This window comes from Macaca nemestrina, chromosome 13 (genome assembly GCF_043159975.1).
Source record: "Macaca nemestrina isolate mMacNem1 chromosome 13, mMacNem.hap1, whole genome shotgun sequence".
Classification (NCBI taxonomy): Eukaryota; Metazoa; Chordata; class Mammalia; order Primates; family Cercopithecidae; genus Macaca; species Macaca nemestrina.
This window is the reverse complement of record NC_092137.1, coordinates 115,281,380-115,353,468: the sequence shown is the minus strand read 5'-3', so window position 1 is coordinate 115,353,468 and position 72,089 is coordinate 115,281,380. Positions and strand designations below refer to the sequence as shown.

At 36.3% G+C, this 72,089-nt stretch overlaps 1 long non-coding RNA gene and 1 pseudogene across 1 annotated transcript; both read left to right on the top strand.

Annotated features, from left to right (window-relative positions):
- The first annotated feature begins 22,522 nt into the window (after positions 1-22,522).
- LOC139357745 (cytokine receptor-like factor 3 pseudogene) lies at positions 22,523-26,594 on the top strand (annotated as a pseudogene).
- A 1,182-nt stretch (positions 26,595-27,776) lies between these two features.
- Positions 27,777-56,356, top strand: LOC105490140 (uncharacterized). Its single transcript, XR_011611336.1, has 3 exons — positions 27,777-27,913; positions 29,292-29,348; positions 56,118-56,356. It is a non-coding gene; the product is annotated as an uncharacterized lncRNA (long non-coding RNA).
- The last annotated feature ends 15,733 nt before the right edge of the window (positions 56,357-72,089 follow it).

Sequence of the window (72,089 nt, the reverse complement as noted above, 5' to 3'; positions counted from 1 at the left end):
TGTAGATTGCCTGTTCACGCTGATGGTAGTTTCTTTTGCTGTGCAGAAGTTCTTTAGCTTAATTAGATCCCATTTTGTTTATTTTGGCTTTTGTTGCCATTGTTTTTGGTGTTTTAGTCATGAAGTCCTTGACCATGCCTATGTCCTGAATGGTATTGGCTAGGTTTTCTTCTAGGATTTTTATGGTTTTAGGTCTAACATTTACGTATTTAATCCATCTGGAAATAATTTTTGTATAAGGCATAAGGAATGGATACAGTTTCAGCTTTCTACATATGGCTAGCCAGTTTTCCCAGCACCATTTATTAAATAGGGAATCCTTTCCCCATTTCTTGTTTTTGTCAGGTTTGTCAAAGATCAGGTGGTTGTAGATGTGTGGTGTTATTTCTGAGGGCTCTGTTCTGTTCCATTGGTCTATATATCTGTTTTGGTACCAGTACCATGCTGTTTTGGTTACTGTAGCCTTGTAGTATAGTTTGAAGTCATGTAGTGTGATGCCTCTGGCTTTGTTCTTTTTGCTTAGGATTGTCTTGGCAATGCAGGATCTTTTTTGGCTCTAGATGAACTTTAAAGTAGTTTTTTCCAATTCTGTGAAGAAAGTCATTGGTAGCTTGATGGGGATGGCATTGAATCTATAAATTACCTTGGGCAGTATGGCCATTTTCACTATATTGATTTTTCCTATCCATGTGCATGGAATGTTCATCCATTTGTTTGTGTCCCCTTTTATTTCGTTGAGCAGTGGTTTGTAGTTCTCCTTGAAGAGGTCCTTCATGTCCCTTGTAAGTTGGATTCCTAGGTATTTTATTCTCTTTGTAGCAATTGTGAATGGGAGTTCACTCATGATTTGGCTCTCTGTTTTTCTGTTATTGGCGTATAAGAATGCTTGTGATTTTTGCACATTGATTTTGTATCCTGAGACTTTGCTGAAGTTGCTTATCAGCTTAAGGAGATTTTGGGCTGAGACGATGGGGTTTTCTAAATATACAATCATGTCATCTGCAAACAGGGACAATTTGACTTCCTCTTTTCCTAATCGAATACCCTTTATTTCTTTCTCTTGCCTGATTGCCCTGACCAGAATTTTCAACACTATGTTGAATAGAAATGGTGAGAGAGGGCATCCTTGTCTTGTGCCTGTTTTCAAAGGGAATGCTTCCGTTTTTGCCCATTCAGTATGATATTGGCTGTGGGTTTGTCACAAATAGCTCTTATTATTTTGAGATATGTTCCATCAGTACCTAGGTTATTGAGAGCTTTTAGCATGAAGGACTGCTGAATTTTGTTGAAGGCCTTTTCTGCATCTATTCAGATAATCATGTGGTTTTTGTCATTTGTTCTGTTTATGTGATGGATTATGTTTACTGATTTGCATATGTTGAACCAGCCTTGCATCCCAGGGATGAAGCCCACTTGATCATGGTGGATAAGCTTTTTGATGTGCTGCTATATTCAGTTTGCCAGTATTTTATTGAGGATTTTTGCATCGATGTTCATCAGGGTTATTGGTCTAAAATTCTCTTTTTTTGTTATGTCTCTGTCAGGCTTTGGTATCATGATGATGCTGGCCTCATAAAATGAGTTAGGGAGGATTCCCCCTTTTTCTATTGATTGGAATAGTTTTAGAAGGAATGGCACCAGTTCCTCTTTGTACCTCTGATAGAATTTGGTTATGAATCCATCAGGTCCTGGACTTACTTTAGTTGATAGGCTATTAATTATTGCCTCAATTTCAGAGCCTGTTATTGGTCTATTCAGAGATTCAACTTCTTCCTGGTTTAGTCTTGGGAGGGTATGCCCAGGAATTTATCCATTTCTTCTAGATTTTCTAGTTTATTTGCATAGAGGTGTTTATAGTATTCTCTGATGGTAGCTTGTATAGTATTCTCTGATGGATTGGTGGTGATATCCCCTTTATCATTTTTTATTGCATCTATTTGATTCTTTTTTTTTTCTTCTTTATTAATCTTGCTAGTGGTCTGTCAATTTTGTTGATCTTTTTGAAAAACCAGCTCCTGGATTCACTGATTTTTTGAAGGGTCTTTTTGTGTCTCTATCTCTTTCAGTTCTGCTCTGATCTTAGTTATTTCTTGCCTTCAGCTAGCTTTTGAATTTGTTTACTCTTGCTTCTCTAGTTCTTTTAATTGTGGTGTTTGGATGTCAATTTTAGATCTTTCTCTCTGTTTCTTGTGGACATTTAGTGCCATAAATTTCCCTCTACACACTGTTTTAAGTGTGTCCCAGAGATTGTGGTACATTGTGTCTTTGTTCTCATTGGTTTTAAAGAACATCTGTATTTCTGCCTTCATTTCGTTATTTAACCAGTAGTCATTCAGGAGCAGGTTGTTCAGTTTCTAGGTAGTTGTGCTGTTTTGAGTGAGTTTCTTAATCTTGAGTTCTAATTTGATTGCACTATGGTCTGAGAGACAGTTTGTTGTGATTTCTGTTCTTTTACATTTGCTGAGGAGTGTTTTACTTCCAATTATGTGGTAAATTTTACAATAAGTGCGATGTGGTGCTGAGAAGAATGTATATTCTGTTGATTTGGGGTGGAGAGTTCTTTAGATGTCTATTAGGTCTGCTTAGTGCAGAGCTGAGTTCAAATCCTGGATATCCTTGTTAACCTTCTGTCTCGTTGATCTGTCTGATTTTTACAGTGGGGTGTTAAAGTCTCCCATTATTATTGTGTGGGAGTCTAAGTCTCTTTGTAGGTCTCTAAGGACTTGCTTTATGAATCTGGGTGTTCCTGTATTGGGTGCATATATATTTATGATAGCTAGCTCTTCTTGATGAATTGATCCATTTATCATTATGTAATGGCCTTCTTTGTCTCTTTTGATCTTTGTTGGTTTAAAGTCTGTTTTATCAGAGACTCAACTTGCAATCCCTGCTTTTTTTCACTTTTCTTTTGCTTGGTAGATCTTCCTCCATCCCTTTATATTGAGCCTATGTGTATCTCTGCATGTGAGATGGGTCTCCTGAATACATCACACTGATGGGTCTTGACTCTTTATCCAATTTGCCAGTCTGTGTCTTTTAATTGGGGCATTTAGCCCATTTACATTTAAGGTTAATATTGTTATGTGTGAATTTGATCCTGTCATTATGATGCTAGTTGGTTATTTTGCCCATTAAAAATTGATGCAGTTTCTTCATAGCGTCGATGGTCTTTACAATTAGGCATGTTTTTGCTGTGGCTGATACAGGTTGTTCCTTTCCATGTTCAGTGTTTCCTTCAGGAGCTCTTGCAAGGCACGCCTGGTGATGACAGAATCTCTCACCATTTGCTTATCTGTAAAGGATTTTATTTCTCCTTCACTTATGAAGCTTAGTTTGGGGGGATATGAAATTTTGGGTGGAAAAATTCTTTCCTTTAAGATTGTTGAATATTGGCCCCCACTCTCTTCTGGCTTATAGAGTTTGTGCCAAGAGATCTGCTGTTAGTCTGATGGGCTTCCCTTTGTGGGTAACCTGACCTTTCTCTCTGGGTGCCCTTAACATTTTTTTCTTCATTTCAACCTTGATGAATCTGACAATTGTGTGTCTTGGGGTTGCTCATCTCAAGCAGTATCTTTGTGGTGTTCTTTGCATTTCCTGAATTTGAATTTTGGCCTGCCTTGCTAGGTTGGGGAATTTCTCCTGGATAATATCCTGAAGAGTGTTTTCCAGCTTGGTTCCATTCTACCCATCAATTTCAGGTACACCAATCAAACATAGATTTGGTCTTTTCACATAGTCCCATATTTCTTGGAGACTTTGTTTGTTTCTTTTTACTCTTTTTTCTCTAACCTTCTCTTCTCACTCATTTCATTAGTTTGATCTTCAATCAGTGACGCCCTTTCCTCCACTTGATCAGATTGGGTATTGAAGCTTGTGCATGCATCATGAAGTTCTCATGCCATGGTTTTCAGCTCCATCAGGTCATTTAAGGTCTTCTCTACATTGTTTATTCTAGTTAGCCATTTGTCTTTCCTTTTTTCAAGATTTTTAGCTTCCTTGCAATGGATTTGAACATGCTTCTTTAGCTCAGAGAAGTTTGTTATTACTGACCTTCTGAATCCTACTTCTGTCAAGTCGTCAAAGTCATTTACTGTGCAGCTTTGTTCCACTGCTGGTGAGGAGCTGTGATCCTTTGGAGGAGAAGAGGTGCTCTGGTTTTTAGAATTTTCAGCTTTTCTGCTCTGGTTTCTCCCTATCTTTGTGGTTTTATCTACCTTTGGTCTTTGATGTTGGTGACTTACAGATGAGGTTTTGGTGTAGATTTCCTTTTCGTTGATGTTGATGCTATTCCTTTATGTTTGTTAGTTTTCCTTCTAATAGTCAGGTCCCTCAGCTGCATGTCTGTTGGAGTTTGCTGGGGGTCCACTCCAGACCCTGTTTGCCTGGGTATCACCAGCAGAGGTTGCAGAACAGCAAATATTGCAGAACAGCAAATATTGCTCCCTGATCGTTCCTCTGGAATCTTTGTCCCAGCAGGGCACTCACCTATATGTGGTGTACTGGGAAGTGTCTCCCCGTTAGGCTACACGGAAGGCAGGGTCCCACTTGAGGAGGCAGTCTGTTTGTTCTCAGAGCCCAACAGCCATGCTGGGAAAGCCACTGCTCTCTTCAGAGCTGTCAGACAGGGACAATCCAATTTTCCATTTTTGCCAAAGACAAATCATGGTAAGACCTATTTGCTTTATTATACTTGGCTATTTGTACAAAGTACAGCAAGGTCATCTTAGCAGCCTGTAACTGTTAAAGAACTTAACAGTTGTCTTATTTGTATAAAGCACAGCAAGAATAATCGTTTTTCACGTAAGGTTTTTTTTGTTTGTTTGTTTTCTTTTCTTTTAAGTTACTTTTATGGAACCTTGTTCTATAAAAGGAATCTCACATAAGACGTCTTTTAAAGCCAAGCCCAGCCATGGGTTTGTACCCTCAAATACCTATAAATTGAGTAAATTCTTCTCCTCTTGAGGTCCCAAGATAACTTGGGGCTCCTGGGCTTATCAGAAAGTGACATTCTCTACTCACCACAGGTCCCTGTACAGGGACTGTGTAGGCAAGGTATGAAGCCAGAAAAAGATATACTTTATAGTTTGATTTTGCAGTTTGTCAACTAACAAAGGTTTAAGACACTTGATATAAAAATAGAATTTCAAGTCACCACAAGTCACTCATTTAGCCAAAATGATAACTCAGATATTTTTCAAAAGCACAACTCTATAGTCACTGAGAGAGGAGAGAATCACATATCCAAACAAGATGCAATAAAGACAGCATGATGCCAGCCGAATCTGTCTCTTCTCTCTCCTCCTCCTTTTTTCCCTGTCATTTACCTAAAGGCACAGCCAAAAACCTTTCATTATCTTTTAATATTAAATAAAAGTCTTTTTCGGCCGGGCGCGGTGGCTCACGCCTGTAATCCCAGCACTTTGGGAGGCCGAGGCGGGCGGATCACAAGGTCAGGAGATCGAGACCATGGTGAAACCCCGTCTCTACTAAAAATACAAAAAATTAGCCAGGCGCGGTTGTGGGCGCCTGTAGTCCCAGCTATTCGGGAGGCTGAGGCAGGAGAATGGCGTGAACCCGGGAGGTGGAGCTTGCAGTGAGCCGAGATCGCGCCACTGCACTCCAGCCTGGGCTGGGCGACAGAGTGAGACTCCGTCTCAAAAAAAAGTCTTTTTCAAAAGAGAAAACCAAATTTTATATCTGCATTAGTGCATCTTTAATGCTAACGCTGGTTTGTAACAGTATTTTGTAAATGTAACCAGTTTTAAATAGTGTGACCATAAGGTATGATTTTCATAAACCTCTTATAACTCTTTATAATTTTTGTTAAACAGATCAATTGTCCAAGAAAACCCTATTGTTTGGCCACATGGACTCAAATTCTGCTTCCAAATCAGTATGCTTTTATTTTAAGGTTTTAACCTATGGGGAAAACAAACGTAAATAATCCCCTTCAAATCTTAGCCAACTTGCTTATAGGCACAGAACCTTTTTTACAAGATCAACCCTTTACAAACCCTTTTCAACTTATTTTAAACATTCAGTTTTGTCCCCATCTTTTAGGTTAAGGCAATCTTTAAAACCCTCTGAACTAGACAAAATTACATTCCCTTTAACAAAGTCTATATTCCCATGCCTTTTTATAACCTCTCACTAAAACATCATTCTATTTTTCTTCTATACTTTGCTCCCTTGTATGTAAAACTTTTTACCCAGTAGTCCCAATTATATGTTACAATGTTAACTCTTAGAAACTATTATTTTTGGTGAAAAAACTGATAAGTATGCAATTTTTATTATGTATTAGGTGTGGAGCCTAGGACATCAGACAGAACTGCAGATAAGGTCTGACTTTTTCCAGCATAGTTAGGGAGCATGGCTAACTCCACGTGTCTCCAGGACCTCTCTAGAATCTCATGCTCCAAAGTAGGTAAACTGAACAATTTTCAAAAGTCAAAAAGCAGTTTATGTCTTTAAAGCCTTTTGCAAACCTAATATCTGAGCTGCATAATTTAAACCAAATGTCTAAGTTTTCAAAGATATTTTAACCTATGTGGAAAAAAAGCTAAATAAATCCCTTCAAATCTTATATAACTTACTTATACCCACAGAAATTTTTTTAACAAGATGTTTGGAAATAGAGTAATCTTTGGGGAAATAAAGTCAGTTTCTTTGTTTTTGAAAACACTTTAAAACTGTCTTTATTTTTCCAAAGATTACTTAAGTCACATGAACTAAAAGGCATTACAGTTTTAATTTTTCTGACAAAATATTTGATTTAAACTCATTATTTTTAAACCAATTACAAAGCACTTTCATATATAGACATCATATACAAAACATTTACAAACACAGAAGAAGATCGTGTAGTTGTAAGAGTTTTCATTTGCCAATTTCTTAATTGTATTACTGGCTTCAGGGTGGAGCTCTTGAAGGAACAGTGTCAGGAAAGCATGCAGTTTCTAGGGCATAGTAAGCAGACACAGATGGAAAGCAAAACAGATCCCCCCAAAATTAAGGGTCTAATTTTTATAACATCTTGGATTCTCCCAAAAAAAGAAACTCTATAGAACAAGACAGTACAATGATTTTATTGTGCATTTTATTGCCAGGCAACCCAAAGCCAATTAGCCCATTCTGTTATTAGCCCATCCCCTATGGGAGTCTTATCTCTCAGTGGGGGAAGAGGGAGAGTGGTGGATGGGGTCATCTTAATACCTTCTAGGTGGCCAAGACCATGCTTCTCTGATCCAAACATTTAAAAAGTCAAGAAACCCCCCATAACCGCCATTAGTTATCCCCAATAATCTTATTTCCTATCTAGTTATTACACACCAAAGCTCTCTCATAATGTGAAGTGATTTCTGATACCCCCAAAAGTAAAAACCATTAGATAATGCAATGCAAAATGGAACAGAACCTTAGATTTTTGAGAGGAATGTATCCGTTTTTAATTCCTGGGTTTTCATGAGGAAAACAGAGGTTATTCCCCAAATGGGGTCTGTAGTAACTAATTTGTTTTTTCCTAAGAGTCCCATGCTATTACATCCGCTTTTTTTTTTTTTTTTTTAGATGGAGTCTCACTTTGTCACCCAGGCTGGAGTGCAGTGGCATGATCTCAACTCACTGCAAGCTCCGCCTCCCGGGTTCACGCCATTCTTCTGCCTCAGCCTCCAGAGTAGTTGGGACTACAGGCACCCACCACCACACCCAGCTGATTTTTTTTTGTTTTTTTTTTTTGTATTTTTAGTAAAGTTGGGGTTTCACCGTGTTAGCCAGGATGGTCTCAATCTCCCAACCTCGTCATTTGCCCACCTCAGTCTACCAAAGCATGAGCCACTGCACCTGGCCTATATCCACTTTTAATTGAACTGACTATTAATCATAGTGCCCTGTCAAGAAAAAAATCTTTTAAAGTTTCTCATTACTCCACTTTAGCCATGCAAAACTGCCAATATTTCTGGCTTTTGGATTTTACCAAAGGTAACCTTCCAGGAACTCAGAGAAAGGAATATTCAAGATGGTTCATGGAGGGGAAGAGAATCTATAAATGGTAAAGGTCACACAGGTATGCAACAAGAAAGGTCTCATTCCCTAAGCCAGGAATGAACCCAAGCTGCCACTGTAAAATGGCAGAGCCTTAGCTACTAAGCTACAGCACTGGGCAGTCTCTATCGCCCTTCCCAGAAGGAGCCTAGAGCAGTCTATTTTGAGCTTGCAAAAGCTTTTAACTGCTCAAGATAATTTTTAGGGCTAACTATGACATGATCCCCCAAACTCCTGTCCTCTGGATGGCAGAGACCAAGAGAAAGTACCATCATGTGGTTATAAGGTCAAGCTCCCAAGGACATTTTTCAACATGTGGGCCCTTGGCAAGATGATCACCTTGAGTAACAGAAAAGACAGGAAAGGGAAAGGAGAGAAAGAGAGAGAGAAAAGCATTCCCTGCAGCAGAGTGGGGAAGGTGAACAGTTCAGGTAGGCCAGAGAAAGACCCATCCATTGCAGCGACACTGACAAGTTTAGGCACCACTTATCGGTTGTGAAGGGATCTTTTCCAGCTGTCCTATCAGCTCTCAAATTTCCCCTTTTGGGGAGAAAAAATCTCCCCAAGTCCTATAATTCTGTACTTGCCTAATCCTGTCACCCACAGACATCAGCAAAGAGTGCAAGGCAAATTAATCCAAAGAGAATAGCCACTAACATCCCATAGTACTGAACCTGTTCTTAGCCAAGAAGGACTTTATTGAGAGGGACTTCTAACCCACTAAATCTTAGGAAGGACTCTAACCTTCCTAAGTTGGGACTCGAACTCAAGTTTGGTCAAGTGTCCCTGCCTTTTATTAAGAGGGGCCTTTAACCCTCTCTGACTTAAAAGAGACTTTAACTCCCCTATGTTGGGCCTCTAACCCAATCCCATCCACTACCTGGGTAAATGCACGCCACTTACTCAAAGTCTTCCAATTGGTGCTGCGGTCTATTTCCTTTGAGTTGAGGGTCTCCTCAGTATCGTCCCTTCACGGCCTCCAAAAGATGTTACCAGAAAGAGGTCCTGATCGAGACCCCAAGAGAGGGTTTTTGGATCTCACGCAAGAAAGAATTCAAAGCTAGTCCATGGAAGAAAGTGAAAGCAAGTTTATTAGAAAAGTAAAGGAATAAAGAATGGCTACTTCTAGCCGAAGCAGCCCTGAGGGCTGCTGGTTGCTTATTTTTAGGGTTATTTCTTGATTATATGCTAAACAAGGGGTGGATTATTCATGAGTTTTCCAGTAAAGGGGTGGGCAATTCCCAGAACTGAGAGTTCCTCCCCTTTTTAGACCATATAGGGTAACTTCCTGAAGTTGCAATATTTGTCAACTGTGATGATGCTGGGGAGAGTGTCTTTTAGCATGCTAATACATTATAATTAGCATATAATGAGCGGGGAGGACCATCAGAGGTTACTTTTGTTGCCGTCTTGGTTTTGGTGGGTTTTGACTGGCTTCTTTATCGAACCTGTTTTATCAGCAAGGTCTTTATCACCTGTGTCTTGTGCTGATTACCTATCTCATCCTGCGACTTAGAATGCCCAACTTCCTGGGAAAGCAGTCCGGTAGGTCTCAGCCTTATTTTGTCTAGTCCCTATTCAAGATGGAGTTGCTGTGGTTCAAAAGGCTCTGACAAGTTGAGCAGAAAAAAGTATTTGGCAAAATACACCACCCATTACTAATAAAAACTCTCAGCAAACAGAAAATGGATGAAAACCTACTTAACTTGATAAAGTTTATACAAAAATATTCTATAATTGACATGATTCCTAATGTTGAAAATCTGGATGCTTTTCCCCTAAGATCAGGAAGAAAGCAAGGATGCCTTTTTGAATCACTCCCATACAATATCATACTGAAAGTTCTAGCTACTGCAATAAGACAATAAAAACATATAAAACATATACAGATTAGGAAGAAAGAATTAAAACAGCCTTTCTTTGAAGATTATTGACCTGATTTTCTATGTAGTCTAACTAAAGAATGGACAAAATAACTCCTGGAACGGATAAGCGCATATACCAAACAGGCAGGTTAATATAAAAAAGTCAGTTTTTTTTTTTAAAAAATATATTCAAGCAATGAACAACTGGAGTTTGACATTTTTAAAAGAGTACTATTCTAAGTAGTACCAAAATAATAAAATCCTTAAAGGTCTAAATCTAACAAAATATGTCAAGGAACTACATACAGAAAACTACAAAACTCTGATGAAAGAAATCAAAGAAGATCTAAATAAATGGAGAAATATTTCATGTTCATGTATTAGAAGACTCGATGTTGTTGAATAATGCTGCTCAACTTCATCTATGTATTGAACACAATCTCAATCACAATTTCAGCAAGCTATTTTGTAGGTATCAATAAAATGACTCAATCCTTTACATGAAAAGGCCAAAGACTGAAAAATCCAATGACATACTGAAGAAGAATAAAGTTGAAAGAATCACAACATCAATTTTGAGACTTACTGTAAAGCTAGAATAGTCAAGAAGGTATTGGTATTTGTGAAATAATAGACATTCAGATCGTCGAACAGAAGAGAGAGCCCCAAAACAGGCCCATACAAATGTAGCCCACTGATTTTTGATTAAGAAGTAAAGTTAATTCAATAAATGATTCCAGAAAACTTGGATGAACCTAGATACAGACCTCATACCTTTTACAAAAATTGTCATAGTAGATCACAGACCTAAGTGAAAAATAAAAAACTATAAAACCTCTAGAATAAAATAGAAGAAAATCTGAATGCTCTTGGGACTGGTGATGTGGTTTTAGGTAGAATAGACTTCTGTTAATAATATAACATCACTACCGGTATATTAATTATAACAAATAAATGTAAAGTGAGATGTTTATAAGAGGGAAGATGGCTTGTGAGGTATACGGGAACTCTGTACTATCTTCACTATTTTTCTATAATAATAAATTTATTCTAATAAGTCTATTTTTAAAAATACAGGGAGCTGGATCCAATTTGAATTTTGAATAATATTGAATGATTTTTTTTTTTTTTAGTATAAGTATGTCCCATGACATATTTGAGACATATTTGAAAAACTGTTCCTTGTTAGCCTGAAGTTTGTGTTTCTCTGGGCATGGACATCCTGTATTTTATGTAGCAATTATTTTTTTAAAAGGGAGTGAGTGAGTGGGTGGAGAAATAAGGGCTTATCAGTTAAGGGAAGTTCTAAAAAAGAAGCCAAGAATTTTACTGAGAAATTCATTCCTTTGTTTTTCTGAAGCAGGTCCTTAGCTTGGGTGCAGGAGGTGCTGAGTCCTTCCTATATAGTTCAGCAGCTTCTTGTTGATTTTGAATGGAATTGTCAAGTAGAAGTTTCTTTTCAGATCAACAAGACTTTAGGATGCAAAGTGGGAAGCAAATACATGGGGAGTATCCTCTCGAACTTAATCAGGAAACTGCGACAAATTATACAGCCTTCTAGGATCGAAGGGGCAGTCATTCTAGTGAAGGTTTTATTTAAGAATGTCTACGTGTGTGAACATCGACACATACTGAAATCTGCTTCCTTCTGATACTTTCCAGCATTTCATACTGTCTAAGTAATAGGGAAAAATCTAGGTGTGTAACAGGGAAATGTCTCTGTTCTGGTACAGACGAAAGATTTTTCTCTTCATCTGGGTTCTCCTGATCCGCATTTTGTGTGTATTACTGTTTCAGCATACACTTAATGCTGTTCCAGTCTGCACTGTTTTATACTCAAATGGTCCTGTCATGAATTACAGAGAAATCCCTAGTTTTCAGTTCCTAGCTTCTCCGATTGCAAATGCTTCCAGTTCCAACTACTCTCCTCTAGTTCTGTCTATTACAGTACCACTGGTACTTGGTTGTCTCTGAAATACACCAGGCACACTGCGGCTTCGGGGTATTGCTATTCGTTTGTGATATGCTCTGCCCCCATATATACACATAGTCCTCCTGTCAGCTGTTTTCTCAGAAGTCGCCTTCTCAGCCAGGCTTGCCCAAGCCACACTATTTCATTGCACCACTACCCTGGACATTCCTTTTCTATTCCTCTATACCTTATTTTTCATCTTTAAAAATAATGACTAGTAAACTTTAACTTTCTCTGATTATCTTGGTTATTTTATGTCTCACTCACTGGGATAAACATTGCATGAGGGTTTCTTTTCTGTATCCTTAGTGTATAAAAGTGCCTTGCACATAGGAGGTTCTCCCTAAACGTCTGTTGAATTGATGAATGAATTTTAAATAGCCCAGTTCTCATTAACTCATGGACTAGAATAGCTATCAGTTACTGACTGTTCTAAAATAGCATATATCTATTTTTCCAGCATCTGAACTTTCTAATGTTGCTTCTTTACCAAATGTCCAGTTTGTCTGTGTTCCACTGTGGCAAATGGGTGTGGGCTGGGTTGTCATAACCTGGAGTAGCTCCAGAATTCCCATATGGGAGAAGCTTAGAGGCAACAGTAGTAGAGGAGCTAACAAAGGAAAAATTCATTCAGAGAAACTGGTAGGAGGTAGGAAGAATTAAGTATGAAAAGATAATTTGGAGTTATATTTTGGAAAGTAAAATGTCCTTCACGTTACACTCACAGAACCACCATATGAGGGATCTACAAAAAGTTCACAGAAAATGTATATTATGAGAAAACTATGCATGGATTTTGATGGATTTTGACATATTTTGCACCAAAATAAACTCGTACTAACTTGTTATAGCATAGCTGAACAGGAACTTGTTTGAGGCACTAAGAAGGCTAAGCCAGCAGTTTGAAAAGAGCACCTATCAGAACATGAACCCCACTAAATTTGAAGCAAGAACAAAATTAAATTTATATTGAAGCTTAGGTACAAGAAAGGTGAAATCATGGATGCATTACAAAGAGTTTATGGAGACAATGCCCCAAAGAAATCAGCAGTTTGCAAATGAATAACCCATTTTGAGAAAGACCAAGACAATGTTGAAGATGAAGCCCTCAACGGCATCCATCCACATCAATTTGTGAGAAAAAGAAAAATCACATCTTGTTCATCCTGTTCATGCCCTCATTGAAGAGGACCACAGTTAACAGCAGAAACAATAGCCAACACCATGGACTTCTCACTTGGTTTAGTTTACACAATTCTAACTGAAAAATTAGAGTAGAGCAAACTTTCCACTCTAAGGCTGCCAAAACCATTGTGCCCAGATGAGCTGCAGACAAGAGCAGAACTTTCAACAAAAACTGTAAACAAGCTGGATCAAGATCTTGAAGCATTTTCTTCAAAGAACTGTAACAGAAAATGGAGCCTGGCTTCCTCAGTACAATCCTGAAGTTAAAGCACAAGGCAATGGCTACCAAGAGGTAGAAGCAGTCCAGGCAAAGCAAAAGAAGACCAGTCAAGAGCAAAGGTCACGGCCACAGTTTTTTGCGGATGCTCAAGTTATTTTACTTGTGAATGTTTTTGAGGGCCAAAGAACATTAACATCTGCTTATGATGAGGGTGTTTTGAGATACTTAGCCAAAGCCTTAGCAGAGAAATGCCCAGGAAATCTTCATCAGAGAGCTCTGCTTTGCCATGACAATGCTCCTGCTCATTCCTATCATCAAGCAAGGGCAATGTTGTAAGAGTTCTAATGGGAAATCATTAAGCATTCACCCTATGGTCCTGATTTGGTTAACTCTGACTTATATTTTTGCTTCCAAACCTTAAAAAAAATCTTTAAAGTTACCCATTTTTCTTCAGTTAATAATATAAAAAAGACTACATTGGCATGCTTAAATTCCCAGGACCTTCAGGTCTTTAAGGATGGGTTTATTGGCTGGCATCATTGCTTACAAAAATGTGTTGACCCTGATGCAGCTTAGTTGAAATACAGGGTTTATATTTTGAAAATGTTTATCTTTTAATTCCATTTTTTCAACAAACTTTAAAAAGTTTCCTTGTAGAAGATTTTTAAGCAGGATGTGATTTTATCAAATCAGGATTTTTCTGGTGACAGGGAGGAGGGTGGATGGAGCACAGAGAAACAGGAGGCATGTGGGTAATGTTTCTATAACAGGATTAATTTATTTTAAAGGAAGAACATAAAGAAGTCAATGAGTTTCCATCTGGATTTTTCTTAGTTTGGAAATCTTCTCAAGTTTCTAACAGATTTTATCATGACCTTAGTGTATTTTTGAGTTAACAAGCCTTGATAGAAAATAAAAATCTACTCTAAATATTTAAAAAATATATTTCAAGTGGTGATGGAACATTTCCTTTGTCATAAGGACATTTTACCAATCTGCATAGAAATGCTTTAAGTCTTGGAGAATTTCCTCCGTTATGTTGAGGCTTCTGCCATCTGCCTTTTGAATTTTGGTTATTAAGGTTGAGCAGCTTTGTGGCCTACTCAGATTGCCAACATCTGCCTCATTTATTTAGGCTTTTTATTTTGCTAATATCCAGGATGAATTGAGTTTTAATGCATGGTACCGGTTTTACCTTCGCTTTCTATTCAAAAATAAACTTTTTTTTATATGAATCTAAATCTTCTCTTGCTCCATCCACTTGCAGGCAAGTAGGTATTTTGTAGAATGTAATTATTACGGAGGAGTGATGCTATTTTTTATTTAGCACAATTTACCTATTGCAGAGCACAGCATACAGTTCTATAACGCATAATGATCATAATGGGCTACATAGACCTTCTCGGCCAGCTCTATTTTTGCATATGATTCATTTTAATTTCAGAGGCACAAAAGGGATTATGTCTCTATTGGAATGTCTTGAGTAAGCCCTACAGCAGGGGAGCTGTGATGTCATTTGTTCTATGAAAAGCATGCTTTCATCTATTATGCACTGAGTCTGAAATATAAATATAAGATACTGAGGGATTTTTTTTTGTTAGAAAACTGGTCATATGCATTTTTCTGTTAATAATCAGTAAACATTTTCTCATGCAAATCATTTATTTCATAACTAAAATCCAGAAGTTGTATCTCAAGTTGCAAACTGACTTAAAGTCATCATCTCCAACTTGCTTCTGCAGGTATCTGCTAGCTATTTGTGACAAACTGGGCAAGGCAGTCTGTAGTTTTACTTTTTTAATTTGGATCGCAAAACTTTTGTCAAATTAAGACTCTAAATATAAGTTACTATGTTCAATTTCTAGAGGATTTTCTCAGTTTTATTGAAGTTATCATCTGCCTTCTGATTTTCATTTAAGATTAACAATACAAATTATCAAATTGCAACAATAACATTGATGATGAGATTGTGGCATATAAAGTAACATGGTGTGTTAAAACCACTGGACAAATCAGAAGTTGTGGATTTGGGTTCTAAATCAATCATGGACTAGCCTTGTCATTAGTGCTTACCACCTAATAGTTAAGTTTCAGACTATCACATGCCTCTCAAAGGGTTAGCTCTATGTCAATTATAGATGGATGGAATTAGAGATACTTATTATGGAAAAGAAAAGGTGTGCTCATAAGAGACAAAAAGGATTAAAAAAAATTCAGATATTTACCAAGGAAAACTGGCATAGCAATAGCAAGTAACATTTCAAAATAAATTGAGAAACTTATAGTTCAAGCAAATAACCTGTGATCGCATACAAAATTTGGAAAGCAAAACTGAAAAGTGTAATATTATAGATATTTTAAAGAGATAAATCTGAAATAAACAAATAATATGTAGTCCACACAAGTTCCATGAAACATTTAAAGAAAATTTAGAAAATATTCACATACTAAGTCACAAAGAAAGTCTAAAAATTTCAGAGCACTGATGCAGTGCAAACCAGATTTTCTGATCAAAACTCCATTAAATTAGAACTTAACAACAATAATCATCACTTTAAACCCATTGTGGTAACCAGGTTTTAGGATGGCTGTAAACATCCTTGACTTTTGTGATTCAGACTTTGTGTAATCCTCTCCCACATTGTATCACAGTTGGTCTCTCTTACCAGGAGAATGTGACAGAAGTTGTGGTGTATTCCATTTGAAGCTAGGTGATAAAGGGCATCACAGCCTCTGCCTTGCTATCCCGGGATTGCTGGCTGTGGAGGATCAGTAAGCAGCTCTATGAGAATATCTACAGTGGAAGGAAATGAGGAAAGTGAAGGATGGGGTCATCAGGCAGCAGTAATGTAAGCAAACCATCTTGGGATTGGATCCTGCCACTTCAGTTGTGTCTGCAGCAAACTGTAGCCCTGACAAACATTTTGACTCTAACCTCATGAGACCCTGCACCAGCACTACCCAACTGAGGCACTCCAATATTCCTGATCTCAGAAATAGATTTCTGTTATAGATTACAAACATTTGATGTTTTAAGCCACTAAATTTTGGAGGAATTTGCTTCACAGCAATGGGAAAGTAATATATTGATATACTTTTATAATTGATATTCTGTTCCTAAATAATTCCTGAGTATGATTGTTTTTTTACTTATTTTGTGGATTTGTGACCCTGTCCAAATCTCATGTCAAATTGTGATCGCCACTGTTGGGGGAAGGGACTGTTGGGAGGTGATGGGATCATGGAGGTGGATTTCCCTCTTCCTGTTCTTGTGGTAGTGAGTGAATTCTCACGAGATCTGGTTGTTTAAGAGTGTAGCACTTCCCACTTTCCTCTCTTCCTCTTTCTCAGGCCATGTAAGACATACCTCATTCTTCTTCACCTTCCATCATGATTGTAAGTTTCTTGAGCCTTCCCCAGCCATGCTTCCTGTATAGCATGTGGAACTGTAAGTCAATTAAATCTCTTTTCCTTTTAAATGACCCAGTTTCAGGCAGTTTGTTATAGCAATGTGAGAAGAAACTCATACAGTAGATATTTCAAAAATTACATAAAAGTAATGATAAAAACACAGTCGACCCTTGAACAACATGAGTGTGAACTGTGCAGGTCCACTTATACAGATTTTTTTCAACAAATATATTAGAAAAAAAATTGAAGATTTACAACAATTTGAAAAAATTTGCAGAGGAAATAAGTGACCTAGAACTATTTTAAAAATTAAGAAAGCCTTCAGTATATTATGAATGCATAAAATATATGGAGATACTAATCTATTTTATCATTTACTAACATAAAATATGCACAAATGTGTCATAAAAGTTAAAATTTATCACACGTACACACTTACAGACCCTACAAAGTGCCATTTGCTGTCTAGATAAATGTAAGCAAGGGTAAAAAATGCAGTATTAAATCATAACTGCATAAAATTAACTATAGTACATACTGTACTACTGTAATAATTTCATAGCCACCTCCTGTTGCTATTGCAGTGTTGCAAGTAACATGTGATGCTAATTATCTCCGTGTGAGCAGTTCAGCTCTCCAGTAAATTGCATATCACAGTAAAAAAGTGATGTTTTTGTTCTCACATATATTTCATCATATTTAATGCAATACTGTAAACCTTAAATAAAACCATGGGACCCACACAAGGCACCGCTAGTGATGCCGGAAGTGCTCCCAAGAAACAGAGATGTCATGCCACTACACGAAAAGGTTGAATTGCTTTATGTGTACCATAGACTGAGGTTTGCAACTGTGGTTGCCCTCCATTTCAAGATCAAGGAGTCCAGTCTGAGGACCATTGTTAGAAAAGGAAATGTGTGAAGCAGTTGGTGTAGCTATGGCAGCAGGCACAAAACCCCTGCACTTTTTGAGGAATATCTTTTTATCTCATGTAGAAAATGCAACTTTTATGTGGGTGCATAATTGCTATAACAAAGGCACACCTGTATGATTCAAGAAAAAGTGAAGTCATCACATAACAACATAAAGAAAAGAAAGGTCAAGGATCTAAAACTGGAGAAATTAAAGGCAGTACAAGATGGTTTGATAATTTTAGAAAGAGATTTGGCTTAAAAATGTCAAGATAACAGCAGAAGTATTATCTGCTAAACAAGAGACAGCAGAGGAGTTCCCAGATGCTGTTGAGAAAATCATTGAAATGAAAGAATATCTGCCTGAACAGGTTTTTAATGCAGAAGACAGTGTCCTATTCTGGAAAAACAAAATGCCACAATGCTTATTAGTAAAAAAGAGATTTGAGCACCAGGATTTAAGGCAGAAAAAGATAGACTAACTGTACCATTGTGTACAAATACAGTCAGGTTTATAATCAGGACTGCCCCTTGTCTGTAAAGCTGCTAACCCCTGAGCCTGGAATACAAAAGGTAAACACCAGTTGCCAGTCTTTTGGTTGTACAACAAGAAGGCCTGGACAAGAGAATCCTTTTTTTTTCTGGACTGGTTTCATGGATATTTGTCCCTAAGATCAGGAAGTAGTTTGCCAGTAAAACACTGCCTTTAAAGTTCCCTTCATACAGAATAATGCCCATGACCACCAGATCCCCATGAGTTCAACACTGAAGTGGTTTCTGTGTCCCCAAATGCAATGTCTCTAATTTATCTTATAGATCCGGGGGCCACAGTACCTTTAAGACTCATTACACACTGTACTCTATGGAAAGGATCATCAGCACTATACAGAGAACCTAGATAGAACATCATGAAAGTCCGGAAGGATTACACCATCGAAGATGTCATCATTGTTATAGAAAATGCTGTAAAAGCCATTAAACTCAGAACAGTAAATTTCTGCTAGAGGAAACTGTGTCCAGATGTTGTACATGACTTCATAGCATTTACGACAGAGCCAATTGAGGAAATCCTGAAGTAGATTATGGATATGCTGGGGGATGAAGGGTTTCAAGATATGGATCTTGGAGAAATTGAAAAGTTAATGGACACCAAACCAGAGGAATTAACAGAAGATGACTTGATGAAGGTGAGTGCTCTGGAACCAGTGCCAGATGATGAGGAAGAAGATGACAAGAGGAAGCAGTGCCAGGAAACAAATCGATGTCAGCCAATGTGGCAGCAAGGTTCTGATTATTCAAGACGGCTTTTGACTTGTTTCATGATATGAAGCCTGCTATGATACGCGCACTGAACCTAAAACAAATGGTGGAAGGATGAGCACCACATAGAAACACTTTAAGAGAAATGGAAAAGTAAAAAAGACAGAAATTTCAATGCATTTCCTTAAAATTACACCACGTGTGCCTGCCTCCCCTTGCACCTTCTCCGCCTCTTCCACCTCTCCCACCCTGAGACAGAAGATGAATTCCCCTCTTCTTCCTCTTCCTCAGTCTACTCCACATGAAGGTGAAGAGGGTGAAGACTTTTATGATGATCCATTTCTACTTAATGAATAATAAATATATTTTCTCTTCTTTAGCATTTTCTTAATAATATTTTCTTTTCTCTAGCTTACTGTATTGCAAGAATATAGTATATAATACATATAATATACAAAACGTGTTAATTATATGTTTGCATTATTAGTAAGGTTTCCAGTGAATAGTAGCTATTTGTAGGTACGTTGTTGGAAGTCAAATGTTATATACGAGTTTTTGACTGTGGGAAAGGTCAGCATCCCTAACACTTGTGTTGTTCAAGAGTCAACTGTATAGTGAATATCTATGCAACAATTAGCTGTGTGTATTTAAATAAACATTTTGTTGAATATAAGTTTATATTTGTTGTCCCATTTTAAAAAAATTATTGCTGGAATGTTTCATAAGACATAACCCAGAAAACATATTATTGAACCACAAATACTTATGTATCTTTTTTTTACTGATTAGGAATTAAAAATAATACAATCACAAAATCGTTATCACATATAACAAAATGATCAGTAATCCCTGATATATCTAGTTGATATTCAAATTTCTTGCATTCTCTAGAAAAAATACCTGCAGCATGTTTGTATGATATTGAAACAAATCTACACATCATGATCTCTGTTGTTGTTGTTGTTGTTGTTGTAGAGAGAGGGTCTGGCTATGTTACTCAGGCTGGTCTTGAACTGTTGGGCTCAAGGAATCCTCCTGCCCCAGCCATCTGAATAGCTGGGATTGCAGGCACACGCCACTACCATGCCCAGCGTTCACAGACTCTTAAGTGTCCTTCAACTGATGATAGTTTTCCTCTGTCCCTGCCCATTTTCTGTTTACTTGTTGAAGAAAGTGTACTCGTTTTTAGTCAGAATTTCCAATATCTATTTGGCTGATTACTTTCCTGTGATGTCATTCTTCTTATTTCTGTATCCCTTATATTGCCTATCAGCTATTATTTGTGTCTTGGAACTTAGTTAGATTCCTGTTCATTTACAGTATGTATGTGTGTGTGTTTGTGTATGACCATTGGTATTGCTATACACTGTCTATGTCATTATGCAAGAAGGAATGTAAAAATGAATGGCCCATACTTAGTGATGATAAGATTAGTTCACGGAATCAGGATCCATCAAGTATCCACCTAGCAGATCCATCCCTTACAAATTTTCAAACAGGAATTTCTCTAATGATTTTAGCATCTGTGGATTATCACTACCTAGACTTATGCATTAGGAATAGCAAAATGGTGAATTTCTAATTCTATCATTCATTTTGCATTTATTGGCTTACACTTAATTAAAAAAATTTCCCTTACCAACTACTTGTTTACCTTGCAGCAAATATTCTGCAGAAAAGGCAGAATAAATACTTAAGCATTACAGTTACTATTTTAAAAAAATAATGGTAGGTGACCAATCAGTGTCTTCTATCTTTGGCCATTACAAGCCCTTTCAAGTAGGTTGATATATTTTTTGTTTACGCGATCTCAATATTTATTACTTTCCCTGTTTGAGGGCATAACTAGACACTTTATATCACTTATGTCTGTTCTGCCCCAGACCTAGAATCACCGTTTCTCTAGGAAGTTATGGACACTAGAGAGTTTTAGTACTTTAAATTCTCTTTACTGGGAAGAATGTATATCAGCTCAATTTTTAACATATAGATATTAAAATGAGCAAATTCATATAGGCAACAGAAGTATAAACCATCTCTGTCTTACCTTTTTTTTTGACCTCAGAAGTACCTGATAGTGAACCTATGGTGTTGTTTCAGGTAACTTTTACAAACATATCACGTCTTGTATGTAATTAATACTTATAATCTTCTTGATTAAAAAACCAGCAAAATATATAAAATATTTAAGTGATCTCTGTATCATTTTTCAACTTTTTCCTTAGAAAACTTTATTTTATTACTTCCCATACATACAGAAACCTTACCTATTTTCACCAGTTCATTGTAGTTTGAAGACCAACTTTTCCTGGAGATTAAAAAAGAAGTATGAAAGTACTTTGTGTATTTTTTAAAAGCTGACTTTCTACACAATCTCTAAGATAGTTTTTTTTTAAACTAAAATGAAAATGTAGTCAATGATAATTCAAATGCATATTATCCTACTTTGTTCATGGGACCTTATACAAATGATTGGCTATTTTTCCGTTCAGAATTAAGGATTATTGAAGCTTGTGTAACAAGGACTTTGTTCTTCATAATTCATTTCCTGTTACTTGCTTATGCAGTGAAGCATTATAATTTGCAGGCTATTACCTCACAGGACTTATAACTTCATTGCTTGTACAAAGAAAAGAACAAAGATGAGTCAGGAGTATAAAAAAAATCTCCTAGGTAATGAGAAAGTAAATCAACTTACATTTCTTGCAAATTGATAAGTAGGAGGTTTTTACTAATGAATCCTATAATTCTCACAATGCAGTGTTTATTTCCAGGGTTCCCTTCTAAGAAATATGACTGTATAAGGTAATTATTATACACTGAGATTAGGTCCCAGATAAGCAAAACCCATAATGAATTACTTCCATAAGAATTAAAGCAAAATATCTAGATATGTTCTCAAATTGCCACATCTCAATAATTTTAAATCCACTAATACTTTCAATAGACAGGTAGATTCATTTAAAAACAAATGAATCATTCTTATCTTAAAAATATTCATCCTGGCTTTGATTAAAACAACTGAGAGGATAACTTGTTGAACAAAGCCATAGCCACTCAAAAATGCTCCCAAGCAAGGTAAGTTAGTCAGGGTGAGTGAAGATCATCCACATTGACCTTCATTGCCCTCTTAGTTTTTGGGAAGATGAAGATCAAGAATCTACAGGATGTCAAAGGCATAAACATAAGCTTTTCTTCTTAATCCTTACTTGAGTCAAGAATGTAGGAATAGAGCATTGCCTACTTGGCACTATGATTTTGAACATTTGGCAAACTGCAAAAATGAAAATTGTCTATGGCCTACTTATGAGATGACTGTGGAATAGAGGAAATCTATACATGAGGCACATATGTAGAAACCAGTATGCAAAGAATCAATATAATGAGGAGCGAAAAAGAAACAGCAACTCGAGATTTGGAAAATATTAAATAAATACAATCAATAACTTTATGCCAATGCATTTGAAAAGTTAGATAAAATGGAAATATTCCTAGAAAAATATAAAGCAAAAACACAAAAATAAAAATACAAGTTCGGCAAAAAACAGGAAACATGCTTAATCCTACAATCACTAATATACTTACATCAGTAGGTAAATATCTTCCCATCAGAAAACTCCAGACTCAACAGTCGGGAACTCACTCCAGCAGCTGCATGAGGCAGATGATGGAGCTAGAGCCTGAGCTGCTGCTTCAGGAGGCCCTCAAGAACGTGGAGGTGGCAAGAACTACCGGTGGCAGCTGGGTCACCACTTGAGGGGCTGTGGGAGGCACAGAGATCAAAGACAGTGCATCACAGAAAAGGGATTTCTTAAACAACATATTAATGATTTAAAGGGAACCCTTGCAAAGCTCCTGGATGAATGATTGGTGACCCTTTTGCAAGAGGTGGGCACCATTAAACAGACCATTAAGCCACCACTAGATGATTGCCAGAAGCTCATAGAACACAGAGTCAACACTCCAGAGGGTTTAGTACGAAAAGGTGAGATTGCCATGGTTGGTGGTGTAGGAGAAGAGAATGAGAAACTGTGGAGCTTTGCCAAAAAGGCCTTGCATGTTCAGTTGGACGGCATACAAGAAGTTCCTTTACTGGTTGATGTGCCTTGTTTATCTGCTCAGTTGGATGACTCTATTCTTAACATCATGAAAGACCACATTCTTAAGTATGGAACTGTAGCATCTTGCCCACCAGTACAGATAGAAGAACTGATAGAGAAACCTGGAGGCATCATAGTACAATGGTGTAATGTGGATGACAACTTTACGGCACAAGATGACAGGCTCCAGTTTTGTAAATGTACTTCAAATCACTTTGAGGATGTATATGTATGTTCTGAAACTGAATTCATAGTATTGCACATGGACTCCAATGTTGATGATCATTTCAGAATCTGCACCGAGGAGATGGCTGACAGGAGCGGAGTCCTTGGAGTGTCTGTCAGATAGTTCATTCCATATTTGTGCCTCATGAGTGGACAGCTGGTTTTGAGGGGAACAGTCTGAGCAATCAAAGAAATACGTCATGCTGGAACGATTCTGAATATTCAGGTGTTCTCGACTCCAGAGCTCTAACTTATTTCTCTGGGCAGACATTAATATTTAGAGTTGAAACTGTGGGACTACAAGACTGAAGAGGCAGTATAGGAGTGTGTCATAAAAACAGAATTTTGGCCGGGCACGGTGGCTCATGCCTGTAATCCCAGCACTTTGGGAGGCCGAGGTGGGCAGATCATGAGGTCAGGAGATCGAGACCATCTTGGCTAACGTGGTGAAACCCAGTCTCTACTAAAAATACAAAAAAATTAGCTGGGAGTGGTGGCAGGCGCCTGTAGTCCCAGCTACTTGGGAGGCTGAGGCAGGAGAATGGCGTGAACCCCGGAGGCAGAGCTTGCAGTGAGCCGAGATCACGCCACTGCACTCCAGCCTGGGTGACAGACCGAGGCTCCATCTCAAAAAACAAAACAAAACAAAACAAACAAACACACAAATCAAAAACAGAATGTCTAGGACTCTCTGCAGCAGGATAAAGCTATGTGCATTGGTACAAATGGTGCAATTTTTGTCAGTGGAAAAGAAATGCCTCATCAGTTACTTGCAATTACTTCTGTGTCCACTCTCACATTTGACATTGAAGCTGTGACTCTAGGAACCACCAATAATAATGAAGGCAGAAACGTCAAGCTAGAGTAACTCTTAGTTCAAATAATAGAGTCATGGTTTTTGATTGGTCACGTGATCAATCTTGTGGTTCTCTTTATTTGGATGCTGATTTTTCTATCCTGGATGGAAAGTGTTAGAGTTTTCGACGTTGGGGTGCTTGGCTTTGGTTTGCAGGATTTAACCTAGCTGTCCTCAGCCCAGCTTAGTTGTAATTTATTTTTTTTAAAAAGTTGAATTCATCGCTCACGTAGGCCGTTGGAAATAGAAAGTGTTTACTGAATTCATTTTGTAATATTTTAGCAAAAAGAGGCTTCAGTGTTGTGGACAATGTTGTGGACAAAATCATGTAATTCAGTCAATTTTATTTTTAGCATGCTGGTAACTAAAGCATCACATCATAATAAAAATAAAATTGGCTTCAAAAGTATGAGAAGATATAGAAATTTTTATACTCTTCCACTGTACTTCTTAAAGCTGGTTATTAGACCAGGAAAGCTTAATGTAATATTATTTTAAAAATTATCATAAAGGATCCAAGTTCATGTAAATCTTTAGAATTGAACAAGAGGAATAACCCAGATAGAAGATGTGCAATATACAACCACTCATTAGCTGTCCACATGAATGTGTTGACTGTATTCTCCATGTTGTTATTTGTAAGCAATGTTGACTTGTATCCCATCTTCAATAACCTTAGTCCTCAAGACATTATACTTTTTGCATTTTTTAAAATGCCTGAGCAAATGTCTATAGTAGGCAAGCATTATCTTTTATTTTTTTTCCATTACAGTTTGATTCAAGATAGGCTACAGTATTTTTACAGGGTAAAACTACTCATGGAAGTCGTATGCACAGCAGGGTTAGCCATTTACCATGTATGTAATATGCACATGTGTGTATCCAGCTTGTGACATGCATTTTATTCTTTGTAGGGTTTGAGCTGCAGTCCAGTTTAATGTCAGTTTGAGAAATGGGGTCTCTTAGTGGACAAAAAAAATTAAGGTAAATACTTATCTTATTTTTTTTAAAACCTAAGTTTGTGTGTAAAACATTTATTTGAAGGACTTGCTTTATATGTAAAAGTAATTGTCTTAGCTTGTTATACCAGCCTACAGATTTTATTCTAATGTGAATTATTTGTTTCATTTTTACCAGTAGTGAAAACGTAGAAAAGCAAGTGTGATATTTTTGTAAGATAATTTATTTGGGGATTCATGTACCCTGTTAGACAATCATGACCTTTTTTCCTTATCTTTTGACAGATAAATAAGTACTAACTCACAGAATTCTCCAAGAAGTTCTCATCCCAAGGTAGATGTCCCCACTGAAACAGGAGGATGTAGTTGGCTCATCTGAGAATCACAGTCGTAACTAGGCTGGGGCTTTGCGGTTGGCAATTTGACAATGAGTGCAAGTGACTGAGGCAACACCTAAGGTAGCTGGGATAACCAAGATACTCAGAGATTTCCAGACTTTTCAGTGAGAAGACAGTGCCCCACACTGATGAGAAACCGATGGGAATAGAATATGAATTATTCTGGACAGGTATTCTTGAAGTAAAGGACAGAATTGGTGTAGATACTAGTGGGGGACAAAACAGAAAGCACTAAAGAAGTGACTAGAAGAAAGATTATGTTTTCAATACTTAGTCGTAGCAGCATCATAGAAGAGAAGTCCTAGAACCCAGAAGCTAGAGAAGTATCTTGAGCCACATCCACATTCCTAAAACCACAGGAAAACTAATTTCATTTAACCATGAGGATAAATTAAAAATTTGAGTTTAATATAATTATGAATATATAATTTTTTAAAAGGAATAAAGGTAACCTGAAAACACATGCCTAAAAACGTGGCTAAAATGTATAGTGAAAGTAAAACCTAATGAGACAAAACGGTTTAGGGGAAATTTAAAAGATGAAACAAACTATGAAACATCCTCCTACAAACACACACATGATGTATTTCACAACAAAAATTATGAAATGAGTAGTTGGTTTATAACTTGGATCTCCCAATAGGATGATTTTCATATAAGTCTGAAAAATAAAATTAGTTATGGCTTTCTCTTCAAAAACAATTTAATATCCTTCTTTTGGTTTTTAAGTTATAAAATGAAGACTATTTTCTCTTTCTCCTTTTTCCCCATGACCCATTATGAGTGGAAAAAAATGTGTTGAAATTTGGAAAATTGAGGATATAAAAAAGCTCCTTAAAAATTATATTTTGTCTTCAACTTTTACTTTTAGGATCCGTTTCTTACTCTTTCTCATTCTTGCTTCCCTTTTCTTTGCTTTAATGAGTACACTTTTTATTAATACCCATCTTGGAATTCCAATAACAACAATATCATTATTAAGCAAATGATTTAAAGCATATAAAAATATGAAATTGCGAAATACTTGGTTTAAAATCATAACTATGCTCTATTCTTTGTTTTTTTTTTTTTTTCCAAGAATGGATTTGTATTCTTTCTTACTATCGAATGTGAATCTACAACTAATGCAGATAAACAGTATCTTAAAATAAGAGAAAGTAAGACAGGTGTGGTCCAGACTGGCCTTTGAGCTGTAATTTGAAACCCTTGTTCTAGAAGCCTATTATTTAAGCTTCTACTTTTACATCTATAAGTGATCTCAAATAAATTTTTATGTCTTGCGCAAGGTAAAGAGGTTCAAATATTTTTATAACATGGCATCATTTCTTTGCACAATATATGAAAAAACTTTCCTTCAATAAGAAGATATTCAGATGACCATATGAATATATCATATGGAAATTTCCTCCACACTATGAGAAATGAGAATAATGCAAATTAAAACCACCACCCTAAACTGTCACTGCATACTACCCAGAATAGATGAAACGTAAACTGCGGCTATGGGGAGGCTGCATACTTTGCATGAATGTATAATGGTACAATGACATTGGGAAAAACAGTCTGTCAGCTTCAGACAAGATTAAATACATCCTTTCCTATGTCCTAGCAATTCTACTCATGATACACAGGCAATAGACATGAGTAAACATGTGCACTAGACTTGCACAAGAATTTCAAACCGAACTTGATCTAAATGCCCTTCAATAAGAAAATGGATAAACAAATTTTTGTCTGTTGATACAATGGAGTCCTATGCAGCAATAACAAAGAATAACACAAGTTTTAATGTATATGTATGACAAATACATATTATATGTATGACAAATATTTTATGTAGTTATATGACAACATTTGTATATATGTATATGTATGACACATATAAAACATGGTTGAATGGTAAGAACATTATGCTGACTGAGGGAGAGCAGATATAAAACAGTGCACAGTATGCGCCTCCATTTATAAGAAATTCAAGAGCAGGTAAAACTATGCTGACTATTTTTGAAGAATTTGGTATTGACACAAAAATCACATAGAAAAAATCTCCTGGTGTTATGGAAATGTGCTGTATGTTTATCTAGAGGGTGATTTACTGGGTATGTATTTATATATGGCGTTATCAAGCTTTCCACTTAATAATTGTGCAGTTTACTGAAAGTAAATTGTACCTTAATCACAAAAGATGGCTTCAATGGGGCAGGAGTGTGGAGACATTATTGAAAGGTTTTTTTTTTTTTTTTTTTTTTTTACCTGAGACGGAGTCTCGTTCTGTTCCCGGAGGGCAGTGGCGCGATCTCGGCTCACTGCAAGCTCCGCCTCCCGGGTTCCCGCCATTTTCCTGCCTCAGCCTCCCGAGTAGCTGGGACTGCAGACGCCGCCACCACGCGCGGCTAATTGTTTTTGTATTCTTGGTAGAGATGGGTTTCACTGTGTTATCCAAGATGGTCTCGATCTCCTGACCTCGTGATCTGCCGGACTCGGCCTTCCAAAGTGCTGGGATTACAGGTGTGAGCAACCGTGCCCGGCCGAGACTTTGTTTACTTTCTAGAAAAAGTAATTTATTTTTTAGTTAAATTTAAATAATTAATTTAACCAATATTTATTTTGCACCTGCCAGATGCTGGGTGAGTTTTTAGCATGTAAAACAAATCATCCTTTTGAAAAATTTCCAGTTTTGAAAGACATTTTATTACTCGAATTTGTTTTATACAATTTATCGCTTTTACTGTAGTTTAATACTAAAGTAAATATTTTTATTACATTTCCTTGATTTATACTCCAGATTTAAGGAATCCTGAAGATTTCTAGTTCTAATCTGTTACTGTGAGGTTCATATTAACTTCAAACGCTGTCATTTCTCCTCATTTCCGTTTCCCTCCAGTAGCTTCAATTCCCACGTTTTGCCTGTATCCAGTATTTCTCTTTCTGGGCCAGTCCCACTTATATTCCCATCTCCATCTCTATCTTCATGACTTAGTATCTTCTTGAACCTCTTATCTTTGCTGAAAGGAGCTAGATTCACATACGCAAGCATAAATTATGACAGGCATGGAAAAACGCAGGATCATAATCTAAACCGTTTTTCCTCTTATTGCTTACAACACTTTTATATTGTCAGTAAAATTAAAAAAAAAACTACTTAAAAATATAGGTTCTAGTTAGTAGTGAGGGACAAAACCATCTTTTTCTTTTGCATTCAGTACTTTTTTTTTTTTGGTTGTTTTATATGATTGATCTGTATATAGTTCAGACCTGAAGACAAAATATATGATTCATCTCCAGTCTCAAAGCCGCTGTTTGAATGGCACTTTATTTACATTAGCATTCCTAATTACTTAATGACCAATCAGATATGGTTCATTGCTAGTAAGTGTAGAGACATGTTGTCTGAAGGATGTAGTTTAATTAGTATACTTCTAAAAACATGTCCCTCATGACCATTGGATGTAATCATTATTTTATGTATTTAACTGTGAAATTCATATTTACTCAGCAAGCTAGAGAACAGTGTTTAGTTCTTAAAGCTGTTTAATAGAGCATAGTTAGATTTTTAAAGGAGCCTGCAAAATCTTTTAAAAAGTAAGTTACTTAAAAAAAAGCCATTACTCCAATAAAGTAGTTATTACACTTAAATACTAATCTCATATTCATAAAACAGTAAAGGAGGAATAGATATGTGAAGAAGCTCACCATAATTTGCCCCTTAATAATGTAGGTACAAGAATCTCACATTCATCTAAGCCACTGAGATTATTTAGACATTTTTGCTCTTAATTAAAGATTTTGAAAATGACCTAATTTCTAAGGTAACTGATGATTTCTATTTGTCTTCGTACTGCTTATTAATTACATGACAAACAAATGAGATATATTTTACTTTCAGAAAACACTCAACTCCTGGCCTGCGCTGGATGGTGAAGGATGATAATTGTTTTTCCAAGTAAGTCTTTTCCTAATATATTTTTCATGGATTGTCATTTATTTTGGGAGTATTTTTTTTTTTTTTGAGATGGAGTCTTGCTCTGTTGCCCAGGCTAGAGTGCAGTGGCATGATCTCAACTCACTGCAACCTCTGTCTCCCAGGTTCAAGTGATTCTCCTGCCTCAGCCTCCCGTGTAGCTGGGATTACAGATGTGTGCCACCACGCCTGGCTAATGTTTTTGTATTTTTAGCAGAGATGGGTTTTCGTCATGTTGGTCAGGCTCATATCAAACACCTGACCTCAGGTGATCCCCTCACCTCGGCCTCTTAATGTGCTAGGATTACAGGCGTGAGTTACTGTGCCCAGCCTGGATTGTCATTTATACTTGACCTCTGAGAAGCACCAAATTTCTTAACTTGGGGGAGTCCCTTTTGTAATTAGTATATTCAAGAATGTTAGTTTGCAAGGATTTGACAACTGACAATAGATGATACTGTGAGCGATGATCATTGTGTAGAGCTTTATAGTATGCCTACTAATGAGATCACTCATCATTCATTATCCAGGGTTTGATTCGAATATGCATCAAATGGTCACCAGAACAGATGCCTCAGGGGTACTTCATTGGCTTTATGTTCAGGAATTAGTAACTCAGAAATTGATTCTAGAATTTTACACGTTTTCTCACTCACTTCCTCCACACACTGTTTCAGGAGTATACAGGCAATATCTTCATGGCCATCTCCCATTTGAGGTACTTATAGCAATGATAATAATAATAATAATAATAATATTGTCAATGATACTGTGTCGGTCCTATAATTATCAATATTATAAATCAAGTTTTCTCAGCCTGACACAGTGACTCATGCCTGTAATCCCAGCACTTTGGGAGGCTGAAGTAGGTGGATCACTTGAGGTCAGGAGTTCGAGACCAGCCTGGCCAATACAGTGAAATCCTGTCTCTACTGAAAAAAAAAAATAAAATAAAATAAAATTAGCCAGGAGTGATGGTGGGTACCTGTAATCCCAACTACTCAGGAGGCTGAGGCTGGAAAACTGCTTGAACCTGGGATACGGAGGTTGTGGTGAGTCAACATCATGCCACCACATACCAGCCTGGACAACAGAGAGAGACTCTGTCTCAAATACACACACACACACACACACACACACACACACACACACACACACACACGTATATATAGTCTTCTTATGTACCAAATATTTTTATAATCATTTTACATGCTTGGACTTGTTTATTCTGTAGAGCCATCTACTGAATTAAACATGCTTATTTCCATTTTCCAGGTAAGAAAATAAAAATATTGAAACATTTAATACCTGTCCTAACCATCATATATAATTAGTAACTGATGAAACCTAGATTTAATAAACCCTTTTAGAAGTTATAAATAGAAATTTTTGGAACTTCGAGAAATGAAGATGGCAAATAAATTTGCAAGGTTACTATCTATGTTTAATCTTTACAGTACTAGAAACACCTTCGGTAATATGTTTTACACAAAATATGAAAATACACGTAAACACTTCTTGTAATACTTTTTTCTACAAGTAAACAATGAGTTTATTTTTAGCTTTTTCTTTGCATTGACATGATTAGAAGTCTAAAGACAGGTTGAGGTGCACTCATCTTTCCAATAGCCTTTTTCTAAGCACATATGAGAAAAGGACTTTCAGCCTAGGCTTAGATGTCATAGAGGTAGGCCTTTAAGAGCCCTCTCTATCTGGTGAGGTCACTTTGATTACAGTTTCTGATGTTGTATTTATTGCCTTTCTGAAGATTAATCTCTCCATTTTTCTTCAATATCCAGTCACATACAGAGATACAGAGTGTAGGACTAGTATTTGTTTAGGTTTAAAAAAAGTATTTTCTGCAAATGTAATTAAAGGTAGGCTTCTTTTTTTATACTTTTATTTTATGTTTGGGGTACATGTGCAGTTTGTTACATAGGCAAATGTGTGTCATGGGGGTTTGTTGTATCTATGATTACATCACCCAGGTATTAACCCTACTACCCATTAGTTATTTTTCCTGATCCTCTCCCTCTGCCTACCCTACACCCGTAGATAGGCCCCTGTGTGTGTTGTTCACCTCTATGTGTCCATGAGTTCTCATCACTTAGCTTCCACTTATAAGTGAGAACATGTGGTATTTGCTTTTCTGTTCCTGCGTTAGTTTGCTAAGTATAATGGCCTCCAACTTCATCCATGACCCTGCAAAGGACATGATCTCATTCTTTTTTATGGCTGCATAGTATTCCATAGTGTATATGTACCACATTGTCTTTATCCAGTCTACCATTGATGGACATTTAGGTTGATTCCATGTCTATGCTATTGTGAATAGTGATGCAATGAACATACCTGTGTATGTATCTTTATAAGAGAACAATTTATATGCCTTTGATTATATACCCCATATTGCGGTTTGCTGGGTTGAATGGTATTTTTGTTTTTAGGTCTTTGAGGAATTGCCATACTGTCTTCCACATTGTCTTTTACACTCCCACTAACAGTGAATAAGCATTTCTTTTTCCCCACAACTTCACCATATCAGTAACTTTTTGACTTTTTAATAATAACTATTCTGACGGTGTGAGATGGTATCTCATTAAAGTTTTCATTAAGGTTCACATGTGATCTGATTGGCAACAAATAAAAACTCGTGGAGAATATACAACTTCAAAATTTCTTCCATCGACTCAAGAAAACACAGTTTGATAATAAGTAGAAGTTTCATGCCTTCTCAGTTATTCTTGTTGATTCACTAACAGGCCAAGCAAAAGGATATATGTCAATGGATTCTGAGGCAAATGACCACAAAGTAGCCCGCCACAGATATATTTGGTACTCCCAAGCAGAATGAGGTCCCGACTACCATAATCAAATACACTTGCTGGAGGGTTTTAGCATACCTCCAACTCTCCTGATTGCTCTGGAAACTGGTTTAAAACCTGCCTGTGTACAGGTGCAAGTACTCGGTAAAAACATAATTTGTGAGATTGAGTAAGCCAAAAGTCAAGCTGCATCCAGATATTCCAAGAATTATACATTATATTAGAAGAAGTCAGCTCAGATCTGTCTGACATCTATTCCTGACAGCAAATATGTATGTTATTTCTATACAGTTAATCTAAAATCACTTAGCATTACTTAGATTCAATTCAACTATTCTCTTCTTTACTCATATTATGACTACAGTGTGAGTTATAGCTTTGCAGGGGTACACACACACACACACACATACAGATGGGACACATTATATTAGTGTGTTTGAGTGTATGTATTTCTAAATAGGCTGAAATTCACATATTCTTGGTTAATGAAGTGAAATGTTTTATTTATAATTTTTCCCATTGATACAGCCCAGATCAGCTGTTCTTAAACTTTAATGAATATAAATATTACCTAGGGAGTTTATTTTAAAATGTAGCTTCCTGAACTACACCATGAAAATCCCAATTTTATTAATCTAGAGTAAGGCCCAGAGATCTGCATTTTAATAAGCATTTTTGGTGTTTCTGATTCAAGAGGTCTTTGACTTCACTATAAGAAACAGGGCTCTAGAGGGTCTAGGATTTTTGTTTGAATTTATCTCAATGATTAGTTAGAGAGCACATAGAATTACTTTAAACCTGCAATAGCAGACAACTTAATTTACTTTCAGTACCCTCGTTATGTAAAGGAAAAATGCAAAGCCCAGAAACATGCAATGATGCAATATTAGTTAAAATAATATCTAATATTTGCAGTGTGTTACCAGACACTGTGTAAGTACTTTGCCTTCATTATCTTATTATTCTTTAATAATCATTTTATTATCCCTGTTGTATAGATGACAGAACCAAAAACTAAAGAGCATATGTCATTTTCTTCAAGTCACAAGACTAATTCACTTGGAGTTGGCATTGAAACATGGGCCATCAGAGTACACAGTAAAAGAGCAACAGCAAAAGTAATAATAACAATAGAAATAAACTAACATTTACCAAGTGCCCATTATGTACCAGACTCTCTGCTAAGTGTTCTATGTGGATTAATTATGTTTTCCTCACTAAACTCTGCAAGGGTGGAATTATAATTATTCCCTCTTTATGGATGCAGAAACTGAAACTAAGAATAAGTAACTTGCTCTACATCATACAGAATGAAGGAACTTGGATATGAACTCCAGGGTTTGGCTGCAAAGCTCATTCTCTTAGCTACTAAGAAAAGAGTTTGAAATTGCTTGACTTCTGGAAAGTTTAGTCTTCTTTCCAATACCACAAGTTACTGAAAATATACAGTAGTGTCTTACCAGGACCCAACAGGAAATGCATTATTGGCATTGATGTACAAACATGTATATGAATGATATGGTTTGGCTTTGTTTCCCCACCCAAAGGTCATCTTGAATTGTAATCTCCACATGTCAAGGGAAAGACTGGGTGGGAGGTGGTTGGATCATGAGGGCGGTTTCCCCTGTGCTGTTCTCATGATAGGAGTGAGTTTTCATGAGATCTGATGGTTTGCTCACCATTCTCTCTCTCCTACTGCCATGTAAGATGTGCCTCTTCCTCTTCTGCCATAATTGTAAGTTTCCTGAGGCCTCCCCAGTCCTGAGTAACTGTGAGTCCATTAAATCTCTTTTCTTTTTACATTACCTAGTCTTGGGTATGCCTTTATAGCAGTGTGAAAACAAACTAATGCTATGAACATGTACATTTATGTATCATTTAGGATTCTTTTTTTCTTTTTCCTTTTTAGCAGTTGCAGGACATTTAGGATTCTTAATTGCATGTAACAGAAATTCATTGGAACTAACTGAAACTGAGTGATAGTGTATGTGAAGGATCTAGAGGAGTAAGATGTAAAACACATAATTATTAATACATAATAGATGACCTCCTTTGTCATGGCAGAATATTTAAGCCAATGGTACGTCTGCCATGAATGAGTGTTAAACCAAAGATTAAAAGTTCTAAGCAGGAAGATGTCAGTAGTCAAGGATGTGTCAATTGATTGCATTTTACCTTGCAAGGTGTGGGAGAGAACGTACCTGCCCCTGCCCCTTTCTGTGGAGTATTCTTCCGATCAGAACATGGTTGGATCTTGGTGGCCAAGGAAAACAAATGTCCTGCAGCAATTATCCATAAACAAATGCCTTGTTTAGGAACACACAACAAGGTGATTTCTGACATAAGCTGATACTTTAAGGAAATTTCTCGTAGTTTAGCAAAAAGCATTGAAATATTTTGAGTGAAATATAAATGAAATGTAGTTGCAACATTATGTTTATGAAATTTTAAAATTTGAGGCATTTATATCATAAAAAGATAAATTGAAATGTTGAAGCAGAGAGTCAAAATTTAGATGACTTGACTTTATATTTGTGGATTTACATTATATTTGTAAGTAGGTCACTTTAGTTAAGATAATAGCCTAAACTTTTTGAAAACTCTGGATGGAAGAAGAGAGATAGAAAAGTATTCTACTGAGTCCAGACTATTCTGGTCCTTTTGATGCCTCACATGGGGTCTTAAGAATGAATAACCAAGATATTAGAAAATATTCTGATGTTAAATTATTGTTTGATTTTCTTTTGAGGAACAAAAGAACAGAGCACAACTCTCTATGTGAGGGCAAGGTTTTCCTTGAAGCAAATCAAACTTCCCCCGTTAGTCATTCTAGGATATAAAATGGGGCCATAGGGAGGAGGGCTCTGGACTTCAGGTAGGAAAAATCTTTTATCCCTGGGGCTTAAGATAATTGGCACAGAAACTATTCTATACAGTCACATATGGTTTTCTTAAACAGCTTTATTGAAGTATAATTGCCATACAATTAACTGCACCTTTTCAAAGTGTACAAGTTGATTAGTTTGTGTATATATATGTATCTATGAAAACATCACCAAAATTAAGATAATAAACATATCCGTAATTTCTGCAAGTTTCATTATGTCCTTTGTAATTTACCTTTAACTTCTCCATCTGCCGTCACTGTTCCCAGGCAGCCTCTGATGTGTGTCATCTTTCTTAATGCGTTACATATTTTAGTATATATAAATGTAATCATGTAATATGTACTGTTTTGTCTAACTTCTTTCATTCAGTATAAATTTTGAGTTTCATCCATTTTCCTGTATGTATCAATAAAATACTTCATTCGTTTTTATTGCTGAGGAGGATTCCATTTTATGAATACAGCACAATTAGTTTAACTATCCATTTTTAGACATTTTAGTTGTTTGCATTATTGGCTATTACAAATAAAGCTTCTTTGAGAATTTGCATACAAATTTTTGTCTGAATATGATGGCTAATTTTATGTGTTAACTTGACTGGGATACAGGATGCCCAGAAAGCTTGTAAAACATTGTTTCTGGGTGTGTCTGTGAGGTGTTTTTGGAAGAGATTAGCATTCGAATCAGTAGTCTGAGTAAAGAAGATCTCTCTCACCAATGTGAGGTGTGTGTCATCCAATCTATTGAGAACATATTATTTTTTGATTTTTAAACTATGGCTATTCTGGCAGGAGTAAGGTGGAATCACATTGTGGCTTTGATTTGCATTTCCCTGATAATTAGTGATGTTGAGCATTTTTGTATTTATTTGTCAGCCATTTCTGTATCTTCTGTTGAGAATTGTCTGTTCATGTCCTTAGCTCACTTTTTGATGGGGTTATTTATTTTTTTCTTGCTGATTTGCTTGAGTTCCTTGTATATTCTGGATATTAGTCTTCTGTCAGATGCATAGTTTGGGAAGATTTTCTCCCACTCTGTGGGTTGTGTGTTTAGTCTGCTGATTATTTCTGTTGCTGTGCAAAAGCTTTTTAGTTTATTTAAGTCCCATCTATTTATCTTTGTTTTTGTTGTATTTACTTTTGGGTTCTTGGTCATGAAGTCTTTGCCTAAACCAATGTCTAGAAGTATTTTTTGTCTGATGTTATCTTCTAGGGTTTTTATGGTTTCGGGTCTTAGATTTAATTATCTGATCCATCCCAGCACCATTTGTTGAATAGGGTGTCCTTTCCCCATTTTATGTTTTTGTTTGCTTTGTCAAAGATCAGTTGTCTGTAAGTATTTGGGTTTATTTCTGGGTTCTCTGCTCTGTTTCATTGGCTTATGTGTCTGTTTTTATACCACTACCATGCTGTTTTAATAACTATAGTCTTGCAGTATAGTTTGAAGTCAGGTAATGTGATGTCTCCAGATGTTTTCTTTTTGTTTTGTCTTGCTTTGGCTCTGTGGGTTCTTTTTTGGTTCTATATGAATTTTAGGATTGTTTTTTCTTGTTTTGTGAAGAAAGATGGGGGTATTATTATGGGAATTGCATTGAATTTGTAGATTGTTTTTGAAAGTATGGTAATTTTCACAATACTGATTCTGCTAATCCATGAGCATGGGATGTGTCTCTATTTGTTTGTGTGTCTGTGATTTCTTTCAGCAGTGTCTTGTAGTTTTCTTTGTAGAGATCTTTCACCTCCTTGGTTAGGTATATTTCTAAGTATTTTATTTTATTTTTATTTTTGCAGCTATTGTAAAAGGGGTTGAGTTCTTGATTTGATTCTCAACTTGGTTGCTATTGGTGTATACCAGTGCTACTGATGTGTGTACATTGAATTTGTATCCTGAAACTTTACCGAATTCATTTATCAGATCTAGAAGCTTTTTGGATGAGTCTTCAGGGTTTTCTAAGTATACAATCATATCATTGGCAGACAGCAACAGTTTGACTTCCTCTTTACTGATTTGGATGACCTTTATTTCTCTCTCTTGTCTAATTAGTCTGGTTAAGACTTCCAGTGCTGTGTTGAATAGAAGTTATGAAAGTGGGCATTCTTGTCTTGTTCCAATTCTCAGGGGGAATGCTTTCAACTTTTCTCCATTCAGTATAATGTTGGCTGTGGGTTTGCCATAGATAGTATTTATTACCTTAAGGTATATCCCTTCTATACCAACTTTGCTAAGGGTTTGAAAAACTCATTTTTAATGTTTGTCTTATATGCTAAACTCACTGAACTCATTTACTAGTTCTAGTATGTTCTTTTATACACTCCTTCAGATTGTCTCACAGGAAATCATTTCATCTGCATGCCCTTTATTTCTGTTTCTTGCTTTATTGTACTGGGTGGAACTTCTAGTGTTTTGTTAAATAAATATGGAGATAGTGGGTATCCTTATTATATTTCTAATCTTAGAGGTAAAGCAGTCTGTCACCATTACTTATACATATAACATTAGCTTGATTAGCAATAATAGTCATAATATTATTTTGTAGATGCTCTTGATCAAGTTGAGGAAATTACCATGATTTCTATATTTCTAAGAGGTTTCATCATGAATCATGTTATGTTTTGTAAGTCTTTTTCTAAATAAATTGATATGACAATATGCTCTTTCTTCTTTAACTATTAATATGGTGGATTCCGCTGATTGATTATGCAACATCAAATCACCCTGGAGAACACCCACTTGGCCTTTGCACATAATTGTTTTTATATGTTGTATAATTCTGATTGATATTATCAGTTAAGGCTTTTTTGCATCTATATTTATGGTAAGTATTGGTCTGCAATTTTCTTTTTTGTAATATCTTTGTTTAGTTTTCCCTCTGGGTAATAACAGATAAAAATAGGTGTCCCTACTTTTATTTCCTAGAATACATTGTGTAGAATTGGTGCTGATTTTTCATTAAATATTAGGTAGAACTCTTAAGTAAAATAGCTAGTTCTACACATTTCTATTTGGGAAGTTTTAAAATTAAGAATTCAATGTTTTCACTATGTATAGGTCAATTTACATTATCTATTTCATATTGGGCATACTGTAGTTGCCTGAGTTTTTAAAGGAATCGGTCCATTATATCTAGGTTGCCAAATACATGGATGTAGAATTGTTTGTAGTATTTATTTATTATGCTTTTGATATCTTCAGTATCTGCAGTAACATCCCCGTTCCCACCTGATATTTATAATTTTTGTCTTCTCTTTATTTTCATTGTCTTGTTAGACGTTTGCCATTTTTTTTTAAATAACCAACTGTTTTGTTGATTTTTTGTATGATTTTAATTTGCCTAATTTCTTCATTTGGCTTATTATTTCATTCCATCTATTTTTTTGAGTTTATTATGCTTTTTTCCCTTAGGTTCTGGAGTTTGAAGTTTAGATTATTGATTTGAGATTTTTTTTGTTGCATTTACTGCTATAAATTTCACTTGTTTCACTTTATATACTCCTTTAGCTGTGTCTCACAAATTTTAATGTTTTAAAATTTTAATATTTTTATTTACACTCAATTCTATATATTATTTCATTTTCCTTCACATTTCCTCTTTGACTTATGAATAATCTGGAAATATATTGCTTAGTTTCAAGGTGTTTGAAGATTTTCTGTTAGGTTTTGTTAATAATTTCTTGTTGGATTCTATTGTGGTCAGAAGACACTCCATATTATTTCAATGCTTTTTAATTTGTTGATGTTTATTTTATGGCTCAGTCTATAATTTAACTTGATATATTTTCTGCTGGCACTTGAAAATAATGTATATTTGGCTGTTGGCTGGAATGCTTTTTAGATGCTAAACAAATCCTTTTAGTTTATATGCTCTTCAGTTCTTCAGTATCCTTTCTGATTTTCCATCTAGTTGTTCTATCAATTGTTGAGAGAGGGCTGTTGAAGTCTTCAGTTATAATTGTATATCAGTCGTCTTCTCCTTTCAGTTTTATCAGATTTTGCCTTGCTTTTTACCGCTGTTGTTTGATGTATAGATGTTAGAATTTATATAACCTTTTAATGTGTTGACTTATTTATTATTATTTAATATCTCACTATTTTGACATTAATATAGCCACCTTTGTTTTTCTTTATTTAATTATTGCAGGGTATATATATTTTCCTCCTTTTACTTTCAATATGACTATTTTTCATATATTTGAAGTGAGTTTCTTATACACAGAATACAGAGGAGTCACGCTTTTTTTAAATCCACTATGCCAACCTCTATCTTTAATTGATGCATATAGACCATTTATATTTAATGTAGTTATTGATGTGCTAGGACTTAATTTGGGTATTTTATTTATTTAATTTTATTTTCTTTTTGCTCTCTCTGTTTTTCATTTATCTGCTTCTTTTTTATTCTCTGTGGGTTCCCTGAACATTTTTCAAGGTTTATTTTGATTTACTTGTACGGATTTCCTAATGGTTGCTCTTGGCATTACCTTATACATACCTAACTTATAGTTGACTGATGTTATTTTATCAGTTTGAATGAATCATGAAGCTCTTTTGTCTTTTTTTGTAATTTTATTCTCTCTCATTTATAACGTAATTATCTTAACTATTTTATCTCTATAACTTTAGAATCACATCTGGCAGTATTATACTTTTTACTTCAACAAATATAATTTTAAAAATTCAAGAGAAAAATGTTTAATGAATTAATCTATGTTTTGCTTGCTGTGTTATTTCTTGTTTCCTAATTATTACAAAGTCCTTTCTTACATCATTCTATTTCTGTTTAGAGAACTTCCTTTGCCATTTTTAGAGTAAGCCTATTAATGAAAAGTTCTCTTAGTTCTCCTTCCTCTGAAAGTTACTTTATTTTTTCTTAACTCCTGAAGTATATATTTTCTGAGTACAGGATTTTTAATTGATAAATTCTTTCTATAAGCACTTGAAAATATTATGCCACTTTCTTTTGGCCTATATGGATTTTCATGGAAAATCCACTTAAAATCATATTTTCCCCTACAGGTAAACTACTATGTTTCTCAAGATTTTTCTTTGTTTTTAGTTTACAAAACTTCAGTTCTTAAAGATTATTTTTCTTTGTTTTATCCTGTTTGAATTTCCCTAACTTCAAATCTACATCTGTAGATTTGAGACTGAAGCTGAATTTGGCAGGTTTTTAGCCATGATTTCTTTAAGTACTTTTTCAGCCCCATCTCCATTCTCCTCTTTTTCTGGATCTCTCATGACAAAAATAATAGATATCTTGTTACAATTCTAAGGGTTCCTGAAGCCAAGTTTAATTTTTTTAGTCTTTTTTTTTTCCTGTTGTTCATATTGGGTAATTTCTATTGGCTATCTTCTGCTGCACTGATTCTTTCCTCTGTCTATGGCATTAAGCTATTTATGTGAAATGCTCATCTGCTAAGCATTTCACATAAATTATTGCATTTTTCAATTCTAAAATAACAATTTGTATCTTCTATAGAGGTTCTGTTTCTTTGCTGAGATTTTCTGTTTCTTCATTAAATTTTTCAATTTTTTTCATTTGTTCATGGTATGTGTATTGGTTCATTTTCACGCTGCTGATAAAGATTTACTCAAGACTGGAAAGAAAAGAGGTTTAATTGGACTTACAGTTCCACGTGGCTGGGGAGGCCTCAGAATTATGGTGGGAGGCGAAAACAAATAAAGAATTATGGTGGGAGGCAAAAGGCACCTCTTACATGGCGGTGGGAAGAGAAAATGAGGAGGAAGCAAAAGTGGAAACCCCTGATAAACCCATGAGATCTCATGAGACTTAGTCACTATCACGAGGATGGCATGGGAAAGACCACCTCCCATGGTTCAATTACCTCCCTCTAGGTCCTTCCCATAACATGTGGGAATTTTGGGAGATATAATTCAAGTTGAGATTTGGGTGGGAACACAGCCAAACCATATCAGTATGTATTAATTGGTCTTTGAAGCCTTTTTATCATGGCTTTTTAAAGTTTTTGTCAGAAATTTTTAATATCTCTGACATATTAATGTTGGCATTTACTTACTACCTTTTAAGTAAATGCCAACTTGAAGTTTGGTTTTAAATTTGGTTTGCGGAAAATATTTTCTCCTCTTCCTGGTTCTTTGTATGAGAAGTGAGTTTTGATTGAATCCTGGATATTTTTCACTTTATGCTGTAAGACTCTGTATTTAAATCTATGTAAATACCTCATTACTGCCAAATATTACTGCCAGGTGAAGGTATGCATCCAAGTTTTTCATTTAGCATCCACTGACAAGCAGTATGGGGGTTCTCCTCACTAATGTTGAGTGAGAGTAGGATTTCCAGCTTCACATGTGATCTCAGCTGACACTATAACGTGTCAGTGGATTGCAGCAATGAAATTATAACTCCATACATGATTCTCACTGACAATATTCAGGTGTGTGTATGTTGGAGCCACAATATTTTTTTCTGTAGTGTTTGGCTGAAAAGAGAGATTATTCTTTAAAAGCTTCATGTTGTGCCTGCTGTCTATTTCTGTTCCTGTAGTAAAGAGAGCAGGGATTTTCTTGAAGGTTTTTGTGTCACCTTTATTGATGATGTTTCCAGTTTGTGGGCTTCATCATTTTCATATTTGGGGCACGTGAGGGAAGAATAAAATCCAAGGAATTTACCTTATCTCATCCCTCTGGTCCTGACATCTCCTTCCAATAAGCTGTCTTCTCTCCACCTTTCAAGATTTTCTAATGGTGTGTGTGTGTGTGCGTGTGTGTGTGTGTGCATAGTCTCTGTATTCTTGGTTGTATTTAGCAGAAGTAATAGGGAAAACTATGTCTACTCCTTGTTCGTAGAAGTGGAATTTCTTTATGCCAATTTTTAATCAGATTCTTTGTTGTTATGGCCTAAACTGTGGCCCCATCCCAAATTAATATATTGAAGCCCTAAAACCCAGTGAGACTATATGTGGAGACAATGCTTTTAAGGAGGTAATTAAAGTTAAATGAGGCTATAAGGGTGGACTCTAATCCAATATAATTTGTGTTCATATAAGAAGAGGAAAAGACATCAGGAGTATGCACACACACAGAAAAGACCATGTGAAGACACAATGAATATGTGACTGTCTGCAAGACAGAGAGGCCTCACCAGTAATTAACCTTACTGACAACTTAAAATGGAAACTTTAGCCTTCAGAACTATGAGAACATAATTATTTTAGAATATGAAAATTATGAAATTATGGCAATTATGAAAATTATGACAAATATGATAAAATAATATTCTGGTATGAGAAAAAAATTTGTTTAAACCATCTCATTGTGGTATTTTGTTATCACATCCCAAATAGTCAAATACGTTAGTCTTCTCAATATTGGCTTGGAAGAGTTCTTTATTTGTATTAGATCAACTCATTACATTAGGTTCAAATATATGCTTTCTAAATATTTTCTGTCAGGTGATGCCTTTATTTAAAAAATTATTATCTTTGAAGTGTAATAATATTAACTTTAATAATATAAAATTATTTATTTTTTGTTTAATGCCTTTTTTGTCAATTTTAGGAACTTGTCTTCAAGCCCCAAAACACATAATATCTAGGAAGTTTTCTTCTTACATTTTTATGGTTTTAACTTTCACATTTAGATGTGATATTTATTTTGAGTTACTTTTTTGCATATGATAAAATAAAAGTGGAGGTAAAATTTTTTAAATATATGGCTGTCCAATCGTTTCTCACAATCCTTTATTAAGAAGATAATTATTTATCTGTCAAATTGCTTTACTTTATTATGCATCTATTGACTTTGTATGTATAAGTTTATTTCTAGATTTTCTATTATGTTCCATCAATATAGATCTACCTTCATGTCCATATTAAACTATCTTTATTACTGTAGCTGTGTAATAAATCTTAAATCAGATATTATAAATTCTTCAAATTTCTTCTTTTTGACAATTTTACAACTTTTACCTTTCCATATATGCTTAGAATCATTTTGACAATTTCTACATAACATTATTTGCATTTTGATTTAATCTATTTGAATCTAATTTGAGTAGAACAGGATTTTTAAAAATAATATTTTGTATTCCAATCCATTAATATGGTATATATCTACATTTATTTAACCTATTTTTTAGTTCATGTCAGCAATGATTTCTAAATTTTACTAGTTTTTCCACATCTTTTTTCAAGCGTTTTATATTATTTAAAGCTATTATAAATGACATTTTAAAATTTGATTTTTGTTGCTACAATTATAAATACAATTCGTTTACACATACTGATTTTCTAGCCTGCAAGCTGCCTACATTCACTTATTTATTCTTCATATTTTGTACGTATGTGCACAGAAGATTGCTTTATTTGTTTATATTTTGTACATATATGGCTACATTGCCTGTAAATGTCAACTTTACTTGTTTCTTAAAATTGACATCATGCATGCCTCAGCATGCCTTTTATTTTTCTCCTCTTATTTCAATAATAAGAACCTCTAAAACAATATTGAATAGAAATGGAGAGAATGGACATTCATACCGTATTCCAGATAACACAGGGATAGCATTTATTCTTTCTTCATTAAGTTTACTACTAACTGCATTTATTTTTTTAGATGCCCTATAAGAATTTTCTATTCTGCTATGAGTTTTTGTCATGAATAGTAAATATTTTTAAACATTGATTAATGTGGTTAATTACATTTGTTAATTTTTAGATATCAAATCACTGTTGTATTCCTGGAGCAAATCACACTTGGTCAAGGGATATTTCTCTTTTCTTATATTATTGGATTCAATGTACAAAATTCTATTAAGAATTTTGCATATATATATGTGTGTGTATATATATATGATATTAGTTTTGGCTTTCTTTTCTTAAAATTGACATTTTTGACTTAGAGATCCAGATAATGTTGAGCTCATAAGAATGAGTGGAAACTATACCCTCCTCGTCAATATTCTGGAACCGTTTGTTTAGAATTGGTATTATTTTTTCCTCAGTAGCTTTGTAGAATTCACCAATAAATTAATCTTGGCCTGGAGTTTTCTTTGTGCATTGCTGAGCTACAGATTCAATTTCTTAAAAAAAAGGTTTATTAAATGTACCTATTTCTCCTGAAAGGACCATTGATTTTTTAATATAATTTGTCCATTTAATCTACATTTTCAAACTCACTGGGAAATAGTTGTTCATAATTCACTTATCCTTTTCACTTCTGCTAGAAGTGTAGAAATATACCCTGTCTCGTTTCTTATACTGGTAATTTATGATTCTCTTTTTCTCCCTAAACAATCTGGTAAGAAGTTATCAATTTTATTGATCTTTTCAGATAATCATTGTTGTTCACCATGACTTAAAATTTTTTTTGTAGTCTATGTTATTTCTTTTTGTTCTTATTTTGATTATTTTTTGCCTTCTGCTAACTTTTGGTTTGATTTCTCTTCTTTTACTAAGTTCTGAAGGTAGAACCTAGATAATCAATTTGCATCCTTTCTTCTTTGCTAATATAATTCTTAAGTAATATAAAATAGTTTTCAGCATTGCTTTAGCTGCATCTCACAAATTTTGATCTGCTATGTTTTTATTTTTCATTTAGGTCAAAATAATTCTGATTTCCCATTTGATTTTTTAATTGACTCTTGTGTTATTTAGAAGTTTCTTTTGATTTCAAATATTGAGTACTTTCCAGATACCTTTCAATTATTTAATTCTAATTTAATTCCACTGTGATTAGACAATGCATTTTGCATATTTTTAATCTTTTAAATTTATTGAGACTTATTTTGGAACCCAGAATATGGTCTATCTTGGTAAATGTTTTGTGTGCATATGGAAATCATGTGTATTCTGTTACTGTTGGGTGAAATGCTCTGTAAGTGTTAGTGATGTTCACATTTTCTATATCCTTACTAATTTTCTGTCTACTTGTGGGCAACTATTATGAAAATTTCTGACACTAACTTTGGATTTGTCGTTTCTTCTTGTGGTTTTATTAGTTTTTCATCTTGTATTTTGAGAGTCTGTTATTAGGTATATAAACGCTGGTGATTAATGTTGTCTTGATGAATTTATCCCTTTATCATTATAAAATGACTGCTTCTTTTCCTGATAATATGCTTTGTTCTGACATCTGCTTTGTGTATAGCCACTTCTCTAATCTTACAGTGTTGTAGAATTTTATCTGTTTGATATCATTGCATATCTTTTCCCATCCTTTTACTTTTAATCTAACTTTCTCCTTAAAGTGGGCTTTTTTTTTTTTCTAGTTAGGATTGCATTTGCCTTTTTCATTGAGCTATTTAGACCACTTACATTTATTGTGGTGATTTATATAATGCCATATTAATATTTATTATCTGTTTTTCTCATTTGATGTTTGTTCTGTTCTATTTCACTTCTTTTTCTGGCTTTTTATGAACTGAGTGTTTTTGTATTATTCCACTTTATTTCCTGTTTGTATTATTCATTATAACACTTTTAAAAAATAGTAGATATAAAGTTTATAATAAATTATGATAATTATATTTTTAAAGGTCTATAATTTTAAAAAAATTTATTTATCTGCATATTTTGTGTTCTTCATTTCTTTGTGTAGATGTAGATATCTATATATTTTTTATGCCTAACGAAGTTCTTTTAACATTTTTAGTAGTGCAGATCTGTTGATGAATTTTCCCAGCTTTGTGTATCTGAAAAAGTCTTTTTTCACTCTTAAATCTGTAAAGATATATTCACTCATTATAGCAATCTAGGATTTCAGACTTTTTTTCAGTATTTTAAATATATTACTTCATCACCTTCTGGCTTGAAATGTGTCTGATGAAAAGCTTGCTCTCATTCTTACTATTGTCTTCTTTCTACTGGTTGCTCTTAATTTTTTTTGTCATTTATTTTTAAAACTTTAAGTACAATATGTCATGCTATAGTTCTTTTCATGTTTTTTGTACTCATGTTTTGCTGAGATTCTTGAATCTATGAGCTCATATTTTTATGAAACGGCTAATCTTTTTGGCCATTATTTATTCAAATATTTGTCTGTCCTTCTCTCTCCCTTTTCTCTTTTGAGAACTTCAGTAATTTTGATTTTGTCACTGTAAGCTGTCCTGTAGCCCACTGAAAAAGTGTGAGTGTTTTTCCTCCCTGTGCTTTATTTTAGATATTTTCTATTAATTTATTTTTATATGTGTTTAATGTAATGTCTAATATGCTTTTATTCTTTATATTTTGTTTTTTATTTTTTGTAGAGGCAGGTCTCACTATGTTGCCTAGGGTGCTCAAATTCTTGCCCTCAAACAATCCTCCTGTCTCAGCCTCCCAATCAATGTGCTGGTATTACAGTCATGAACTACCACACCTGGTCTAATAGGGCTTTAATAAGATTCAGTGGAATTTTCAAATCTCAGACATTGTTTATTGTATTTGTAAACATTAGATTTGGTTATTTTTGTATTTTTCACATATCTCCTGAACATGTTCATGCTTGCTTCTACTTTTTAAAACATATATGATGCCAATGCATTATATCCACAGACATAACGTATTTTATGCAGTTTACCAATGCATACAATACTGTTTTAGTGTCCTAGTCTACTAATTCTATTTTCTATATAATTTTTGTTTCTAATAATTGATTTTTGTTTGTAGTTTCCTTCTTATGTGCAGGACTTATAATTCTTGATTAGACAGTAGACAGTGAATTTTTCAATATTGGTGACTGCTACATTTGTATTCCTATAATATTTTTGTTTTTCATTTTTGGAATACTATCAAATTACTTGGAAACAGTTTATTATTTTGAGGCTTATTTGTATGCCTTATTATATAGGTCTTGATTCTCAGACTATTTTTGCTTCACTACTAAGGTGATACTCTTCTGAAACCCCAGTGCATTGTCTATTACAAGGTTTTTCTACTCTGGCTGATGGGAATATGAGCTATTCTAAATCCTACATCACCGTCTTGGATTGTTCACCTTGCTCCATTTTGGTGTTTTCCTTCCTTTACTGAATAGTTTTCTCACACCCATGCACTGATTAGTACTCAGCTGAATGAAGACTTGAAAAGAACTCTCTTCACCTCTCCAGAGCTCTCTGAGCAACTCTTGCTTCTCTAGTACTTGGTTCTGTGACTTCTACCTGCCTTGAACTTTCCAACTTTTCTACTCTGTCTCCTCAACTCAGAGACACATTCAGGCTTTCTTTGGTTTCTGCCTTTCTGCACTGTAGTCTGTAAATTCTCTTCAGCTTACAGCAATTGAAGGGCTTATCTTACTCATTTTTTCCTTCTTTCAGTGACCAATGTCTTGATTTGTCTAGTGTCCAATGTATGCAATCAAATATTTCTACCATATAAATTTTCCAATATGATTGTTTAAAAAGAGATGTTTAAAAACATATGTTTATCATGTATGTATATATATATACATATATACATATATATGTTTATTACACATATATACATATATATAATATTGTATTATAGTAAGAAAAGAAAATTTCCTTCTTGGACTTGTTATGTGGAGATGAGCATCCATTTCCTGTTTGTGGACAGATGTAAAGAAAGGTAAGAGGCAGTCTAGCATCAGGCTCTGTGGGAGATGTAGAATAGGGCTATATGTTACTGTCTGCATAAACTTACCTCCATTGTACTTAGTCCTTTATAAAGAGTTTAATAAGTAAAAATCAAGAATCTAGCATTCTGTCGAAAGGAGAAAAGCCATCACACTTTAGTACAGACTAACTGGAAGAAAACAGTCACTAAATCTAGAGGTAGAACCCTGCAGTGATGATAATTGGAAACAAATAACTTAGCTCTGAGGAAAAGTGGGCAGACTTTTGCAATAGCAAGAGTAGAGAATTGTATCACTGTAATTTTAAGATTTTGTAGTTCATGGAACAAAAACAGTGAAAAGAAACTGGAGTAAAATTTTCATAGACAAAAATATTGTCACCATGAAGAGAAACTTTAATGTTGTCTCATTCCAAACTTCTTATAGGACTTTATTAGGGTCAAACTGTTGCATTGCAAACAATATTCATGGAAGAATAAGAAAGTATAAATGGGGCGGGGACAGAGCAAGATGGCCGAATAGGAACAGCTCCAGTCTCCAGCTCCCAGCGTGAGCAACACAGAAGTCAGGTGATTTCTGCATTTTCAACTGAGGTACTGGGTTCATCTCACTAGGCAGTTCCAGACAATCGGTGCTGGTCAGCTGTTGCAGCCCAACCAGCAAGAGCTGAAGCAGGGTGAGGCATCACCTCACCTGGGAAGCGCAAGGGGGAAGGGAATCCCTTTTCCTAGCCAGGGGAACTGAGACACACAATACCTGGAAAATCAGGTAACTCCCACCCCAATACTGCACTTTACCAAGAGTCTTAGCAAACAGGCACACCAGGAGATTATATCCCACACCTGGCTGGGAGGGTCCCACGCTCACGGAGCCTCCCTCATTGCTAGCACAGCAGTCTGCGATATAACGGCAAGGCAGCAGTGAGGCTGGGGGAGGGGTGCCCGCCATTGCTGAGGCCTAAGTAGGTAAACAAAGTCCCTGGGAAGCTCGAACTGGGTGGAGCCCACAGCAGCTCAAGGAGGCCTGCCTGTCTCTCTAGACTCCACCTCTGGGGACAGGGCACAGCTAAACAACAACAACAACAAAAAAGCAGCAGAAACCTCTGCAGATGCAAACGACTCTGTCTGACAGCTTTGAAGAGAGCAGTGGATCTCCCAACATGGAGGTTGAGATCTGAGAACGGACAGACTGCCTGCTCAAGTGGGTCCCTGACCCCTGAGTAACCTAACTGGGAGACATCCCCCACTAGGGGCAGACCAACACTCCACACTTCACACGGTGGAGTACACCCCTGAGACGAAGCTTCCAAAGCAAGAATCAGACAGGTACACTCGCTGTTCAGCAATATTCTATCTTCTGCAGCCTCTGCTGCTGATACCCAGGCAAACAGGGTCTGGAGTGGACCTCAAGCAATCTCCAACAGACCTACAGCTGAGGGTCCTGACTGTTAGAAGGAAAACTAACAAACAGGAAGGACACCTACACCAAAACCCCATCAGTACGTCACCATCATCAAAGACCAGAGGCAGATAAAACCACAAAGATGGGGAAAAAGCAGGGCAGAAAAGCTGGAAATTCAAAAAATAAGAGCGCATCTCCCCCTGCAAAGGAATGCAGCTCATCACCAGCAACGGATCAAAGCTGGATGGTGAATGACTTTGACTAGATGAGAGAAGAAGGCTTCAGTCCATCAAACTTCTCAGAGCTAAAGGAGGAATTACGTACCCAGTGCAAAGAAACTAAAAATCTTGAAAAAAGAGTGGAAGAATTGATAACCAGAATAATTAATGCAGAGAAGGCCATAAACAAATGGACAGAGATGAAAACCATGACATGAGAAATACGTGACAAATGCACTGGCTTCAGTAACCGACTCGATCAACTGGAAGAAAGAGTATCAGCGATTGAGGATCAAATGAATGAAATGAAGTGAGAAGAGAAATCTAAAGAAAAAAGAAGCAAAAGAAATGGACAAAGTTGCAAGAAGTATGGGATCATGTAAAAAGACCAAATCTACGCCTGATTGGGGTGCCTGAAAATGAGGGGGAAAATGGAACCAAGTTGGAAAACACTCTTCAAGATATCATCCAGAACTTCCCCAACCTAGTAGGGCAGGCCAACATTCAAATTCAGGAAATACACAGAATGCCACAAAGATACTCCTCGAGAAGAGCAACTCCAAGACACATAATTGCCAGATTCACCAAAGTTGAAATGAAGGAAAAAATCTTAAGAGCAGCCATAGAGAAAGGTCGGGCTACACACAAAGGGAAGCCCATCAGACTAACAGCAGATCTCTTGGCAGAAACTCTCCAAGCCAGAAGAGAGTGGGGGCCAATATTCAACATTCTTAAAGAAAAGAATTTTCAACCCAGAATTTCATATCCAGCCAAACTAAGTTTCATAAGTGAAGGAGAAAAAAATCCTTTACAGATAAGCAAATGCTTAGAGATTTTGTCACCACCAAGCCTGCCTTACAAGAGATCCTGAAGGAATCACTAAACATGGAAAGGAACAACTGGTACCAGCCATTGCAAAAACATGCCAAAATGTAATGACCATCAAGGCTAGGAAGAAACTGCACCAACTAAGGAGCAAAATAACCAGTTAATATCATAATGGCAGATCAAGTTCACACATAACAATATTAAACTTAGCCGGGCACGGTGGCTCAAGCCTGTAATCCCAGCACTTTGGGAGGCTGAGACGGGCGGATCACAAGGTCAGGAGATCGAGACCATCCTGGCTAACACGGTGAAACACCGTCTCTACTAAAAAATACAAAAAACTAGCTGGGCGAGGTGGCGGGCGCCTGTGGTCCCAGCTACTCCGGAGGCTGAGGCAGGAGAATGTCGTAAACCCGGGAGGCGGAGCTTGCAGTGAGCTGAGATCCGGCCACTGCACTCCAGCCTGGGCGACAGAGCCAGACTCAGTCTCAAAAAAAAAAAAAAAAAAATTAAACTTAAATGTAAATGGACTAAATGCATCAATTAAAAGACACAGACTGGCAAACTGGATAAAGAGTCAAGACCCATCAGTTTGCTGTATTCAGGAGACCCATCTCACACGCAGAGACATACATAGGCTCAAAATAAAGGGATGGAGGAAGATCTACCAAGCAAATGGAGAACAAAAAAAAGCAGGGGTTGCAATACTAGTCTCTGATAAAACAGACTTTAAACCATCAAAGATCAAAAGAGACAAAGAAGGCCATTACATAATGGTAAAGGGATCAATTCAACAGGAAGAGCTAACTATCCTAAATATATATGCACCCAATACAGGAGCACCCAGATTCATAAAGCAAGTCCTTAGAGACTTACAAAGAGATTTAGACTCCCATACAATAATAATGGGAGACTTCAACACCCCACTGTCAACATTAGACAGATCAACGAGACAGAAAGTTAACAAGGATATCCAGGAATTGAACTCATCTCTGCAGCAAGCAGACCTAATAGACATCTACAGAACTCTCCACCCCAAATCAACAGAATATACATTCTTCTCAGCACCACATCACACTTATTCCAAAATTGACCACATAATTGGAAGTAAGGCACTCCTCAGCAAATGTACAAGAACAGAAATTATAACAAACTGTCTCTCAGACCACAGTGCAATCAAACAAGAACTCAGGACTAAAAAACTCAATCAAAACTGCTCAACTACCTGGAAACTGAACAACCTGCTCCTGAACGACTACTGGGTACATAATGAAATGAAGGCAGAAATAAAGATGTTCTTTGAAACCAATGAGAACAAAGATACAACATAGCAGAATCTCTGGGACACATTTAAAGCAGTGTGTAGAGGGAAATTTATAGCACTAAATGCCCACAAGAGAAAGCTGGAAAGATCTAAAATTGACACTCTAACATCACAATTAAAAGAACTAGAGAGGCAAGAGCAAACACATTCAAAAGTTAGCAGAAAGCAAGAAATAACTAAGATCAGAGCAGAACTGAAGGAGATACAGACATAAAAAACCCTCCAAAAAATCAGTGAATCCAGGAGATGGTTTTTTGAAAAGATCAACAAAATTGATAGAGTGCTAGCAAGACTAATAAAGAATAAAAGAGAGAAGAATCAAATAGATGCAATAAAAAATGATAAAGGGGATATCACCACCAACCCCACAGAAATACAAACTACCATCAGAGAATACTATAAACACCTCTATGCAAACAAACTAGAAAATCTAGAAGAAATGGATAATTTCCTGGACACTTACACTCTCCCAAGACTAAACCAGGAAGAAGCTGAATCCCTGAATAGACCAATAGCAGACTCTGAAATTGAGGCAATAATTAATAGCCTACCAACCAAAAAAAGTCCAGGACCAGACGGATTCACAGCTGAATTCAACCAGAGGTAAAAGGAGGAGTTGGTACCATTCCTGCTGAAACTATTCCAATCAATAGAAAAAGAGGGAATCCTCCCTAACTCATTTTATGAGGCCAACATCATGCTGATACCATAGCCTGACAGAGACACAACAAAGAAAGAGAATTTTAGACCAATATCCCTGATGAACATTGATACAAAAATCCTCAATAAAATACTGGCAAACCGGATTCAGCAGCACATCAAAAAGCTTATCCACCATGATGAAGTAGGCTTCATCCCTGGGATGCAAGGCTGGTTCAACATACACAAATCAATAAATGTAATCCAGCATATAAACAGAACCAAAGAAAAAACCACATGATTATCTCAATAGATGCAGAAAAGGCGTTTGACAAAATTCAATAGCCCTTCATGCTAAAAACTCTGAATAAATTCGGTATTGATGAAACGTATCTCAAAATCATAAGAGCTATTTATGACAAACTGACAGCCAATATCATACTGAAGGGGCAAAAACTGGAAGCATTTCCTTTGAAAACTGGCACAAGACAGGGATGCCCTCTCTCACCACTCCTATTCAACATAGTGTTGGAAGTTCTGGCTAGGGCAATCAGTCAAGAGAAAGAAATAAAGGGTATTCAGTTAGGAAAAGAAGAAGTCAAATTGTCCCTCTTTGCAGATGACATGATTGTATATTTAGAAAACCCCATTGTCTCAGCCCAAAATCTCCTTAAGCTTATAAGAAACTTCAGCAAATTCTCAGCATACAAAATTAATGTGCAAAAATCACAAGCATTCTTATACACCAGTAACAGACAAACAGAGAGCCAAATCAGGAATGAACTTCCATTCACAATTGCTTCAAAGATAATAAAATACCTAGGAATCTAACTTAGAAGGGATGAAAAGGACCTCTTCAAGGAGAACTACAAACTACTGCTCAGTGAAATAAAAGAAGACACAAACAAATGGAAGAATATACCATGCTCATGGATAGGAAGAATCAATATCATGAAAATGGCCATACTGCCCAAGGTAATTTATAGATTCAATGCCATCCCCATCAAGCTACCAATGACTTTCTTCACAGAATTGGAAAAAACTGCTTTAAAGTTCATATGGAACCAAAAAAGACCCCGCATTGCCAAGACAATCCTAAGGCAAAAGAACAAAGCTGGAGGCATCACGCTACCTGACTTCAAACTATACTACAAGGCTACAGTAACCAAAACAGCGTGGTACTAGTACCAAAACAGAGATATAGACCAATGGAACAGAACAGAGTCCTAGAAATAATATCACACATCTACAGTCATCTGATCTTTGACAAACCTGAGAAAAACAAGAAATGGGGAAAGGATTCCCTATTTAATAAATGGTGCTGGGAAAATTGGCTAGCCATAAGTAGAAAGCTAAAACTGGATCCTTTCCTTATTCAAAATTAATTCAAGATCGATTAGAGACTTAAATGTTAGACCTAATACCATAAAAACCCTAGAAGAAAGCCTAGGTAATACCATTCAGGACATAGGCATGGGCAAGGACTTCATGACTAAAACACCAAAAGCAACAGCAACAAAAGCCAAAATTGACAAATGGGATCTAATTAAACTAAAGACCTTCTGCATGGCAAAAGAAACTACCATCAGAGTGAACAGGCAACCTACAGAATGGGAGAACATTTTTGCAATCTACTCATCTGACAAAGGGCTAATAGCCAGAACCTACAAAGAACTCAAACAAATTTACAACAAAAAAACAACCCCATCATAAAGTGGGCAAAGGATATGAACAGACATTTCTCAAAAGAAGACATTCATACAGCCAACAGACACATGAAAAAATGCTCATCATCACTGGCCATCAGAGAAATGCAAATCAAAACCACAATGAGATACCATCTCACACCAGTTAGAATGGCAATCATTAAAAAGTCAGGAAACAACAGGTGCTGGAGAGGATGTGGAGAAATAGGAACACTTTTACACTGTTGGTGGGATTGTAAACTAGTTCAACCATTATGGAAAACAGTATGATGATTCCTCAAGGATCTAGAACTAGAAGTACCATATGACCCAGCCATCCCATTACTGGGTATATAGCCAAAGGATTATAAATCATGCTGCTATAATGACACATGTACATGTATGTTTATTCTGGCACTATTCACAATAGCAAAGACTTGGAATCAACCCAAATGTCCATCAGTGAGAGACTGGATTTAGAAAATGTGGCATATATACACCATGGAATACTATGCAGCCATAAAAAAGGATGAGTTTGTGTCCTTTGTAGGGACATGGATGCAGCTGGAAACCATCATTCTCAGCAAACTATCGCAAGAACAGAAAATCAAACAGCGCATGTTCTCACTCATAGTTGGGAACTGAACAATGAGATCACTTGGACTCGGGAAGGGGAACATCACACACTGGGGCCTATCATGGGGAGGGTGGAGGGGGGAGGGATTGCATTGGGAGTTATACCTGATGTAAATGACGAGTTGATGGGTGCTGACGAGTTCATGGGTGCAGCACACCAACGTGGCACAAGTATACATATGTAACAAACCTGCACATTATGCACATGTACCCTAGAACTTAAAGTATAATAGTAAAAAAAAAAAGAAAGTATAAATAAACTAATTATTATTTTTTTCATACTGGGCATGACACTACTGTGTTAAACTAGGCATTGATAGAACTGTTTGATAATTACATATAAAATCAGAAAAGTAATAGGAGATATAAATATGGTAATACATGTTCAAATATCGGAGTAAAGAAACAAGAGTTAATGAAAATGGGTTAGGTTAATTATTCATATTTTCTTTGAGGAGTCAATAAATACTATCTAAAATGTGTAAGAAAAAAATGACGAAGTATATTATTAGGAATGAAAAAGGTGACTATAAGGAGACATAAAATCAGAAGCCAAAAGATGCTCTCCATGGGGTTTGTCACTATGATAAGGATTCTAGAAGACTATATTAAACTATTTTATTATAATCTTATGTGCTTTTGTTTCTTTAAAAAATGGGCATAAAAGACTAAGACCCAATTATCTGTAATGCTTTTATACAGAATAACTTGTTCTCCAATATTGGAACTAAACACCAAAACACAGGGAGATAAAACTTTTAGAAATCCACCCAAAGTTGTATTTTTTTCTATTGTGATGCTGCTAAATTTAAAATAATTGTAACCAAAAAAATATGTAAAGAGAAACCGAGAACCCAAATTTCAATATTAAGAGGCATTATACAGAACAGTGGGATTCTCAATCTATTCTATCCATATTTTATTTCCTGGTGACCACAATAGCAAGCAAATTTCCATAGCCTTTGTAGCAACTTCTATGTATTTTACATCTAAACCACCTGTTCAAAAGAACCAAACAATTATATGGGGAGCCAAACAGTGTCAGAATACTTAAAGAAAACTTACTTCAGATAGGCAAGGTTATGAAGAACAATGTTACCCAAAGAAAAAAGCCACCAAATCTGGTTTAAATACAAGGAGCAAATGAAAGAGATTCTTATGAACAGGAGAATACCATCGTAAAACAAGGACGAACAGGGTAAAGGCATAAAAATCAATATTTCATATAAATTTCAGAGGCGCTAAATTTAAGGACCTCAAATAAAATATATGCAATGGATAATACTAAATTGAAATATTTTCTTTTCACAATTTGTTATGAGTTAGACCGTATTTTCACCTCTCTTTACATACATAAAGAATCTTTGAGCTAGAGACCCTAAAATTACTTGCTATTAAAGTCACAGCATTAGCATGAGTCAGAGTCAAAGCTCCAGCAAGAGCTTTGAAACACAACACTATGCTGATTTATTTATATTAATGAAAAATTATGTTATGCATTACAATGAACCATGCCTCCTAAAGATGTTTCTCTTTTTCATGTCGTTCCCTTTGCAAAGAATGTTCTTTTCATGTGCATTCAGCTGAAGAATTCCTAGTAATCTTTTTTAAACACACCCAAGTGTTACCTCTTCTGCACAGCTTTTCCTAATTTACTATGAAATTTCTTCCCACCTTCCATTCTTGCTATTAAAATCTCACTTTAAACATAGCGCTTACCGTTTTAAAATAATATCTTCATTTGTCTCCCCTTGCCAGATTCTGAGATTCCAGAAGAAATTATGTCTTCTGTATGTTTACAACTAGACCAACTTCTAACATGATGAGCAAATGGGAGCAGGCACCAAATAAATGTTTTTCATTGATTGAATAAAGAATTATCTGGGAAACTGGAAACACACAAAAAAGATACCTTGAGCTTTTTGTCTCACAGAGCTCTAGATAAGGGTGCTGGTTCTATTCGTTGTCGGAATCACCAAGTAAAGGGAATTTGTGGACCTACAATGTGGAATTCATGGGAATGACAGAATTAAAAAAATCTTAATGTGCCTGTGTGTATATTTCATTCTTTTTATTTTTTTTTTCCTCAGATGAAAACAGGTAAATTATGCAAGGCACAATGCTGCTTGTAGAATGGAAGATTGTTGTGAAATCCTTGCCGGCTTTCAGTTGCAAACCTGTTTTAGTCTAAGTGAGCTTCACTCATGAAGTCAAAATGGCATAAAACAGAGCTTTTGAACTGTACTCTAACAATTTTGCAATTTCTGAGCTATCAACATTTTTCCCCAGTTTTTTTTCCAAAATATTTTTCTTTTGGTTTTTGATTCCCTACTGGATTTAAATGCTTCTTTTTCCTGCCATCAACTTAAAAGTTTACTTGGTAATTGAGATTTATTTTCCATGAAAATGCACGGGTATTTCATAACGTGAAGGTCTGAACTTGACCTTCTATTCATTTACTTTAAAACCATGAGATGTCTTCCATTTACATAGCTATTGCCCTAAGTGATGAACTCTACAGATGACTTTCACAAGCTGTCAATTCACTTTATCTTTGTTCAGTAGTAGAGCAGCTATCCTAAGGAAAGAGGAAAGACAAATTACTGCCAAAGAGTTTATCACTTGAGGGTCATGTGTACATCTGGTTAAATTGTATTAGTGGTATGCCATTATGCAACTGCCTCTGAAAACCTACAAAACATTTGAGTGAAAAGGTGAAAGAGTGGTGATGGAGAAAACGGTGACATTTGCAAGTGTGTTCTCTTAAATCCTCAGGGATTCATTTGTGGTTTCTAATGATTGTTGCATCATGTGTTTCCTTTTGATTTGTGCATTACCCCCTCCTCCTTTTGAAGTATAATTTAGCTTGATGCACCACTAACTATTCTAGGGACTGTTTTTCATAACTTCTTTTGCAAATAGTTGTGAGGTTGATAACTTTGGTCAGAAACATTGTGAGGCAGCTCCCAGGAATCCTTTTAAACCAGCATCTATGTAGACCCTTTGCTCTGTTCTGCAGCTCTTCTTCCATGCTGTTGTTTGAAATGTGAATGCTGCCATTTTAGACTAGGACGCTAAGGTGTAAGAAAGGGGAACAGCAACCTAGATGAACCGGCTCAGATGCTGGTTCATGACCAGCCACCCCCAGCCACTTAGATAAGAGAGAAATGAACATTTTTATTGTATTGGGCTTTTGATCCTGCCCAAGCAAACTCATTTGTAACTAATGGAATATCACTGTTCATTTACTTTCACCCGTCTTTTAATAAAATATGTTATGCTTTTCACAGCATTGTGAAACATACATAGGCTCATTTATCTCCCATGTAGTATAGTTGCTGTTAGCGTGATCATAGAGCACAGCGACCCTATCACTTTCTAGCTATGTGACCCTCAGCAACATGCTTTATATGGCTGAGCCTGTTACTTAAATTTATGCAATTCATCGACCTCAAAGCAGGAACTTCTGGCCTTTATGTGGTGGGCATTTGGTTTGTCTTGGGCTTGCTGCCATTGGTGAGTAGGGGCTGACCTGACTGGACGACAGGCGCGAGAGGAGAGGCGTCGTCTCCGCTGCACAAAGGCAGGTCTGACTCTGGGTTAGGGGCCTTCGTGCCTGGGTCCCTGCCCACATGCTCCACCTCCCAGAAGGTAGGTGTGCTGAGGGCCCTGGCTCAGGTGAGGATCATGTTCTTCAGGCCCTCACTCGCCCACACCCCCAACTCACACCCTAAAGCCCCAGGAAGGGCTCCTGCTCATGTCTCCGATGCACAGACTCCAGTTTCTGGAACAATGAGGCCCTCCTGATGTTGTCCGTATTTCTGATTTCCAGCGTGATGGATGGTGGGAGAGTGTTATGATGATTGGATGTGCCGCTGAGCTAGGAGCCTTTGGGAAATTTGGGGTTGGCCTTGTGTGTGCAGGGAACAGAATTTCAAGCCTAGATTGGCCTACTGGGATGTTTCAGAATGCTGGAAACCATAGGGCTGTGAACAGAAGACGTGGCTTGAATGAGGCTTTTAAAAGTTTTACAAAAGCTACTCAGAAGAACACACTGGAAGGGGGATAATACTAGGAGGCACAGAGTGATTTAATCCTGGCTGGTAAAAGTTAGCAGCAAGGATTGAGAACCAGAGATAAAATTTAGGGTCGTTCCAGGTCATCTGGCTTCAGGGCTAAGCAAGGGAACAGGGGAATTGGGAGCCCATGGGTCTCTCCATAGCCATCTGCCTCTCAGAACTTCCCTCCTTCCAAATATTGTCATTAGCATAGAAGTGCTTACAGATCCTCCAAAGGGTTATGTGACCTTTGAGTATGGTTACATGGCCACTTACTTCTCAAGAGGAGTAGGAGCTCATTGAGGAGATTCAGAGGCTCCTGTAAGGTAATGTGATGCTGGAGAACTTTGCACTTAGAGCATTCCCGGGGTTTGCATCATGCAGGTCCTGCGTAGTTGCAGAGCTGTGATTGGGGGTTAGCCCCGGTTGCTTCACAGAGTGGACATATCAAGATCCTCTCAGAGGAGGCCTGCCCCTGGTTGTTGGTGTAACGGAGGATGAGCAGAGTGTTTCTGTAGGAGTGTCACCACTGTTCGAGATGCCCAGGGCAGGTCCACCCAGAAGAGTCACCCCCGTGAGATGTGTGTCCCAGTCTTGAAAGACATTTTACATCTGGCCAAGCTCCAAGCCACACACTCTGAGTAGAAATCTTACCTGGATGGGGGCTCCAGAAGCTTCTGGTTCAGTAGAAACCTTCACCAGCTCCAGAAACATGATGATGGGGAGAAGCTCATTAAAATAGGCATCGCTGGGGCCTCGTTTGTAACAAGCTGCAGATTTCACGGGTCAGGGAAGTGCCTCTCCTGTGGGGAGGTTGGGTAGGACTTTCCAGCCACCCTCAGCCCTTCTCTAGCACCAAGCCACTCCCAAAAATGAGAAGCCACACAACAGCATCAAAGGTGGGGAGCCCTTTAACAGTAGATAGAAGTCTTGACAAGTGGGGTGAATGCAGGAAATTTTTCACCGACGCATTCTTCACTACCACAAAGTCTTCACTGGACAAGGTCTTGATGAGTGTAGCAAATGTGGGAAAGCCTTCGGCGACAAATACGGACTTTTTCAGCACCAGCAAATTAACATGGAAGAAAGGTAGCGAAGATGAGTGTAGGGAATGAGAAATTCTTCAGCTGAAAAACGCCACCTGATTAGACACTGGAGAGGTCACAATGAAGCAAAGCCTCACAGGCACACTGAAGATGGAAAATCTGCCCTCATTTAACACCAAAGAGTTCACAGTGGAGAAAGGTCATTTGAGTGAAATGAATGTGGGAAATCCTTTTGCCAAACTCTGACCTCTTTCAGAGCAGGAGGGCTCACACTAAAGCAAGGTTGTACAGATGCAGTGAATGTGGAAAATTATTTATTTATATAAAAAAATTTTTTTTTTTTTGAGATGGAGTCTCACTCTGTTGCCAAGGCTGGAGTGCAGTGGCACGATCTCAGCTCACTGCAACCTCCGCCTCCTGGGTTCAAGTGATTCTCCCACCTCAGCCTCCCGAGTAGCTGGGACTACAGGCATGTGCCACCACACCAGGCTAATTTTTGTATTTTTTAGTAGAGATAGGGTTTCACCATGTTGGCCAGGCTGATCTCAACCCCCTGACCTCAGGTGATCTGCCTGCCTCGGCCTCCCAAAGTGCTAGGATTACAGGTGTGAACCATCGTGTTCAGCAGGAATTAATTTAGTTTCAAAACTCACCTTGTTCAACACCAAAGAGTTCACAATGGAATGCAGCAAATGTTGGAAATCCTTTAGCCAAGGCTCTGGTCTCTTTTGATACAGAAGGGCTCATATGCAGTGAATATGGGAAATACTTTTGCTTTAAATCTGACCTCATTTAACACTTCAGAGTGCATATAGGAGAAAGTCCTTAGATATGCAGGGAATGTGCTTTTTTTCTAGTCAATATGATAGCAGTGGGGGCAAGTCTCTCTGAGAAGCCATCTGCCTGAAGTGAATCTCATATATACAAACATTCACGGATTCCCCATACGTTTGAGGTATGTGAGAACCATGTGTAGCTATATACTTTCCACACCTGCTCCAGGATCTTGTCAGATTTATGTCACTGCCAGTTTCTGCGGCTAAAGCCATTTCATTTCTACCACCTGGCAGATCCACATGGTATACATCAGTCACCACCCCAGTGTGCCCAGGGAAGCAGTCTTTTGTGCTCTTCCATTTGTTGGAGGAAATCACGAGTAGCCTGAGCACTTAGGGGGTTTTCATTCCCTTCTCTCTGACTCTTTAGGGCATGGACCTAACCCAGTTTTGGCCCAGAGGACCTGTGCTCTCCTGGCAGTTTGCAGAGAAGAGTGTTGTTGGTCTCTGGGGATGTTTGTGATATTTTTCAGCTTCCGCATCACTAAATCAGGAACTGCCCACTGTATGTTGCATTGATAAATAATAAATAATATGCAATAATAAAGACTTTTTAAAAAGTATCTTTAATCTTTGAAATACTATTCAGCACGGGGTAGTTTAAAAGCATAATAAGACTGCCAGCTTGGAAAGATAAATAACTTTTGTAATGATTCAAACTTCGTGTGCCTCAAAGCGGACAATATGATAGCAGAGTATAGCCTTTGCTCCAGCTTTGGCCTAGTTTACATGGCTGCTAGCGCCTCCCGGAAAAGACTGCAGGGGTTTGTCGTCCTGATTTTTTGCCTGGATGCCAGAGTTCTCAGGCTTAGTAGTCAATCTGAGCAGAGGGTAGTTGTGACAGCTTCAGTGCTTCTGGAGACAGCAAGATTTTTTTCCTGTTCATAGGGAATATCACATAATTCCCAGTAATGTTGGGGAATCCCTTACTCGGCTCCTGAAAAGGAGCAACGTGCCCTGAAACCCAGAATTCAGCAGGCTAGTGTGCTCTGGATGAAACCCTTTGAGTTTCATTATCACCTCTGCTGGTGCTACTGCCCTCAGCAGCTGAGAGGCTAGGACAAAAGGGCACCAGCATATGATCCACCTGAATGAGTCCCTTCACGGGATCAGGGACGGAGCTGAGGGCACAGTTTCAATGACACAATCACAATGTGAACATTTAAGAGGGTTTACTATTACAGACCTGGGGGGTACATGGCATACCTGGAGGCCACACACACACAGAAGTCAGGGAGCCTAGGGGAGAGAGGGGATCTGTGGACCAGTGCCTTCATTGAGTTCTGGGCATTATCCAAACAGATTTCTCCTGGGGAGCTCTAATTGGTGGGTTTAAAGCAAGCAGGCACTCATTCTAGGAAGTCATGCTGTGACTGAGAAGTAGTCATTTTAAGTGCACTGCCAAATGTCTGAAAGGTCTATTTAAGGAGGGGGTGGGAAAGTAGGGAACCTAGCTTGCTAGACAGGAGAAATATCTCTGCTCACTTACTTCATGGAGCCACCTGGGTGGGGCAGAGGATTGGAAACTGCCTCAAGGGTGACTGAACCCTGCTTCTGGTATAAGTAAGTTAAACTTATATTTAAAATTGGATGCTGAGGCAACATAAAATTATAAGCATTCACTACCTAGTGTCACTAGTTTTAAAACTATAGGAATCAAGGGGTCCCTAATTGGTGTAGAGACCTTGGGTTGATAATAGGGAGTGTAGGAGATGGCAGCAGACAACGTGGTACATTCTACATCTTCTAACGATGCCCCCACTAATATCTGGTGACTGTGACTCTGCAAAATCAATGTGTACCCTGAACTCAGCAACTCTAAAACTGTGTGTCTTGTTTTGCTGAAGTCATTGTCAGAGAAAAAAATCTAAGGGTTTTATAGATTCCTGTAGCTTCTCTTGCCTGTTTATCCCAGGCTATTGCTGCACAGGCAATAAAGGAAGGATGAAGACAAGGAAATCCTGTAGTTCAGGAATGTGCCTTTTGCCATCTAGCCAGCAATCCTCTGAACCCAGGTGGAAATGGCCGCCGTTGTTCCCCTGTATTTCCTGTTGCTGAGACAAGACTGTCCTTCTCAAGGTGCAGAGTTAGATGCTGATGTCAATATGACATTGCCAAACCTGATTTTCTGCAGAATGGATGATTTAGATTGTTATTTTGAACTATTTTTAAAAGTTTTATTAAGATATAATTGACATGCAGAATTGTACATACTTAAAGTGTTCAATTTGATAAGTTTTGACACTTGTAAACCCATAATACCATCACATTAATGATAATAAGCATATCTCACCTATATATTTTTATTATGTCCTTTTGTAATATCCCTCTGTGGTCCTCCAGGAAGCCATTGATTTTCATTTTTTTAATACTGTAGGCTGGTTTGCATTTTCTGGAATGTTGTGATTGGAATCATAAAATGTTTACCTTTTTTCTTTTCTGGTTTCATGCATGCTACATAGAGATTCATAAATGATACTTATACAAATTGTTCATTCTCATTTCTGAGTAGTATTTCCTTTTATGGATATACAACTCTTTGTTTATCCATTCATCTGTTTATAGATATTTGGGTGATTTTCAGTATTTGGGTATTTGGGGGCTGTTGCAAAAAAAAAGATGCTACAAATATGTGTGTATTTTTCATGTGGTTAGTTGTTTCGTTTCTCTTGTATTAATAACTCAATGTAATGTCTGAGTCGTGGAGTAGGTGAATATTTAACTTTTCGAGAAACTGTCAAACCGATGTAAAATGGTTGTTCCATTTTCCATTCTCACCAGGAGTATGTGAGAGTTATCACTTTTTATATGTTTGCCAATATTTTGTAGGGTACGTTTTTAATTTTAACCCTTTTAAAATAAGTATGTAGTGACATCTCACTGTGGTTTTAATTGTATTTCCCTCAGGATTCAACATACTTAGCATTTTTTAAATGTGTTTATCTGCCACCTGCATGTCCTTGGTAAAATACTTATTTGGCCTGTTTTACATTTTATAAATATCAGCTAATTTCCTTTCAGTAACAAATAGTAAGAAAATGAAACAAGCAAACAAAAAGACCTCAAAAATTGTTGTAAGGTGATAAGTTGTATAAATTTTAGTGAATCTCTGTCAGATAACTGCTCACCTGTTAACTCTACAACTTCCCCACACACTCCATTTATAGTGAATCCCTTTTCCTCCCCTATACTCCTTTCCTTCTACTGTGCTTCATTTGACTTCATACCTCTTTTTAGTATCAACCATAATTCCTATTTCAGTTGTATATTTATTTTTATTGCCTTGATTTCTGAGTATCAACAGTGCCTCAAATAGTATCTGGCACATGGTAGACAATGAATAGACATTTGCTGGTTGAACAAAAATGAAAATGAATCAGTCAATTAAATACTTATACTCCATACTTTTTTATTGTTGCTATTACAAGTAATGGTAACATTAATATTTTTGTATACGTATCTCTGACCATATAATTGGTATTATCATAGGATCGATTCCTACAAAACATTAAGCAATAGAGCCAAATATGAATTGGGGTGTGTGTGTGTGTGTGCGCTTGCAACATTTGGATTAAACCAAAACTTCTGAGAAATGTAGCAGATATCAGAGGATAAGAGAACAAGCAAATGGTCATCAGGCAAAAACAGGGGATATAAATGTGGCTTGCTCCTGTTGACAGATATTGTAAGAGATAATTTTTATATTAGTGACCTATTTTATTTTATTGTTTTTAGTTATCTAAGATATATAGATACATATCTAAGATAACTATTTTTAGTTGACCCAATGATTGATTTTTTCTTAAGTTTATTTAAATCAAACATTGATATTGAATTATACTAAATGATATTTTAGCACGTATTAAAATATAATATGATTTTTTTCTAACAGAACATATGAAGGAAGGAGGGTCAATTCTATTTAATGTAGTACTAGAACTCTTAGCCAGTGCAATTAACCAGACAAAAAAAGAAATTAAAAGCACTCAAATTGGAAAGAAAGGCGAACAACTGTTTGTAGATAACATGATTTAATATGTAAAAACCCTAAAAATTGAAGAGAAAAGTAAAACTGTTCAAACTAATAGATGAAGGCAGAAAAGTTTCAGGACACAAAATCAACATACAAAAATAAATTGTGTTTCTAAATACTAATGATGAACTCTCTGAAAAGTAAATTAGGAAAACAATCCCACTTATAAGAGCATCAAAAGAATAAAATATTTAGGAATAAACTTACCAAGGTGGTGAAAGAATTATACAAAGAAAACTATAAATCATTAATGAAATAAGGAAGATACAAACAAATGGAAAGATACCCAGTTTCAAGATGTTCAAGTATTGGAAGAACTAATACTGTTAAAATGTCAATACCCAATATAATCTCCAGATTCAATATAATCCGTGTCAATATCTCAATGACATTTATTACAGAAATAGAAAAAATGCTCTAAAATTCATATAGAACCACTAGTGACGATGAATAGGCAAAGCAATTTTGAGCAAAGAGAAAGCAAGAGGCATCATATGTCCTCATTTCAAAATATATTACAAAGTTAGGTTTTTTTTTTTTTTTTTTTGGGACAGGTCTCACTCCGTGGCCCAGGCTGGAGCGCAGTGGTGTGATCATGCTTCACTGTAGCCTTGACCTTCCAGGCTTAAGAGATCCTCTCATCTCAGCCTCTCAAGTAGCTGGGACCACAGGCACACACCAACATGCCCAGCAAATTTTAAAATTTTTGTAGAGATGAGGTCTCACTATGTTGCCCAACCTGGCCTTAAACTCCTGGATTCAAGCAGTCCTCCTGCATCAGCCTCCCAAAGTGCTGGGATTACAGGCATGAGTCGCTACATCCAGTCAAAAGTTACAGTAATCTAAAGAGTATGGTACGGGCATAAAAACAGACAAATAAACCAATGGAAGTGAATAGACCCAAAGGTGAACTCACACAAATACAATCAAATGATTTTTGATAAAGGTGCCAAGAATATAGAATGAAAAAGATTTTTTTTTTTTCAGCAAATGAAGTTGGGAAAACTAAATATATGACTGCAGAGGAATAAAATTGGACTCTTATACCATACACAAAAATAAACTCAAAATGTATTGAAGACTTTCACATAAGACCTAAAACCACAAAACTCCCAGAAGAAAACACAGGTTAAAAGCTTCTTCACATTAGCAATCATTTCTTGGATATGACACCAAAAGCATAGGAAACAAAAGCAAAAAAATAGACAATTTGGATTACATCAAATCAAAAAGCTTCTGCATACTAAAATACAAAAATTAGCCGGCTATGGTGGCACTTACCTGTAGTCCCAGCTACTCAGAGACTGAGGCAGGAGAATTTCATGAACCCATTAGATGGAAGTTGAAGTGAGCTGAGATTGTGCCACTGCACTCCAGTCTGGGTGACAGACTCTGTCTCAAAAAATTAATTAATTAATTAAAAGCTTCTTCACAGCAAAGGAAACAATAAAATGTAAAAGCAACCCTCAGAATGGAAAAGAAAGTTTGCAAACTAAATATCTAATAGAAGGTTAATATTCAAAATCTATAAAAAAACTTTTACAACTCAATAGCAAACAAAACAAAACCCACATAACCTTATTTAAAATGGGCAATAAACTGAATAACTCTTTCTCCAAAGAGGACATATAAATAGCCAGCAGGCTCATGAAAAGGTACTCAACATCGGTAATCACCAGAGAAATTCAAATCAAATCTAGAATGAGATATTACCTCACACATATTAGGCTGGCTGTCAAAAACAAAATGTAGCAAGAGTTGGCAAGATGTAGAGAAAAGGGAACTCCTGAACAATTTATGAAAATGTCAATTGGTGCGACCATATGACTATATTTGACTCTTCAAAAAGTTAAAAAAACTACCATACGATCCAGCAATCCCACTTCTGATATCCAAAGTAATTAAAATTAGGTCTCAAAGAGATACCTGTACTCTACTGTAGCATAATTCACAATAACCAAGAAATGGAAGCAATTTAAATGTCCATTACGGATGAATGAATAAATAAATGTGGTATCTACATATAATAGAATATTATTTAGCCTTAAAAAGAAGGAAATCCTGCCATTTGTGAAAACATGGATGAAAGTGGAAGCACATTATGCTACGTGAAATAAGCCAGGCACAATAGGACCAGCACTACACGACTCCACTTATATGAGGAATCCAAAGTAGTCAACTCATAGAAGCAGAGAGTAGAATGGTGGTTGCACGGGTTGGGGTAAGGCGGAAAAAGGAAGTATTGGTCAAAGGGTATAAAGTTTTAGTTATGCAAGATGAATAAACCCTAGGGATCCATTCTACAGCATATTGCCAATAGGTAACAGTATTACATTGTATACTGAAAAGTTTGCTAAGAAAATAGATCTTATATTTGGTATTCTTATCAAGAAAACATAAAATATATTAATTTGCTTCTGCATTACACTTTGGCCACATTCCATTTGTTTATTTTATTTTACTTTTTATTTTATTTTACTTTTAAATTTATTTTTTAAAATTTCATTCGCTATAGCGGTAAAGTGATTTTTGGTTACATGAATGAATTCCATAGTGGCAAAGTCTGGGCTTTTGGTGTACCCATCATTGAACAATGTACATTGTATTCAATAGTTAAATCTTTCATCCCTCACGTCCTTCCCACCCTCCCCACTTCTGAACCTCCAGTGTTCATAAAACCATTCTGTGTGCCTTTTCATACCCATAACTTCGTTTCTGTTTATAAAGAAGAACATGTGGTATTTGTGTTTCCATTCCTGAGTTACTGTACTTAGGATAATGGCCTTCAGTTCTATCCAAGTTGCTGCAAAAGACATTGTCATTATTTCATACTTTTTTTGTGGCTGATTACTATTCTATGTTATGTATGTATATATGTGTGTATGTATATATACACACATACCATAGGACACTTAGGCTGATTTCATATCTTTGCAATTATGAATTGTGCTGCTATAAACATACACTTGCAGGTGCTTCTTGGTATAATGACTTCCTTTGGGTAGACACTCAGCAGTGGGATTGCTCAATGGAATGGTAGATTTATCTACTTTTAGTTCTTTGAGAAATCTTCGTACTGTTGTCTACAGAGATTGTACCAATTTATATTCCCACCAGCAGTGTATAAGCACTGTCTTTCCATCACATCTGTGTCAAATCTGTTGGTTTTTGACTTTTAAATAATAGTCATTCTGGCTGGTACAAGGAGGTATCTCATTGTGGTTTTAATTTGCATTTCCCCAATGATCAGTGACCTTGAGCATTTTTTTCATATGTTTTTGCCCATTTGTATATCTTCTTTTAAGAAATGTCTATTCATGTCATTTGTCCACTTTTTATTGGGATTATTTGTTTTGTTTCTGCTGATTTCTTTGAGTACCTTGCAGATTCTGGATATTAGTCCTTTTTTGGATGGACAGGTTGCAAATATTTCCTCCGATTCTCTAGATTGTTTGTTTACTATGGTGAGCATTTCTTTTTCTCTGCAGAAACTTTCCAGTTTAATTAGGTCTCATTTATTTATTTTTGTTTCTGTTGCCTTTGCTTTGGAGTCTTAGTCATAAATTCTTTACTAGAATGCCCAGAAGAGTTATCCCTAGAGTTTCTTTTAGCATTTTGATGGTTTCAGGTTTTAAATTTAAGTCTTTAATCCATCTCGAGTTAATTTTTTGTATATGGTAAGTGATAGTGATCTAGTTTTATTCTTCTAAATGTGGCCATCCAATTTTCCCAGGGTCATTTATTGAATTTGGTGTCTTTTCCCCAGTGTGGTTGTCTGCTTTGTTGAAGAGCAGTTGGTTTTCAGAATTCGGCTTTATTTCTGGGCTCTCTATTCTGTTCTGTTGGTCTATAGGTCTATAGGTCTACTTTTATACTAGTGCCATGCTGTTTTGGTTGATATAGCCTTGTCTTATGATTTGAAGTTAGGTAATGTGATGGTTTCTGATTTGTTCTTTTTACTTAGGATTGTTTGGGCTATTTGGGCTTTTCTTGTTCCATGTGAATTTCAGGATTGCTTTTTCTAATTCTGTGAAAAATTACATTGGTACTTGGATAGCAATTGTGTTGATTCTGTTGATTGCTTTGGGCAGCAAGGTCATTTTCCGTACGGTGGAAATGAGCCCCATTTGATTGTATTAATTATCTTTTTGATGTGCTACTGGATCAGATTGCTAGTATTTTGTTAAAAATGTGTGCATTGCTATTTATCCATGGATATTGGTCTGTAGTTTTCTTTTTTGTGATGCCCTTTTCTGGCTTTGTAGAATGAGTTAGAGAGGATTCCTATTTTTTCAGTCTTTTGGAATCGTTTCGGTATGATTGGTGCCAATTCTTCTTTGAATGTCTGGTAGAATTTGGCCGTGAGTACATGTGGTCCTGGGCTTTTGTTATTGTTAATATTGAGTGTTAATTTGACTGGATTGAAGGATGCAAAGTATTGTTCCTGGGAGCATCTGTGAGGCTGTTGCCAAAGGAGATTAACATTTGAGTCAGTGGACTAGGAGAGGCAGACCCATCCTCAGTCTGGGGAGGTGTCATCTAATCAGCTGTCAGTGCAGCTAGTATAAAAGCAGGCAGAGGCTCATGGAAAGACTAGACTGCCCTGAGTCTTCTGGCTTCCATGTTTCTCCCATGCTGGATGCTTCCTGCCCTTGAACATCAAATTCCAAGTTCTTCAGATTTTGGACTCCTGGACTTACACCAGTGGTTTGCCAGGGGCTCTCAGGCCTTCGACCGCAGACTGAAGGCTGCACTGTCGGCTTCCCTACTTTTGAGGCTTTGGAACTCAGACTGGCTTCCTTGTTCCTCAGCTCACAGACAGCCTATTGTAGGACTTCACCTTGTGATCATGTGAACCAATACTCTGTCATAAACTCCCTTTCATATGTACACCTATACCAGTAGTCCTGTTCCTCTAGAGAATCCTGACTAATATACCTTTTTTGTTGGAAATTTTTTTTTTTATAAGTGAATCAATCACACTAGCTGTTACTGGTCCGTTTAGAATTTCAATTTCTTCCTGATTGAAGCTTTGGTGTTGTATGTTTCCAGGAATTTATCCATTTCCTCTAGATTTTCTACTTTGTGTGCATAGAGGTGGTCATAGTAGTCTCAAATGATCTTTTATATTTCTGTTGTAATTGTAATGTCGCCATTTTCATTTCTGATTGAGATTATTTGGATCTTATCTCGTCTTTGTTACTCTAGCTAATGGTCTGTCATTTTTATCTTTTCAAAAACCACTTTTTTCAGTTTTTATTATAGCTTAAAGTATACATTTGTAGATTTGTTACATGGGTAAATTGTATGACACTGAGGTTTGGGATTCCAGTGGTCCCATCACCCAGTTCATAAGCATAGCAATCAACAGGTGGTTCTTCAGACCATGCCAATCAGAAATTATTTTCATTACTCACTAGTGGAATTCCTGGGCCAAATGGTAGTTCTATTTGAAGTTCTTTGAGAAATATCCAAACTGCTTTACACAGTCGCTGAACTAGTTTGCACTCCCATCAACAGAGTATAGGCATTTCTTTTTCTTCACAATCTCACCCACATCTGTTGTTTTCTGACCTTTGAGTAATAGCCATGCTGACTGGTGTGCAGTAGTATCTCATTGTGGTTTTGAGTTACATTTATTTAATGATTAGTTAGTTATGTTGAGCATATTTTCATGTTTGTTAACTGATTTTATGTATTCCTCTGCTGTTCATGCCCTTTGCCTATTTTTAATTGAATTATTACTCTATTATTTGTTCATTTGTTTAAGTTCCTTTTAGATTCTGGACATTAGACTTTGTCAGATGCAGAGTTTGTAAATATTTTCTCCTGTTCTGTAGGCTGTTTACTCTGTTGGTAGTTTCTTTCACTGTGCAGATGCTCTTTATTTTAATTAGGTCCCACTTGTTAATTTTAGTTTTTGTTTTTGTTTTTTTTTTTGTCGTTGCTTTTGGGGACTTCACCATAAATTCTTTGCCAAATCATGTGTTGAAAAGGGTATTTCCTAGGATTTACCTTAAAATTTTTATATTTTGAGGGCTTACGTTTAATTCTATAATCCATCTGGAGTTCATTTTCATATATTATAAGAGGTAGGGGTCCAGTTTCATTCTTCCACATAAGGCTAGCCAGCTATCCCATCATCATTTATTGAATAGAGAGTCTTTTCCCTATTGCTAATTTTTGTTGATTTTGTTAACAATCAGATGATTGTAGTTGTGCATGTTTACATCTGACTTCTCTATTCTGTTCCACTGGTCTGTGTGTCTGTTTTTGTACCACTACTATGCTATTTTCAGTACTGTAGCCTTATAATATAATTTCAAGTTGAGCAATGTGATGTCTCTGGATTTGTTCTTTTTGCTTAGCATTGCTTTGGCTATTCAGGCTCCTTTTTTAATTCTTTATTATAATTTTTTTTTTAGATGGGTGCCACTCTGTCACTCAGGCTGGAGTGCAGTGGCGCCATCACAACTCACTGCAGCCTTGACCTCTCCAGGCTCAGGTGATACTCCTACCTCATTTTTTGTATTTTTAGTAGAGACAGGGTTTTGCCATATTGTCCAGGCTGGTCTTGAACTCCTGGGCTCAAGTGATCCACCTGCTTTGGCCTCTCAAAATGCAGGGATTACAGGCATGAGTCATTGCGCCCGGTCTCAGGCTCTAATTAGATAAATCAACTTTTTGTTCAATTGGTCTGGTGTATTTTTTGCTTTGTTTGTTTAAGTTTTGTTTTGTTTTGCTCTAATCTTTGTTATTTCTTTTATTCTTCTAGTTTTGGGTTTGGTTTTGCCTTTATTTCTCTAGTTCCTTGAGGTGTAATATTAAGTTGTCAACCAGTAATCTGTCTTTTTGATGTAGGTATTTGGTACTATAAACTTTCATGGAAGCAATGCTTTGCTGTATCCCAGGGGATTTCATAATTTGTCCCACTGTTATCACTTATTTCAAAAAAATTTTAAATTTCCATCTTGATTTAATTGTTGATCCAAATATTATTCAAAGGCAGAGTGTTTGATTTTTATGTATTTGTATAGTTTTGAAGGTTCTTCTTGGAATTGATTTATAATTTTATTCTGCTGTAGTCTGAGAAGATACTTAATGTTATTTTGATATTTAAAATTATTGACCTTTGTTTTATGGTCTATTATATATTGCTTGTTGGAAAATATTTAATGTGCTGATGAAAATAATGTATATTCTGTGGTATTTGGGAATAAGGTTCTGTAAATGTCTGCTAGGTTCACTTGTTATACAGTCCAGTTTAAGTTCAGTGATTCTTTGTTAAGTTTTTGCCTTGATTATCTGTCTAGGGCTGTCAGTGGAGTGTTAATAAGTCTCCCATTATTATTGTGTTTCTATGTCTCTCTTTTCCGAAGTTTGGTAGTAATTGTTTTATTAATCTGGGATCTCTAGAGTTAGGTACTTATATATTTAGGATTGTTATATATTCTTGTTGAATTGATCCCTTTATCATTGCATAATACTTTGTTTGTTTTTATTTTTTACTCTTGTTGTTTAAAGTCTGTTTTATTGATATAAGTATAGTTACTCATGCTTGTTTTGGTTTGTGTTTCCATGAAATATTTATTCCAACCCTTTGCATCTATAAGAATCTTTATGTATTAGACGGATCTTCGATATATGGTTTCTGTGGGTTTGTTTTATCCATTCTACTAATCTATGTCTTTTAAGTGGGGCATTTAGACCATTTCCATTTAAAGTTGATACTGATATGCGAGGTGCTGTTCCAGTCA